At 41.0% G+C, this 72089-nt stretch overlaps 1 long non-coding RNA gene across 2 annotated transcripts in view; it reads right to left on the bottom strand.

The window, feature by feature from the left end:
• Positions 1-70766: 70766 nt before the first annotated feature.
• LOC130366883 (uncharacterized) overlaps positions 70767-72089 on the bottom strand; it is a 17730-nt gene continuing 16407 nt past the window's right edge. The window contains exons 2-4 of one of the 2 annotated variants that reach the window (XR_008891977.1): positions 72053-72089; positions 71210-71322; positions 70767-71023 (exon numbers count right to left, since the gene is read on the bottom strand). The exon at positions 72053-72089 is cut by the window's right edge and continues 137 nt beyond it. This is a non-coding gene — a long non-coding RNA (uncharacterized LOC130366883). The remainder of the gene's footprint in view (positions 71024-71209; positions 71323-72052) is intronic. The other variant, XR_008891978.1, reaches the window with a different exon arrangement.

Here is a 72089-nt window from a genome sequence, read left to right as displayed (position 1 = left end):
TCGCAATGAAACATGGAATTTTCATTGCAATTTCGGTCATTTTCTATTAAAACACAGCAAAAACATGTGCGGAACCACAACAATACCACTAATAAAATGACATGAGAATACCAAGCAGAGGAATTTTGCTCAGAAATACCAATGCAGTAGCCTTCCATTGTATTCAATGGGATTCTTCTGCACCGTGCACACTGCGGAGTTACAAAAAGAAATTATGGTCTCCCCAAAAGAATGAATATGTTTCTTCTCTTGGTGGAATACACTCTGAAATGTATTGTGATTAATGGTGATGGTGCATATCCGGGCTATGCTAGCGACAACTGATTCAGGCAGTGCCTACTGCACTTAGAATGTCTGCCTGGTATTTCTCTGGGCAGATATTCTGTGTGAATGAGCCCCAGGGCTGTAGCTTCCATAAGGGGTAACGTTGTCCAGAGATGTCTGGCACACATTACACTGGGCAGTGATTCTCAATCAAGGTGCCCCAGCAAGGGTGCCGGGACATTCCGGTGGTAAAAGATGACACACCATTTTCTACCGCACCAGGTGACACCAACCCTAACATTGCCACTGCTCATTCTAAGTGACACCTTATTTTCTGCAAAATACTCTGATAGTGCCCTCCCGAGACTAGACTCTGGATCCACCACTGGCTTCAGGTGCTTCACCCCCATCCTTCTGTCACCTCTCTGTCACCCTTCTACATCCCTTGTTATCTATCTGTCACACCTCTAAACCCTTCTGTCACCCTGTACACCCCTCTATCTTCTGTTCTCGGCTTGGGCGCAAAAGGAGATAGCTACAGCTCTGATGAGCCCTTATAATAAGATAATAATAATATTTATTTTTATAGAACCAACAGATTCCACAGCACTTTACAATTTTGGGGATGTAAATAAAGACAAGTATTAGACATTACAATATTACACGCTAAATAGTAAAACAGGAGGAGTGAGGGGCCTGCTTGCGAGAGCTTACAGTCTATAGGGAATGGGGATAAGATAAAAGGCAGAAAGTCTTTTATTGATACAATGTCCTAGCCATGTTTTATAAATAGGGGAGTTTACAGAAAGGAGGGTAAACCAGTTACTAGCATTGCCCACATGCCACTTGACAAAGCAACTTAGGTGGTGAAACGTTGAGGGGGGCAGTGTTATGGTTTTAATCAGCTGTATGCTCCAGCCAGTACTAGTAGGAAGGGACTTTATCTGCAGAAATGTCCCCTACACCAAGACTAATACAAAAGGAGCTAGATTAGCCCTGTCACCTATCAATCATTTAGGCTGAGAGCACAGTATTTTTAAGTGTGTGATTTCTTTTCACTAATATGATTTAGTTTATGCTCCTAATTAATTAATAAAGGTCTGTATATTTAATAACTTCATTTTGACGGCTGGGAAGCTATGGGTATTTTTGGACCACGTAGGTGGTTTTATAGCAGTGTAGAGACTGACATGGGGGAGGCATCGGTGCAATGGGTTGAGAGGAAGAGAAGTCTGGCTGCGGTATTTAGGAATGACTGAAAGGGGGAGAATAGAGAAGGGAAGGCTTATAAGAAATAGTCAAGATGAGAATAAATTACATCAACAATCATAGTTTTAGTCTTTTCAATAGTAAGAAATTAGTTGATTTTGAAAATGTTTTGAGGTGCAGGTGACAAGAACGTGAATCTTGCATAACTCCAGTACAGTGAGCTTGGTTCCTGGGAGTTATGGTGGTACTACACACCGAGATGGATATGTCAGGTAGACTAGTTGAAGTTCAGTTTTAAAAATGTATAGTTTCAGATATAGGGAAAACAGGATGTTTGAGACATTCACCTGTATTTTGTAGGAGTGTAGGATTGATGTGACTAGAAGAGGTATAGAGCTGAGTGTCATTAGCATAGAGATAGTACTGGAAAATAAATCTACTTATAGTTTTTTCAATGAGGAATGTGTGGAGAGAAAAGAGGGGAAGACCAAAGACTGAGCCCTGGGGAACCCGACAGTAAGTGGAAGAGGGGAAAACGTAGAGCAGGAAAATGAGGCAGTGAAGAAGTGGTCAGAAAGGTAGCAACAAAACCAGGACAGAGCAGAATCCTTAAGATCAATAGAGCGAAGACTACTAAGGAGGAGTTTGTGTCAAAAAGATTTAGAAGAATCAAAAGAAAGACATTGCCATTATATTTGGCCATCAGAAGATCATCAGTGACTTTGGTTAGGGCTGTTTCTGTGGTGTGTAGCAAACTTGTTGTTGCCCATAGCAACCAATCACAGCTCAGATATCATTTTACCAGAACAATCTGAGAAATGAAAGGTGAGTCCTGATGTGTTACTATGGGAAACAAAGAGAATTTTACTATAGGACCCCTCTTTCTTTATCCCCTGGTAATGCTGTATGTATAAATGAATGCAAAAGCATTTTGGTATTACTAAAGGTAAGCCATAAAATACCTGCCAAAGAAGTTCTTTTTAACAGTTTTTTTCAATACAAAAAATAAAATAAAAAAAATCTGGTTAATATATCAAACTGAGATGTAAATTAAATAATTGACTTGCGCCAAGCAGCTTTCCTTCTTTTCTATTTAACTATTAAAACGGATACTGTGTAGATCCTAGTACATACAGAATTTTAATTAAAAACTTTGGTGGTATAAGAATGTTTTATCTTTTCCTGTAACATAATTGCCATAATAATAATAATTTAAAAAAAAACTTGCAGCAGAAACACAAGAGGGTAAGGGACATGGATTTCTCTCATGACATAGCTATACATCATCTGTAGTAGACAGAAAATGTCCGAGGGGGTGTTTCAGTACACAGGATGATAGAGGTCTGTTGTTGTAACCTAGAGTATGTATAGACTGTTCAGATTTATCAGCCAAGGCCAATTTAAATTGATAGATTATTGTGTAGAAACCCAAAAGACACTGCAATCAAATGATATGAATTTAGGTAAGATTTCACATTCTCTTGAAATGGAGTTCCCTGTCAGTATATTCAGAATAACCAGTTTGTCTTAAATTACTTGAATCAGCTCAATGTCAAGGTTAAATTGGCACCTAACTTAGGTTAGGAAATTCAAATTTTTTTTTACTTGCTGACATATTAATTACATTTTGGGGGGGGGGGGGATTGTTTTGTGTTGTACTGTTTTTTTTTTATATTTATATTTACCACAAACAAAATCATGATATATTCATCATTGTATTCTATTCATTTAGGTGGCACTGAAATGAATGCCAAAATGCTTCAATGTGCATCAGTCTTCATCAGTTCGCGATCCATTTTATGCAAGATCCATCATGAGATGTTTACTTTATCAGTGAGGTCAATGGGTAATAGGTTGAATAACTGATACAAACTGATGTGAAATTGCAATCGTTTTTTCATAGTTTAGATCAGTAACAAAGCAAAAAAATATGCTGAAGTATTGAAAACAAAAGAAAAAGATCCCATCATTAGATCCTTGGTATTTTATTTTACCAATTGTGTTCATATAATTGTTTACTGTAACTTACGTTGCATGGTTGCTGGACAATTTATTCAGTTTTTGTAGGCTTATGGCAAATACCATTGTCAAGTCTCTTAAAGGGGATTTCCCATCTTAAGCAGTTATGCCAAATCCACAAAACAGGCTTCACATGTGAGATGGTTGGCAATTCTTCCATTGATATCAACTGTTTATGTAACTCCAATAGACTTGAATTAATAGAGTCACACATATATGAGACCACCTTTCCATTTTTTCTGCATCCAGAAATAGCCACTGATGGACACGTTACCTAGTAGAATGGGAGTCAGGATACTCCTGTTGTCTTATAATTGAAGATTCCGGACATTTGTCTTCCACCCATCAGATATTCAGATAATATCCTGTCTAAATACGAAAACCCCTTTGAATGTATTGTTCTAATCTAGGGCAAAAGCAAGATCAGTGGAGGCCCTTGGACTGCAATTTTGGTGTGGAAATGCCCCTCTTCCCAAATAGCTGGGTTAGATAACATATCACTGTTATTAGGATTGATATGACCCAGAAACAATCTAGCAGTCCTACTCTTATTTACCTGCTCGGTGTGACCATTGGTCTGAGAGTGAAAGGCCAAGGAAGGGTCTAGCTCTATACCCAAAAATTTGTTAAGTCCATGTCAAAGCAATGGTACAGATTTACTATGCCTGCTCCGTGTGAATATTTGCTCCACTTTGGCGATAGAACGGTGGAACATGGCATGGTAAACAACACATTTTTTATACATATTGCAATATGAATAGAAAAATGTGCTGTGTCTGGCAAGGATGTATGGCTTTCTTAGCTAGAATATTGTGTGGCTTAAAATACAACACTATGCACCAAAAATTTGCCAACATTTCTGCACACAATTTTGAGATGAAATTAGCCCAATGATGGCTGGAATAAACTTATGCCCCAGATTTATCAAAAAGCCTGAGGTACTGTGATACATCAATCATAGTTCCAGACTGTTAATCTTTAGTTTATGCTATTTAGTAGATGATTTTCAAAAATCTGAACCAATGTGCGCATGAAGATAGAACATGTGGATAGGTGATAATAAACAGAACATTTGGACCGCCACGAATCCAAAAAATGGAGGACAAATCCTTTGAATTAATGGAGCAGCAATGATTATGCCATCTCTCTATGGTGCTTCCGAACTTTGCCCAGCTTTATTGGGCTCAGAAGTCAAGGTATGGAACTGAATATTATATTGACCTGCAGTAAAGATTCCCTGCCCTTTCAAAAGAATAATTCAGAATCATAAGCTTTAAAAAAAGATGGTGAAACGGCTGAGGAACCACCTGCAAACCTTTGGGTTACCATCAAGGCATGAAGGTGTCATCAGATGTTTGGATTGTTTGAGACAGGCTGTGATGGCTGGGGCTGAATTGAGGTACAAAAATAGATTCAGCAGTCGCAGGGGGGTGAAAAAAATGTCCAGATACTATTAATTTGGAGCCGGATATTAATCACCAAGGCTGCTGAGCCAGTCAATAATCTTACAGAGCATTGCATTGTTAGTATATTATATATACCTGGGTAAAGCTCAAAATTCAAGAAACAGCAACACCACTTATGAACATGTCAGGTCCCAAAATTCATGTACCCCTTTTTACAGGTCAACAAAAGGTAGAAAAGCTGCAGCACCAAATCTTTGTTTTATAAAAAAAAAAAAAAAAAAAAAGGTATGTTTTGGCAAACAGTATGATATTGCAAAAACATTGTAGTTTTTTGTGTAGTAATATTTTTGTTTGTTTTTGCACAGGAAATATTGTGCTTTTTTTCTGGGTAAGGGCCTGTTCACATGGAATAATTCAAGAGGAATTTACTCGAGTAATTCCTCTTGCATTCTCCGCTCTAAATTAATGCACATCTCCTCTGCCCATTGACTTTTCAATGTTATTTCCTCTGTCCTTTTCTCACTGCGGAAATTCTGCTAGAGAAATTCCTACGCTGAATTCCGTTCCACTTGAAGAAAGAACATGTTCATTCTTCCATCGGAATTTGCTAGCAGAAATCAATTGAAGTCAATGGTAAAAAAATATTCAGTCCGACATCGTTTTTGCGCGGAATTCGCGCACAATTTGCATGCAATTTGCGTGGAATTCGCGTGTAAATGGCTGAAAAACCCTTCACCTCTTTCTTCCCCATTTCCATGCGCAATTCCACGTGAAATTCGCGCTCAATTCGCCCATAAATTTTTCGGCGTGAATTACTCTTCATTTACTCCGTGTAAAGCAGGAATGGCTAAGTGGGGGCACAAGCTTTTTTGTTTGATATCCTGGTTGGACATTGATGTCTGCTTGTCTGCTAATATATATAATGAATAGTCTTTTGTATTACTGGAAAACATGAAATCATGCTAGAGTAACCGTAAAAGAATTGTATTACTGGAAAACATGAAATCATACCAGAATTTTCAATTTTTACATCATATGAAAGGATAATGTTCTATAGGCAAAAAAATTATGTATGTTGCTATATTTGTGCTAGACACACTAGAAATACAGGTATTTTATGATGCGTACATTACACTAAAGCTGCGTTATCTTAGCTCCCCATATAACAATTATACGCTATTGAAATGTCATGTAAAACCAGCAGGGACTGAATTCTAGTGCAAAATATATGATCTATTTTCAGCCTTACTCCACAGGAAAACAATCTATATTGTTGTTGGATTTTTCAAACTTTATTTATCTGTATTTCTTTCATAACAGACGGATGTACTTAACCTCCTGAAAACCTTTTTTTATATTGTCATTATAGTAAACCTCAGTATATCATTCACGGGTTCTGATGATCTGAAGGATATGGTCCTCTTTTGCAGTCCTACTGAGGTCTATAAAAATGAATAGCCTTTTTGTAAATCAATGCATGACATCAGCATCATAATGCTTTTATAAAATATAGCATGCCTCTGAGCCCTTTCTTGCTTACTGTGACCTGCAGAACTATTTTAGAGGGACGGAATATGATTGCTAAAAAGCAGCCATAATTCGGAGAGATGATGGAACGGATCCAACCTACTGTGGATATAGGCAGGGGACTTGGACGCTATCCATAACGTACCTTAATTAGCTTTATAATTCTTTCTTGGTAGCAGCGCAGATTGGATGTATTTTATTCTCCGCTTTTTTCATTTTTCATTCCAATTGTACTTTACTATTTTTAGTTTTATAGAAATTTGTCTAGTCTCTAATTGTCTTTCTACAAAAAAAAAACAAAAAAAAAAACAGGGAAATGAATCACTTTAGGGCTGTTCTCATGGCCGTACAGCCTGCACTGCTCTATGGACCTTGGATAATACTGTAAAACGTATGGAGCCCTCATCTATGGGCTGTAAAATAACTTGGGCCTTATGAGATTAGATGTCTTAGCAGGACCTGTCTGCTCAGCCAATCACTGGCCAAGATGGAACACCACTGCAGCTGATTGATTGGCTCAATAGGCAGGTCCTGCTGAAACATTGGCCTGGCCCCAGCCTATAGACAAATGTAGTGTTGAACTCCAAATATCATCATAAATAATTAATCTTCTTTGTTACATAAAAAAAATTAAAAAAACAACAACAACCCCTTCCTGATGTATGACGTACCTGGGCTCACTCCATACCTGGCTGCTTTGTGAAGCTGATACCTGCTGTCTGCGGTCAACATCGAAGATAAGTCTAATGCCAGTCAGTTCACTCCCTAAATGCCACAGTCAATAGTGACTATGGCATCTAGGGAGGTTTTGGACAGATGTTAGTTCAAGGATGCCAAATGGTTTTTATTAAAACATAAAAGCGCCCCATGATGTGATATCATCTAAATGGGCAAATACTCAATGGGAATATTACACTCACCAGGCATGGTTGTGTTAACCAAGCACAACATTGGACACCACATCACAAGTGAAATTTGTTCCGTGCTGCTTTCCCAATTGCATAGATTAAGCAATGCAAAGTGTTTTGCCTTAAAGGGGTACTCCATTGGAAAACATTTATTTTTAAATCAACTGGTGGCAGAAAGTTAAACAGATTGGTAAATTAGGGGGGATACCAAAAACAGTAAGCTACGAGTATAATGATACCCTGGTTACACAAATAAACACCAAAATAGAAGACCAAAGTATAATTTTTAGAAAAAAGACATGTAAAGCTTTTTTTGAAAATTTAGACAAGTAAGAACACGTAACACACATAATATGGCAAGATGGTGGCACAGGAAAGAATGTGAGGCCGACAGGAACTGTATATCCTATGTGCAAGGCCTCCTTAAAATGCACAAGTATTGTCAAATAGCTAGGTGTACAAATTTAATTCGCCACATAGGGCATAACAAATATACATAGCAAGCATAATGAAAAGACATACACAGGCATAATGAGCAAGTTACAGCATGAAAGGGCAAAGCAAAATAGCAATGAACATGCACCTAATCAGGATACCTCCACCCCGAACGCGCATTTTTGCACACTGCCTGACACACTGCCTGACTAAAGTTACCATTTAAAGAGATCCAGTCAAATAAAAAAATAAAATAAAAAAGAGCCTTGTCATTAAAGGTGGAAAACATCTTTTTTTTAAATCAACTGGTGCCAGAAAGTTAAACAGATTTGTAAATTACTTCTTTAAAAAACAACTTTACCCTTCAAGTACTTATTAGCAGCTGTATGCTACAGAGGAAATACATTTTGAATTTATTTTTTGTCTTGTCCACAGTGCTCTCTGCTGACACCTGATGCATGTATCCAGAACTGTCCAGAGCGGAAGAAAATCCCCATAGCAAACCTATGCTGCTCTGGACAGTTCCTGACACGGACAGAGATGTCAGCAGAGAGCACTGTGGACAAGACAAAAAATAAATTAAAAAAGAAAAGAATTTCCTCTGCAACATGCAGCTGCTAATAACTACTGAAAGGATTAAGATTTTTAATTAAAAGTAATTTACAAATCTGTTTAACTTTCTGGTACCAGTTCATTTTAAAGAAAAAGTTTTCCACCGGAGTACCCCTTTAAGGTAAAAAAAAAATGGGTCCATCCTTAAGGGGTTGAAATAAAATGGTGTCTTGGACATGAACCAAATAAATAAATGCATGCAAATATAGGCCTACAGATTTTAACAATATAAACCTCAGAATGGCCAATACAGATAAAGTACATACAATTAAAGCGCAAGTTCTACAGCCCACAAAAGATGTGGTAAATGACACAAAAATAATGTAGAAATAAACAGTACAAAATCAAATAATAAAAAATTATATATATATATATATATATATATATATATATGTGTGTGTGTGTGTGTGTGTGTGTGTGTGTATCAAAATATTTCCTTACCCAGGTAAAGAATAAAGTAAAGAATAAAGTGCATGCTGGTAAAGACTACAGATCACTCACCATTTTTGCATATAGGTTGTTCAGCATCTTTCAACTTGTCTTACTATTTGACTTACTTCATATTAAAAAAATCTATGCCTTAATTTTGAACATTAAGGTGATTTTGTCCCTTCCGGCTGTGCATGTGCTGTGGGGGTCGGCCATGCCCCCTCGTGACGTCAGGCCATGCCCCCTCAATGTAAGTCTATGGGAGGGAGCGTGACAGCCATCACGCCCCCTTCCATAGACTTGCATTGAAAGGGCATGGCCTGACGTAATTAGGGGGGGTAGCAGACCCCCACAGTGTGCGCGCACAGCGTTCGGAACGAATTGCTCCAAATGCAGCTGGAAAACTGACCAGTGAGGTACCCCTTTAAGGCACTTCGCTTCCCGCAAAGTCAGACCCACATCCATTTAAGCCATGTCCCTTTGTTGCATGCATCATGGAAAATGTTTAAGAGACATAAGAAATGATTTTTAAATTAAAACATACCAAAATTTGCTAAATTTCTGTGAAATTTACACCAAATTCAAAGAACACAGACATTTGCCCCAATGTGTGCTCACAAGCATCTGCCTTTGTTACCACTGTCTATGTGTCCTCTTTGCGCAAAACATTTGCCACTTGTTGACTTTATCTGCCACGCTCATCGAGTAGGAGGGGCCTACTATGAAAGGGTGTGGTTTTATGTGGAAAGGATGTGAAATTTAGCAAAGGTAAACTGTAGTTAAAATTTTATGCTAGCTCAGATCTGGTGGAGATTTAAGTTAGGGCACACGAGCATGCACTTAAATTGGCAGTCTTTGTTTGTTTGTTTGTTTGTTGTCTCCAGTTCTTCAATAGAGATCCTTGCTTCACATGATAAAAGAACTACATGATGTGTAATGGAAAAAAAACACAGGGGATACAACCCAAAAGAAAACACACCTATACTAAAAACTAAAACTATTTTAAAAAAAATTCACAAAAAATTATGATTGGTTGTTGGCGGAAGTTTTTGGGAGAAGTGGATTGTGTCATCCTGCTACTGCTGGACTAAATATTGAATTCTTTGCACCCATTTTTTTCACCAAAGCCACGCCCACTTTCCTGTAATAACATTTCTATTCTCTCTCCCTACTTTTGTTTGAAAATCTGTCACCAAAAATTCTGGCACACACGCTTTTATTTATCTCTCCTGTTGTTTAATTTACAGCATTCTCTGTCTGTTCTGAAATTGTAAATATTTGCAAGGAAAATAGCCTGATATTAAACAATAAATATTTTATGATTTTCTTAAAGGAAACTCACTGTGACTAGATTCTACAAATAAGAAATCCTTACTATAGAATTTCGAAGAAAATTCATGCCGAAAAATCCCCCCTCCTTCCCTATCCACCAAGCTTTTTATGTGATGGGAAGTGTTTGCCTTGAAGGTAATGTTTTATAAAGCCATACAACAGCAGTGCTACGAGCTTCCGTAGTCACTGGGGAGCACAGATCTAGGATCAGATGGTCCTGTGATTCCTTTTTATTCCCGTGTTTGCCTTCTTCACGCCAGGAATGACATGGCACTGATGAAGGAACCAATTTCTTTATTTCCTGTTCTGCCTGCTGCTGGCAGCTGCTGCTCATAGCTTTGCCTTGCTCTATGCAAAGTGCAATGTGCCAGCGCTCTGTAACATCCTTGTTCGTCTGCCAGTGTGCTGGCCAAGGACAGAATCTTAACGAGCAAGTAGGTGTTTAATTAAAAGCCTGTGACAGAAACACTCAGAGACGGTCAGCTAACATACTTCAATAAATGGAGTTCATAAAACCCAAAGAGGTAAATGTCACAGCACTGTTATTTATACCCCACTGTCTTCCAAATTTCATGCATCAGGCGTCTATCATTTTCAGGGGTAGTAGCGACGTGTAGGATTTTTGTGTCTTGTAACATCTCAGAGCCGTGACAGTACAGTAGTACCGGTGGCTGCTGGTTCATGTTGGATGTGAACAAATATCAACAAATATTCCAGGATCCACATTCTGGCACATTCTGAGAATTGGATGTTTCAAGTACTTTCTGTTTTGCTCTATTTAGATGTAAACAGAAAGATATATCTGTGGTTGCAGCTTAAAACGTTCCAATATTGTATAAGGTTGTAGCTGAGCTAGTTTTGTTGATCACAGCAGTGCTGGCTTTGTAATAAAATTTTGACTTAGGGGTACCATACAATACAAAAAACTAAATAACTTTACCTTTGGGAGGAACAGGACATTACATGTGTAACCTTCTCTTTTATGTAGGACTGCAGATATACTTAAAGGGGTACTCCACCCCTAGACATCTTATCCTCTATTCAAAAGGGATAAGTTGTCTGATCGCGGGGGTCCCAATGCTGGGGATCTGCCCCATCTCGGCTGCAGCACCCCAGATATCCGGTGCATGGAGTGAACTTCGCTCCATGCCGGATGACTGGTGATGCGGGACGGAGGCTTGTGATGTCCCGGTCAAGCCCTCTCAATGCAAGTCTATGGGAGGGGCCGTCACGCCCCCTCCCATAGACTTGCATTGAGGGGGCATGCCCGTTATGTCACGAGCGCAGCGCTCTGGAAAGAGGGATACGATGTCTAGGGGCAGAGTACCCCGTTAATGTAACACTGTCATCACTTTAATGCCACCTGAATCATGAGTCATCAGGGTGCTCCCCAGCAACGTTTCCCCACAAGTCTCGATCTATCTTTGTTTGGATATAGATGCAAAATCATAGAATGTTGCAGAATATTTTATTCCCTTTTACTAGACTAACAGCGATGATATGTATGTACTATAAGCTTTTGGGAGTCCTCCCTTTAGTAAGTTAAAAGCATTTCTGAGCTCATGAGCAGAAAATGCATGGGGTACATCTTACAAATATTCAGGGGTTAAAATAACAGATGTGGAGAATTCACACCTCATTGTGCCATAAATTGCCCAGCTATAGGACCATAGACTACATAGATAAGGATGAGAAACGAGGGTGGGGAAGATAAATGCTGCTGGAGCAGGGACCACCCTGATGAATCGTGGTGCAAGTAGTATGAAAACAATGACAGGTTCCCCTTAAAGGGGTGTTCTCATTTAAGAAAGTTATTTCCTATGCACAGTGGGGCAAGGAAAGTAGTGTGTTTACTTGAGCAGACCCCAATGGGATATATAGAGTCTTAAAAGCCAGGCAATGCAAAGAAGTAATTTTTTAGAAGGAAAATAAGGAAGGAAAAGAGCTCTACAGTGCCACCTACTGGAGGTAGTGTCCCTTACAATCAATGTCCCACCCTTAAAGTGTACCTGTCATTTAAACACATGTCAACAGTTTTGATTGGTAGCTGTAGCATGCTACACCCCAACCAATTAAAACTTGTAACATGTTTCTTTGACATGTAGATTTTTTTTAAATGACAGGTACAGAGGTTTAAAACATAATTGGGGATCATATGCTGCACATTTCAGCCAGCTATAACTCACAATTGCAGCAAGTCTCAGGACTGAGACCCAGCGTGATCAAAATTTTTGAACATTATTGAACATGTCAAGTTTTCTCAATAGACAACAACACTTTAAGGGTCTATGGGGGTTGGACATTGATTGCAAGTCAAGCTACCTCCTGTAGGTGGTACTGTAGAGCAAGTTCTTTTCCTTCTGAAAGTGAGCTACTTGGCATTTTCACTATCCATAGGTAGTGATGTCGCAAACATAAAATTTTCCGTTCGCGAACAGGGAACACGAAGTTCCACAAATGTTCGCAAACGGGTGAACCAGGCGAACCGCCCTAGACTTCAATAGGCGGGCGAAGCACATTTAATAAAGTGTGTGTGTTTCACTTTTTTTCCTCTATTTTTGACATTTTTTAGGTAGTACTACTACTCCCAGCATGGAACAGACTGTTCCATGCTTGGAGTAGTAGTACCTATACTAATAGACATATCGCCCTGGTGTTAGTCGTGACACCCAATGCGATCGTCCATAATATAGCAGAGAAGTGAAGCGGCTTTATACAGCGCTCGCATCTCTGCACTATACTCCGGCCAGTGATGTGAATAGAACATCACATTCATATTTTCCGCCCAGAGTTGTGATTGGCCGGATGGTTGCAGCCAATCACCGCTCTAAGGGAAATATGAATGAGTGAGTGGCCGGAGTATAGAGCAGAGATGCGAGTGCTGTATACAGCCGCTCCATCTCTACAATAGAAAGGACGATCACAGCGAGTGTAACTTCTGACACCCGATGTGATCTGTCTATTAATGCAGGTACTACAGCTCCCAGCATGGAGAAGAGTGTGCAGAGTGTGCTCCATGTTGGGAGTAGTAGTTCCTGCAGTTACAGAAAGATCACAGTGGATCTCTCTCCTGACACCCCCTGTGATCCTCCTGTATTATGTATAGATGTGGCCGGCTGCCATGGAGCACACTCTGCACACTCTACTCCATTCTGGGAGCTGTAGTATCTGCATTAATAGACAGATCGCAGCGAGTGTAACTTCTGACACCCACTGCGATCTGTCTATTAATGCAGGTACTACAGTTCCCAGCATGGAGCAGAATGTGCTCCATGTTGGGAGTAGTAGTAGTACCTGCAGTTACAGAAAGATCACTCCTGACACCCGCTGTGATCCTCCTGTATAATGTATAGATGCGGGCGGCCGCTCTTCTATGGTCCCCTGCACTGCCGTATATATACACATATTCCTAGAGCTGTGAGTGGCTGGAACCATCTGACCAATCACAGCTCTCTGTGGGAAATAGGAACATGTGTATATATGCGGCAGTGCAGGGGACCATAGAAGAGCGGCCGCATCTAAAAGATTGAATTGCCCCCCTTTTCCCATTAAAAAAAAAATTATGTAAACAAAAGTAAACATAAACATGTCTGGTACTTTTTAATTCAATTCCCTTATTGGAGGGTATGTTACTTTAACCGCATGGTCAATGGTGTGTAGGTAAAAAAAATACCAACTTCCAGAATTGCGTATTTTTGGTCACTTTGTATATCCCAAAAACATGTATAAAAAGTTATCAAAAAGTTCCAACAAAACAAAAATTATACCAATAGAAACTACAGCGCTTAAAATTAACCCTCACTAATCCTCGTATACAGAAACATAAAAAAAAAAAGTTATAGAGGTTGAAAGAAGACATTTTTAAACATGCAACTTTTCATACAAAAATTTTATAATTTTTTAAAAGAAGTAAAACAAAATTAAACCTATATAAATTGGTATCTATTTAATCGCATGGTCCTACAGAATAAATATAAAGTGTCATTTTTATTGAAAAGTGCACTGCATGGAATTGAAAGCCCCCCAAAGTTTGTAGATTTTTTCCAATTTTGTCCCACAACATTTTTTTGGTTTGTGGAATCTGTAAAATTCCTTGAAAATCCCTCAAAAATTTTTCTTTCACATCCTTATAAATAAAAGTACTGCTGCTAGTGTAAATTAAAGGCAAACTGACAGATGGATCAACCACACTAACCTGAGTATACAGGTGATTAGTGTAGTCGATCCTGAGTAAAACAATGTATTTCTTACCAAAATTCGTTCAGCCATTCTTGATATATAGCACAATCTTTCTATATGCAAATGGTCTCCTAATTGCACCAGGCACTAGGGGAAGGTTTGAAGACTATGTACCTCATTGATGCAGTCCCTGGGTCCCAATTCCACCTTGCAGCTAATCAAAAAGAATGAGATACATTTTGAGGAGCAGGGCAGAGCCAATGGGATCCATGGGACAGCATCAGAGGTGCAGATAGTCTTTAAACCCGCCTCCAGTGCAGTTAAGTGTTAATTTGCATATTTAAAGATTGTGCTATATCTCGGGAACTGCTGAACAGATTTACATAATTAATACATTGTTTTACTCAGAATCACACTCACTAACCACCTGTATATTCAGATTAGGTGGGTTGATCCATCTGTCAGTTTCCCTTTAACTCTTAAGGACCAAGCCCATTTTAACCTTAAGGACCAGGCCAATTTTATTTTTGAATTGTAGTTTTTTCCTCCTCGCCTTCTAAAATCCATAACTCTTTTATCTTTCCGTATAAGGGACATACATTTACGTCTGTGGTCGTTAAGGGGTTAAAGGGGTACTCCGGTGGAAAACTGTATTTTTTTTTTTTTTTTTTTTTATCAACTGGTGCCAGAAAGTTAAACAGATTTGTAAATGACTTCTATTTAAAAAATTGTTACCCTTCCAGTACTTTTTAGCAGCTGTATGCTACAGAGGGAATTATTTTCTTTTTGAATTTCTTTTTTGTCTTTTTCACAGTGCTCTCTGCTGACACCTGATGCCCATTTCAGGAACTGTCCAGAGCAGGAGAAAATCCCCATTGCAAACATATGCTGCTCTGGACAGTTTCTGACACAGACAGAGGTGTCAGCAGAGAGGACTGTGGACAAGACAAAAATGAAATTCAAATAGAAAATAATTTCCTCTGTAGCATACAGCTGCTAAAAAGTACTGGGAGGGTAAAGATTTTTTTTTTTATAGAAGTAATTTAAAAATCTGTTTATCTTTCTGGCACCAGTTGATTTTAAAAAAAAGAAATGTTTTCCACCGGAGTACCCCTTTAAACCTAACCATGTATTCACCTGAATGGAGTTTATATGTTCTTTCTTTCATTTCTAGTATTTTACCTCTGCTCTCCTGATTCCTCCTACAACCTTAAACCTTTTATAGATGAATTGGCTTCCTAATATATCCCCTCTCTTGTACTTACAATAAAAGAGAAAATACAGTGCTCCGTTGTGTAATATATGTAAAACAAAAAGAAAAACAGGCGCTCCCTTGTGAAGAACCAACGGGATCACAGGTGTGTGGGAGGGGAGGGAAAAAGTGAAGGCTCACCCTGCCAGGTTGTGTGCACTCCCACACAACCAAGATGTGCGCTTGATATAATGATCCCGGTCTGCAGCCTTCCCAGAAATAGCGGAGAGATATAAAGCGAACTTCGTAAGAGATGGGAATACCGGCGCTGACCAAGGAGAAGACAATAGAGCCAGGTGTGTAGCGAACAGATTTAATCCAATGTGACGCGTTTCACCGCGCTTGCGCGGTTTCATCAGGCATGTTACCGCGCAAGCGCGGTGAAACGCGTCGCATTGGATTAAATCTGTTCGCTACACACCTGGCTCTATTGTCTTCTCCTTGGTCAGCGCCGGTATTCCCATCTCTTCCGAAGTTCGCTTTATATCACGTTGTGTAATATAGTAAGATAAGATAAGATAATTTTAGATCAATAACTGCTCACTGATGTAGGTTGTACCAACCAAGTGCAACATTAGAAATAGCATTTAAGCAATGACTGGGACCCTGCAGCCACACCAAGCCTCGTGTGCAGCATACAAAGAACCACAGACCTCCGGAGAATTCGGCTGGATCACAAACGGCGCTGGGAGCTGGATGGGTGAATTGCGCATTCATTACCCACAATGCAATGCATTTTGTGGTAATATTGCTTCATCAGGCAGATCAATATGCCTGATGAAGCAGTATTACCACGAAACGCATTGCATTGTGGGTAATGAATGTGCAATTCACCTATACGGCTCCCAGGGCCCTTTGTGATCCAGAAACATTCTCTGGAGGTCTGTTTTTATTTGTATGCTCTCTTGTACTTGTATGAGATAGAGGAAATATATTGTGATCCCCAATGGGTACATTGCTGCAGTATTTAGCTGCTATATGCCCAATATGTACTAATAAATGTTTGAAATAGTATTTATACGTCCTCGTCCTTCTGATTATATTTTCACATTTCCATGTTTAAAAATACTTGGATAAGATCATTCACAATACTAAACAAAGACACAAAGAGATGTTATGGTTCACGTAGAGTTGTCTTTTATTTTTGGCATATTTAGAAAAAGTTGAGCCAACCCAAAAAAAAAGCTATTACACAGCATATCCCAATTCATAATGGAGAAAGTATGAGATAATATATATATATATATATATATATATATATATATATATATATATATATATAAAACAAAAACCCACCAAAATAAAATGAAAACAAATGTTTTGCCATGGCAGCTTATGAGTTAAAAGATCCCTGTTGGTCATATCACGAAACAGATCTCCGTGACTGCAGTCACAAATACATGGATGTTGGTTTAAGCAGAGAAATCCATTGACACACATGCACATGCGTTACCTGCTTTCGGGATGAATGGATGCAGTTACTGCCTAATGATTGTACACAGCGTCCCTCTAGGCACACAGGCAATTTAGAGTTTGCAAACCAGCCCCGCTCCATGCTATATTTCAGGAGCAATGCATCCTATTGTAAAACCCGCAGCAGAAACAAACAATGATAGTTTATTGCAAAGCTGTTTTACTGTAATGAGCATTGTGGGGAATATTGAAAAAGATCTTTTTCCGAGCCAAAAATGAATTTGTAAGTCATAAAGCGTCTTACGCTGAAATTAACACTGACCTCTTCAGTGCTAGAATGGTCAACAAAGACTAGACATTTCCAGCAGTAAAGAGAGAATTCGGTATATTTTTTATTTCAGTGGAAGGTCACTTTTAGTGCCTGTCAAAAACCACATTTAAGACATGATTAAATAATATCCAGGCTTTTCCTTCTTTTATGTTTTTATACTAGTATATTTTATGCCAGCATTTTTTTTACTTGGTGTAAGTTTCCATTGGTTATACACAATATGGGATACTATATTTAGTATCTGAGCATAAAAGGATCCTGTCACGATGCCGGCTGGCAGGTAGTGGATCCTCTGTGCCAGAGAGGGATTGGCGAGGACCGTGCTAGTGGACCGGTTCTAAGTCACTACTGGTTTTCACCAGAGCCCGCCGCAAAGCGGGATGGTCTTGCTGCGGCGGTAGTGACCAGGTCGTATCCACTAGCAACGGCTCAACCTCTCTGACTGCTGAAGATAGGCGCGGTACAAGGGAGTAGACAGAAGCAAGGTCGGACGTAGCAGAAGGTCGGGGGCAGGCGGCAAGGTTCGTAGTCAGGGTGGATAGCAGAAGTTCTGGTACACAGGCTTTAGACACACAAAACGCTTTCACTAGGCACAAGGGCAACAAGATCCGGCAAGGGAGTGCATGGGAGGAGGTCAGATAAAGGCAGGGAGCAGATGGAAGCCAATTAAGCTAATTGGGCCAGGCACCAATCATTGGTGCACTGGCCCTTTAAGTCTCAGGGAGCTGGCGCGCGCGCGCCCTAGAGAGCGGAGCCGCACGCGCCAGCACAAGACAGCAGGGGACGGGAACGGGTAAGTGACCTGGGATGCGATTCGCGAGCGGGCGCGTCCCGCTGTGCGAATCGCATCCCCAACGGCCATGACAGTGCAGCGCTCCCGGTCAGCGGGACTGACCGGGGAGCTGCAGGGAGAAAGACGCCGTGAGCGCTCCGGGGAGGAGCGGGGACCCGGAGCGCTAGGCGTAACAGATCCATTATTTTTTAATGGTCTTTCTTACCACATTACTTTGCTTATCACATACACCTAGGTACATTTTTGTTTGTTTCTTTTGGTGTTAATTTGGATCTCACCTCTTCTCAATTCAAATTTTCTACTTTTTCAACTCCTTTACTTATTTTAGATGTACTTTAACCTTTAACTAGAAAGACCAAGAGAGACCTGACGAAGAGAGACCTGACGAAGAGAGACCTGACGAAGAGAGATCTGACAAATAGAGACCTGGCGAAGAGAAACCTGACAAAGGCATATTGGAAAATAAAAAATTACAGTACACCTGTGAAACTTGTCTTTGTCACCCCAGTGAAGCGCTAAGGAAGAAGTCGTATTTTGGGTTTCATCCCCTGCCAGGGACACCCGCAACCTGCCTCCAGCCTGCATCGCCTGCCAGGGACACCAGCAACCTGCCTCCAGCCTACTTATCTGACCGCTGCCAGTGGTACCGATGAACAGCGGCTCCCGGAACCTCGCCGCAAGGCACCCAAAGCACATCTCAGAGTTGTGCTTGAACATCTCACAACTCATAAAGGGGAGCCGTTTCTCTCTTATTTTTTGCGACATACATGCAAATGTAAAAAGACAGCTGCACAATCGGGGTGCCATCTCTGTTTCCTCTTTTTTCACATACCCCATGCACTTTTGTAAAGTAACACATCCTTCATTTATCAAGTCATGGATTATATGATAGTTTTCCTTTACACAAATTATCCATTGCTTTTTGGGATGTTTGTGTAATAGTTCTGCACATCAAGTACAGAGAAATAAGACGTCTTAACACTGCACTTTATCTAGGCATTTTGAAAATTCACAGATGTCACTTAACATCAAGGTAGTTTTTTCACCTAAGTTTTAATTGTGCATTTTCTACCATCTTCTAGTGCCGCATGCTCCAACCCTGTTTAGAGACACACTTTAAATGGGTACTCCCGGGCGCCACCCCCCTCCCATAGGCTCGCTTTGAGGGGGTGCAGTGTTAAATCATGAGGGGGCGGTGCCGGGACTTCACGATACTCCAGCCCCTGTATCGCCCATCATCAGCCACGGAGCATTCGTTGGTCTGTGCAGCTGGTGAACGGGGGTGCTGCAGGAGAGATCGCTGGGGTCCCTAGCGTTGGGACCCCCACAATCAGACATCTTATGCCCTATCCTTTGGATAGGGTATGAGATGTATTGGGGCAGAGTACCCCTTTAAGGCACCTTTTATGGGACCTTAACATTTTCTATTATGGACCCATAGGCACTCAATAAGCTGCCCTATCACTAATCATTTGGGGGCCTAAGAAAGCTGGTTGTATCTAGCATGCATCATACCTTTCATTTAAAATCCTAAATTTTTTTGTTGGTTGGTAAGAAAAAAAACTATTAAAACAACATCTGGAGTACTTGAATGTATTTAGAACCCCTTTCTTGACTTCTTTTGCTTAAAGGGGTACTCCTGTATAAAATCAACTGGTGCCAGAAAGTTTAATAGATTTGTAAATCACTTCTATTAAAAAATCTTAATCCTTCCAGTACTTTTAGGGGCTGTATACTAAAGAGAAATCCAAAAAAGAAATGCATTTCCTCTGATGTCATGACCACTGTGCTCTCTGCTGACCTCTGCTGTCCATTTTAGGAGCTGTCCAGAGCAGCATATGTTTGCTATGGTGATTTTTTCCTGCTCTAGACAGTTCCTAAAATGGACAGCAGAGGTCAGCAGAGAGCACTGTGGTCATAACATCAGAGGAAATGCATTTCTTTTTTGTATTTCTCTTTAGCATACAGCCCCTAAAAAGTACTGGAAGGATTAAGATTTTTTAATAGAAGTGATTTACAAATCTGTTTAACTTTCTGGTACCAAAAAAAGTTTTCCATGGGAGTACCCCTATAATATAGACAACTGATACACAAACCACAAGCTTTATTTTTTCTTGCAAGCACCGCAAGCTTAGCAGTTAAAGTCACTTAAAGTGGTACAGTACCATAGTAGCCTTGACAATCTATTTTATATTTGTTGGATTAATGTTCTTGGAAAGGTGAATCGCTGAACGGAAATTTAGAGTCACTTGCTGCAACCTGGAAAGACAGTGAGCCACACCAGAAATCCTCCAGGATGTTAGAGAACACCCAAGACAGCTGATGGCTATTGTCTCTACCTTCTGAGCAAGTGACCTTAGAGAGTCTACTATACCTCTTCTAGGCAGTGTTCACTGGGATGGACTGAGAATGGCGTTGCTCATTCTTCAGGGGGAAATACTCGCGGAACACATTGCATTCTATTGGAGACTGCAATGTCCGCGTGGTCTTAGCGCCGACTGGTTCAGTCGGCGCTGGCCGCAATCGGAATCTCCGGGCGGAAATTTTCCCTGCCATGTGAATGTGCCTCAATGCTGTCTTAAAAGTATTTCACTATATAAAGGAATGCTCATTTTTGTTTAATTCAGTTTTTTTTTTCCATCAGTACTATACAATCTTAAAGGGGTACTCCCCCCTAGACATATTATCCCCTATCCAAAGGATAGGGGATAAGATGTCAGATCGCCGGGGTCCCGCTGCTAGGGACCCCCGAGATCTCTGCTGCGGCACCGCGCTATCATTACTGCACAGAGTGAGTTCGCTCTGCACGTAATGACGGGCAATACAGGGGCCGGAGCATCGTGACGTCACGGCTCCACCCCCTCGTGACGTCACGGCCCGCCCCCTCAACACAAGTCTATGGGAGGGGCGTGGTGGTCATCACGCCCCCTGCCATAGTCTTGCATTAAGGGGGCAGGCAGTGATGTCAGAAGGGGCAGAGCCATGATGTCACGCTGCTCCGTCCCCTGTATCACCCGTCATTATGCACAGAGCGAACTCGCTCTGTGCAGTAATGATAGCGCAGTGCCGCAGCGGAGATCCTGGGGTTCCCCAGCAGCGGGACCCCGGCGATCTGACATCTTATCCCCTATTCTTTGGCTAGGGGATAAGATGTCTAGGGGCAGAGTACCCCTTTAAGTCCAATCTACTTTTTCTAAAATGTCTTCAATCCACCTCCCTGAAATAATAGCATCATAGCCCATCACTGAGGATATCCAGAAATATATATTACCCTTAACACTTATATTTGCTTTGCAATATTATTTACATGTGAATTTTTATTTGTTTTCAGAGATCGACCCAAAAACTCCTTCTTCCATTAGGTTGCTATTTTTTTCCTTATCTATTGTCAAGTCAACTGTTTGGGATGGCGGGATCCAAAACCAAAGTCCAGACAAGGTTGGAGTCCAAATAAGTTGATGTGGTATGTGCATATAAGTATAGAAATGTCATAAAAATTCAAACATACGCCTCTCACCAATAACCAGCGCTCAAGCCCCAGCTGTGTAAAACACTTTATAACAACATTTAGTGCATTATATGTGCTTTACAAGGTTAGTTCTATTGATGTATATAAAACACCATATAAATAGTCTTTTATAAAAAGACAAAAAAAGTTTTGCTATGAAAATTGAGCACGAGCCATAATAATGACCTCAATACAGCACATGAAGCCCCCATATACAATGCAGTGTGCTAACATTTTCCTATTCAATCATTTGCCAATAGACTAGCTCATTGATCTTAACCCCTTAAGGACCAAGGACCAGGCCAATTTTATTTTTGCATTTTTGTTTTTTCTTCCTTACCTTCTAAAAATCATAACTCTTTTATATTTTCATCCACAGACCCATATGAGGGCTTGTTTTTTGCATCACCAATTTTACTTTGTAATGGCATCACTAATTTTGCCATACAATGTACAGCACCACCAAAAAAATATTATTTACGTGGGGAAATTGATTATAAAACCGAAATTTAGCAAATTTTGGAAGGTTTTGTTTTCATGCTGTACACTTTATGGTAAGAATGACATGTTTTCTTTATTCTGTGGGTCAATACTATTAAAATGATACCCATGTTATATGCTTTTTTATAACTGTACCGCTTTAAAAAAATTCCAAACTATTTTAACAAAATTAGTATGTTTGAAATTGCCCTATTTTGACCACCTGTAACGTTATCATTTTTCCGCATACGGGGCGATATGAGGGCTAATTTTGTGACAAAAAAGCAGCAATTTTAGACTTTTTTTTAACATAATTAATTAATTATAATTAACATTATATTTTAATAGTTTGGGCATTTCCACATGTGGCAATATCAAATATGTTTATTATTCATTTATTTTTCGCTTTTTGGGGGTAAAATGGGAAAAAGGGGCGATTTACATTTTTATTGAAGGATAAGGTGTTTTAATAAATTTTTATAATTTAAAAAAATTTATGTTTTTTTTACACTTTTTATGTCCCCATAGGGGACTATCTATAGCAATCTTTTCACGGCCAGAGGCAGGTGAGAGGACCATGCTGGATGATCAGATCCCTGCGGCAGCGCTGTGGGCCAGCCGATCATACATTTTACGTGCCCCACTGTTGCAGATACCGTGATCTGTATTGATCACAGCATCTTTAGGGTTAATGGCGATTGCTGATGTTCGCCATTACCGGCGGGTCCCTTGCTGCTGACAGCAGCTGGGACCTGCCATGCATGATGCGGCACTAATCCGGTGCTTGTGGTCATGTACATGATGTAAATGTTCATCATGGTGCACTAAGTACCACCGCACCATGACGTACATTTACGTCCAATGTCGTTAAGAGGTTAATATACTGTTTGAATATTTTATCAATCATCATAATGTTGGGCCATTTCTGGTGGGGAAAAAAATCCCATTGTACCCAATGCCTCAATAAAATGGTAAGTTGTCCAATATTAGGGTGCTTTATCCTGAAGATGAGGCCGGTACACAATGACATCTCGTGCAGCCGGTGATTTGACTTCAAAAGCATTTTCCTTTGACAAGAAAAAAGAAACACAGGTATATTTATAATCTTTAGACAAAATGTAGCATTGTATTTAATAGTGGCTTTTAGGGAAATGTAAAATGCTTGTTTGCAGAAGTGTAATGATGAGATTTCTTCAAGCACAAAGACAAATTGTGTATGTGTTCCTAAGTATTTTCATTTCCTGTCCTGTTTAAACATTGTGTTATTTTATGGTTGGACTGTGCTTTTCAGTCTGTTTGTCTGAAAATGTATTTGTGAATGCACCATTAGAGACAAGCTGCGGAGTGAGTTGTACAGAATGGACCATTTTAACTCATCTACAGTTTACTCAAAAGTTATTTTGCTGTGCAAGAGTGCATCAAGACCACCTATGGATTCTGTTTCCTCACCGAGGATGCTTATGATCCCTCAAGCAGAGACAGAGTGGCCTGTGGCACAGCAGGAGTCATTTCATTGCCTGTGAATGAAGTCATATTCCTTGCCAGGATGCTATTCTTGGTGGAGAGAAGGGGATGCTTCCTTAACCCTTAACCCTAAGAAGGATCAGGCAATGTTCCACTAAGCCAAGAGTTTCAGAGACAACGACAAAGTAACATCTCTTACTTAATGAATTCACTGGAGCTTTTACGAATCATTTCTAACTTAGGCTTGGTCATAAATGAAATATGACAGTCATGGTTTTCTGCTATTGCAACAAAGTGTTTGTAGTTTCCCATCGAAGATATTTTTATGGCAAATCACTTTGCCTTTCATCTTATGATTCGACAACATACTTATGTAGATCACTTTGTTAAATATACTGCGGTGGATACGTTGTGTCACATGTATTCATAGCTCTTTTTTTTACATTTAAAGTGGATCTGTGAACGCCTGTGAATGAAATAATTTCATTGTTTTAATGAGGTATTCCATGAAATAAAAATGTTTTCTTATCAACTGGATCCAGAAAGTAAAACAGATTTGTAAATGACTTCTATCAAAAAATCTTAATCATACCAGTACTTATCAGCTTCTGAAGTTGTGTTGTTCTTTTCTGTATGACAAGGGTGCTCTCTGCTGACACCTATGTTTGTCTCAGGAACTGTCCAGAGCAGGAGAGGTTTTCTATGGGGATTTGCAACTACTCTGGACAGTTCCTGAGACAGAAAGGTGTCAGCAGAGAGCACTGTTGTCAGGCTAAAAAGAACAACTTCAGCAGCTGATAAGTACTGGTAGGATTAGGATGTTTTAATAGAAGTAATCTACAAATCTGTTTAACTTTCTGGAGCAAGTTGATGTGAAAAAAAAAATGTTTTTCATGGAATTTAATGTCCATGAAAGAAAAATGGGTAACATGACACAAGTAATGCAATATTGTAATATTGTCAATTGTCTTACCATTCTTCATGAGGTGAGGGCCTACCGTCAGTTCTAGATATGGTTGTTGGACTTGGAGTTATTGTGTATGATTGTATTGTATTTCTTCAGTATTATTTTTAATAATTCATTTGTAATCATGTGACTTGTAACTGACATGCTTAATGTCAATATTTAAAGTTATAATATTTTGTATCAAAACAATTTAATCACTTTCTGTTACTTATATAGTGTTAACATTAACACTGCAATGTATACAGAGGGTAGGCAGTGCTTGTGTTAAATGGAGCTCTTAGTGTTGTTTCTGTATCTCAGAGCTATTAACCTATTAATAAACTTTTGTAGCATGAGAGACCCTACATAGTCCATGTACTGTGTAAGTTCTTACTAGCTGGCTTGAGCACTACAAGGGACAGTAACTCTGCTAACCAATAAACCATTAAATCGGTGGTCTCCGCACTGTGAACCTCCAGACGTTGCTGAAATACAACTCCAAGCATGACTAGGCAGCCATCGGGCTGATGGCAATTGTAGTTCTGCAACATATGAAAGGCCTCAATTTGGAGACTAATGCATTAAAGATGCATTTTACAAAGATTTGTTTCATTGTTTTTTATTTATTTATATTAGTCAATGGGACAAAGGGTTAAATAATATGCTATCCTATAAACACTGAAATAATAAATCTTTTGAGAAATCCTGTAACAAACATATTAAAATGTTCATACATACCAGAACCTTTCCTGGCAAAAATGTTAGCAAAAATGTGGGGACTTGACATTTTATGTCCCATTTATGTTTTCTGCCTCCCAACAGAATGTTGTCAAAGGTGGGGTGGGGTGGGGTGGGGGTTAAGGGTAAATCAAATATATTTGTTCTGTGCTTTGTATGCTCAAATGTTATGTATATTTGGAATGGTGTGGATTATAAAATGTAAATAAATTATTATTATTATTAATAATAATAATAATAATAATTGCAGTTCAATAAGTAGGGACATTGCCCATTCACATAAAAAATGTCAAATTGCTGGGATTTTTATTGTGATATATATTTTTTGTCAGTTGTATGGCCAGGTTTGGTGACGCCTGGAAATGGAGAAGCCCATGTCTCCAAATGTAACTCTACTACATGTTATGATACAGTAGAACTAAATAATGAAATAAATAAATAAATACGCTTCTATAAATATTATACTACACCCATCAGCTCGTTTGAAAGCAGCAAGGGCTTGAATGGCCATGGAAGAGTTAACTTCATAAAGCTGAAGCTCTTTATTCTAGCACACACAAACGCTTTCCCATCATACTTTAGGACCAGCGAACCGTCCCTTCATTGATGACACCTTTTGGCTTCACAATAGAAGCCAATTTGTTAGAATTCTTCACAGGTCAGGGGCTGCATGAAGATGTGGAGGGAGCAGCCGTTACTGCTGGAAAATGAAGTTGTATTCGGCTGGCAAATTATACGTCTGCTGCATTTTATGGGCACTGCTTTCCTTGGCTTTATCCTTCCCCCTCCTTTATTTATATATTTCTTTTTTTTTTTTTTTTTCTAAATCTACAAAGCATGTGCAAGGGGCATCAGCACATATCCAGTTAACATAGGTTAATAGATTGATTCCAGTGACACGGATCATAATGAACAGTAAATTGTTTTATCTCTTAAGTCTTATTTGGTCAGCCAGGAAAACATATGAGGTAATATGGCTCAGACTAAATGGACCGTCTAATAGATCTCCCTCTAAAGTATAAGGACAGAGGTGACAGCGCCTTCAATGATTAATGAAAATAATAATGCTCCTGAAATTGAAATTTTTCTAATTTTTTTCCCTCTGCTTCTCACTGCTGCCACCAAAAACTTGAGCTCGGAAATGATTAGTGGCCAGTAACTGGCTTGTGCTTCTAATAGAACCCGGTAGAGGTATGATCTCGGCTTTAATATACACAAAGCAGAACACTAGCGTGACAAATGTAATGGCCGCGTTTAAAGATATATGTGATATATGCATATTTACATGTATTGACGCAGCTACGGGATAGATGTATATGAGTATGTAAGTACATGAAGACAGAAGTAAACATGATTCATTAGGTGCCTTGTAGTAGAAAATATGTCTTTACTCTTTAGCACTATGTTTGTAGGGGGGAAAAAAATATTTTACTTAGTCTTTTACAATGTAATGAAACTCTGGAGAGTTGTGTAAAAATGAATGCAAACATTTTCTTAACCCCTTAACCCCAGGATTTTTATTTTTATTTGACTATGCTACAGGGGCTGTAAAGTTAGTGCAGTTCATAATATAGTGTCTGTACCTGTGTGTGATGGTTTTCTCACAATTCTTCTGTGATTTCCGCCCCAATATTTATTTTTAACAGCATACAAAATGACTGTTGTCTCAGATTTTTCCCAGGTTGCAATGTAGCCGAGACCTAACTCACTAGTCAGCTGATGACAGGGAGCCTCTCTGCTTCAATGTGTGGAGCGATCGCTTGGTGGGAGAGAGATCAATCTGCAACTAATGCAACAGCTATAGGCACAGTATTATGGTAATCACACAACATTTGGCTCAAGTCAAGAGCAGATCCTTCCGAAGCATATAAATTACTGTCTGCCAGGTACGTACTAAAATCACTAAAAGCAGCAATTTTGGACATCTCTTTTTTACGTTCACACCGTTCACCGCACAGGATAATTAACATTATATTTTAATAGTTTGGATATTTACGCACGCAGCAATACCAAATATGTTTATAAAAAAAAGGTTTTTAAACTTTTTGGGGGTAAAATGGGGAAAACGGACAATTTACATTTTTATTGGGGGAGGGAATTTTTTCACATTTTTTTACTTTTATTTTTTTACTTTTTTTACTTTCATTTTTACTCTTTAATAGCCCCATAGGGGACTATTTATAGCAATAATTTTATTGCTAATACTGTTCAGTGCTATGCATAGGGCATAGAACTGATCAGTGTTTTCGGATATCTTCTGCTCTGGTCTGCTCGATCTCAGACGAGAGCAGAAGACACCGGGAGGCAGACGGAGGCAGGTGAGGGGACCTCCGTCTGCCATTACAGATGATTGGATCACCGAGGCAGCGCTGCGGGCGATCCAATCATGCATTTTTCTTACCGCACTCCCGCAGATGCAATGATCTGTATTGATCACAGCATCTGAGGGGTTAATGGCAGACATCTGTCAGCAATTACCGGTGGGTCCCTGGCTGCTATCAGCAACTGGTAACTGCTGCGCATGACCTGAGCATAGCTCCAATGCTCGCGGTCATGTACAGGACGTAAATGTACGTCTTGGTGCGTTAAGTACCACCTCACCAGGACATACATTTATGTCATGCGTCGTTAAGTCCAAAATTGCTGCATTTTTGTCAAATTTTATTCCCAATTTTTTTTTTTTATAAAAAGTGATTTAAAAGTTTCAAATACGCAAATGTGGTATCGAAAAAAAAAGGATAGATCATGGCACAAAAAATGAGCCCTCATATACAGCCACATATACAGAAATATTGAGAAATTATAGGTGGTCAAAATAGGGAGATTTTAAACATATTGATTTTGTACACAAAAAGTTTGATATTTTTTAAAACTATGTAAAGATGGGTATCTTTTTAATCGTATTGACCCACATTTCCTCACAAAAAAAAAATATTTTTGGGATTTGCCGTACATTTTAAGGTAAAATGAGTGATGTCATTACAAAGTACAATTGGTCATGCAAAAAACAAGCCCTCATATGGGAATGTGGATGGAAATATAAAAGAGTTATGGATTTTAGAAGACGATGAGGAAAAAACGAAAATGCAAAAATAAAATTGGCCTGGTCCTTAAGGTGAAAATAGGCTTGGTTCTTAAGGGGTAAAGAGAATTACATGGACTTTTTTTTTTTTTTATCAAAACAAATAAGATGGTTAGGTAAACTTAAAGGGATATTCCAACCCTAGACATCTTATCCAAAGGATAGGGGAGTAACATGTCTGATCTGGGGCCACGCCCCCTCCCATAGACAGCCACCATGCCACCTTCCATAGACTTGCATTGAGGGGGCACGGCCATGAAGTCATGAGCCTCCTGTGCCACAGCCAGTGGTTCGCCGGGTGCTGCATGGAGATCATGGGGGGTTGGACCCCCACCATCAGACATCTTATCCCCTATTCTTTGGATAGGGGATAAGATGTGTAGGGGCAGAGTACCCATTTAAGGGTTTCAGAAAACACAATGGCAACAAAAGCTGATAGGGACTATCCAGCCAAAATATCCCCTAAATGTCTCATAGGGAATAGGCAATATGTTTTGATTTTGGCTGAATATCCCCCTTTAAGGGACACAATCCACAAGGTGCTTGGTCTTGAGTATTACCAAAACTTTCTTATCAGAATATTAGCACAATTATTCTACCATTAATTGCTGGTTATTATATCTCAATATGATCTTGCAAACACATGACTTGTGCCTTCACCTAATGTAACGTTACTTCAGAATTCCCCAAATGTTTTTTTTACATCAAGTTTTAAATTGTTAAATGTAAACTACAGTAAATGCAACTGACTTAAGGGCAGGGACTGATAGAAGTGAAAGCTTTTTTTGTACAGCTCTGGAGAATATGTTGGCACTATAGTAAAAATGGGAAATAAGAAAGCACCTGCCAATTACCAACCTCGGAAAGGTAATAAAATGAACTGCTAAAGTCAGCCATTCTTTAATTTATTTGTATCCATTTGTATATCAGAAAAGGAAAACAGAAGCTTGCACTTACATAGTTTTAAGTTAGAAAGATTGTCCTACTCACACAAGCTCTTTCTGAATATGGCCTCAGCAGCAATCAGATATTGGACCCAGGGCTATATTGCATGGGAAGCAGCTACCATCACCATAGGAATCTGTGACCACACAATTTGTATTTCACACTGACCATTTAAAGGAAAACGGTCATCTGTTCACCCACACCAAACAGGAGACCGATGAGGGGTTAATGGGTTAAATACCTGTCCTTCTGAGATCTGTCCCTTCAAAGATCATCATTCGTCTTCAGTGAATTGAGTGCTGGAGGCTGGCCCGCCAGCTCATTATGAATATCGATTGTCTCAGGTCAAGTGAGCGCTCAGTCGGCGCAGCGCTTACATGACCCGCGACAATGAATAGTCATATTGAGCTGGCAGGCCCGCCTCCAGTGCACAATTCACTGAAAATGAATGCCTATCTTCAGAGGGACAAATCGCCGGAGTGCAGGTATGTATTTAACCCATTAACCCCCTCATAGGTTGTCTGTTCACCCACACTAAAACCAGTGTATTGGGTTTAGTGTGGGTGAATAGATGCCCATTCTCCTTTAAACCAATGAGCAATGGCATCATATAGGGTAACATTGTAGCATCAAGAGTGACAGCTGATCTTTGCAATAGCTTTTTGTACTTGAGTGGTCCTGATCAGACCACCTACTTTGATGTCTATATGCCCTAAATGAATGTATGGAAGGGTCTTTTGCCAATGGGACAGCCAACTCATTTAATCATTTGAGTATGACCTAGTATCATGTAAGAACAGTTACTGTTGTCTATTTTCCCATATATCCAATATTCCTATAAAATTTATGGTTTACATTCTTGATATATAATGTCATTGTCCAAGAAGGAAAGCCATCATGTTATAAATAAAGTCCAATATTTGGGCAGCATCTTGTAGATTATGAGAAGCTGAGCCGGGTTGTATACATATTCATGGGAAAAAGATGCATATGGCCTTCCATGTATTAATTTGTATATAGAGTTAAAAAAAATACAAGTTATACCAAATATTTTTGCACAAAATACATATTTAAGAGGTTATCCAGTAATAGGAAACAGAGCTATTCCTCCGAAAAATAGCACCCCACACCTGTCCATAGGTTGTATGCGGTATTACTATTTAGTGTAGCTCTAATAACCTCAATAAAACTAAGCTGCAATACAGACACAACCTGAGGACAGGTGTGGTGCTGTTTTTAATATATCAGTTCTGTTTTTCTAATAATGGATAACCCCTTTAATCTGATCAGCTCATTTTTGTTTTAATACATGACGGGTGATTGGTAACGGGTGGCCTTTACCCAGGAAAAAACTTTTTTTTATATATCAACTGGCTCCAGAAAGTTAAATAGATTTGTAAATGACTTCTATTAAAAAATCTTAATCATTTCAGTACTTATGAGCTGATGAAGTTGAGTTGTTCTTTTCTGTCTAAGTGCTCTCTGATGACACATGTCTCGGGAACCGTCTAGTTAAGAAGCAAATCCCCATAGCAAACCTCTTCTACTCTGTGAAGTTCCCGAGACAAGCAGAGATGTCAGCAGAGAGCACTGTTGCCAGACAGAAAACTACAACTCAACTTCAGCAGCTGATAAGTAATTTACAAATCTGTTTAACTTTCTGGAGCCAGTTGATATATAAAATTTTTTTTTCCTGGAATACCCCTTTAAGTAAGAAAATATGGGTACCAAAGGAGAAAGTGGGAGTACTGTGCTTTTATATAAAAGAATAAATTAAAGTGGTATTTTACAATATGACACGGCTGTTTTTACACTTTTTTTTACTATTACAGAATAATAAGATAAACATTATTTCTTTATTTTAATGAAGGTGACATCTCTCTAAGAAAGAATAAAGCCAAACGAAAACATCTTTATAGGACTGGCAATCAGACCAAAATCATGGTGAGACCAAGCTTGGACTCTGTGTGATTTATGCACATCCTTACTTTATTCCAATGCTTTGAACAGTGGGTAGTTTACATGTTAAAAAAAAATCCTGCATTTTATGATCAGATTGACAAAGAGAATTGGAAAAGAGAACCAGTTTTGCCCCCGAGGATATGTCTGTAGTGATGGAGACCTCCTGAGGGTTGGACTGGGCAATGGCTTGTTTCAAGCAAAAATATTAGTCAGCCTCAGGCTCATGCAAAGCTTTGAAGGGAGTGTTGTTGTTGGTAAGAGATCCGAAACCGCAAGTAGCTTTGTGTGGGGCTGAAACTTTGTCAAAGTCTTTTTAATACCAAAACTTTATGGCCACATGACCAACAACTGTTCATGTTTTAGATTTGTTCCTATTTTGTAAAAGCTTACTATAGCTGAAGACAAATATATTTTTTGCTTGATTGTGTTAAAGAAGTACTCTGGGATTTTTTTTTAAATTTTTTTATTATGTAAGGCAGCATAAGCTATTATTAGAGAATAATGTAAAGGCTCTTGTATAGGCCGTATGCTTACCTATTTTAATTAATGTGGAAGGCATAAGAAAGTCTCCACTTTGAATGTAATTTTATCACTGAAAGGGTTTTATAATGCTGCCTACATTTCCCATAAGTCCTCTGACTGAGGGTGTGGCATTTGATTATTGCACCTATTCATCTAATCAGGCTGCAAGGGCTGGAATTCGCCCAGGTGAACTCATTAGACTCATACATGGGTTGAGGATAGTTCACATTATGTGCAGATTTAAAGAGTTTTATTTGAAAAAGGCGAAATAGATTTGGTCTATAATCACAACTGAGGTATTTATAAGGATTTGAATCTTTGCAAGGCTATGCTTGCATATTTTTACAACATTTTGTCTGTTTCTACTTCAGTATTCAAACATTTTCGTAAATGATTCATTTTACAGTAATTTGCACAATTGCAGTAAAATAGCACCTTTTGTGTCCAGATTTTGGAAATTCACATCAAAAACAGAAAAAATGTTACAAGAAATGCAATGTGTGAACAGAGCCTCAGGAAAGATGTACAACTACTATATAGCTTCACTCCACAAAGATAGCAATAGCAGGTGTTACGCCGAGCGCTCCGGGTCCCCGCTCCTCCCCGGAGCGCTCACTTCACTCTCTCCGCTGCAGCGCTCCGGTCACGTCCTCTGACCCGGGGCGCTGCGATCCCGCTGCCAGCCGGGATGCGATTCGCGATGCGGGTAGCGCCCGCTCGCGATGCGCACCCCGGCTCCCCTACCTGACTCGCTCCCCGTCTGTTCTGTCCCGGCGCGCGCGGCCCCGCTCCCTAGGGCGCGCGCGCGCCGGGTCTCTGCGATTTAAAGGGCCACTGCGCCGCTGATTGGCGCAGTGGTTCCAATTAGGGTAATCACCTGTGCACTTCCCTATATTACCTCACTTCCCTTGCACTCCCTTGCCGGATCTTGTTGCCTTAGTGCCAGTGAAAGCGTTCCTTGTGTGTTCCTTGCCTGTGTTTCCAGACCTTCTGCCGTTGCCCCTGACTACGATCCTTGCTGCCTGCCCCGACCTTCTGCTACGTCCGACCTTGCTTCTGCCTACTCCCTTGTACCGCGCCTATCTTCAGCAGCCAGAGAGGTGAGCCGTTGCTAGTGGATACGACCTGGTCACTACCGCCGCAGCAAGACCAACCCGCTTTGCGGCGGGCTCTGGTGAAAACCAGTAGTGGCTTAGAACCGGTCCACTAGCACGGTCCACGCCAATCCCTCTCTGGCACAGAGGATCCACTACCTGCCAGCCGGCATCGTGACAGTAGATCCGGCCATGGATCCCGCTGAAGTTCCTCTGCCAGTTGTCGCTGACCTCACCACGGTGGTCGCCCAGCAGTCACAACAGATAGCGCAACAAGGCCAACAGCTGTCTCAACTGACCGTTATGCTACAACAGTTACTACCACAGCTTCAGCAGTCATCTCCTCCGCCAGCTCCTGCACCTCCTCCGCAGCGAGTGGCCGCTCCTGGGATACGCTTATCCTTGCCGGATAAATTTGATGGGGACTCTAAGTTTTGCCGTGGCTTTCTTTCCCAATGTTCCCTGCATCTGGAGATGATGTCGGACCTGTTTCCCACTGAAAGGTCTAAGGTGGCTTTCGTAGTCAGTCTTCTGTCCGGAAAAGCCCTGTCATGGGCCACACCGCTCTGGGACCGCAATGACCCCGTCACTGCCTCTGTACACTCCTTCTTCTCGGAAATCCGAAGTGTCTTTGAGGAACCTGCCCGAGCCTCTTCTGCTGAGACTGCCCTGTTGAACCTGGTCCAGGGTAATTCTTCCGTTGGCGAGTATGCCGTACAGTTCCGTACACTTGCTTCAGAATTGTCCTGGAATAATGAGGCCCTCTGCGCGACCTTCAAAAAAGGCCTATCCAGCAACATTAAAGATGTTCTGGCCGCACGAGAAATTCCTGCTAATCTACATGAACTTATTCACCTAGCCACTCGCATTGACATGCGTTTTTCCGAAAGGCGTCAGGAACTCCGCCAAGATATGGACTCTGTTCGCACGAGGCGTTTCTCCTCCTCGGCTCCTCTCTCCTCTGGTCCCCTGCAATCTGTTCTTGTGCCTTCCGCCGTGGAGGCTATGCAGGTCGACCGGTCTCGCCTGACACCTCAAGAGAGGACACGACGCCGTATGGAGAACCTCTGCCTGTACTGTGCTAGTACCGAACACTTCCTGAGGGATTGTCCTATCCGTCCTCCCCGCCTGGAAAGACGTACGCTGACTCCGCACAAAGGTGAGACAGTCCTTGATGTCTACTCTGCTTCTCCACGTCTTACAGTGCCTGTGCGGATGTCTGCCTCTGCCTTCTCCTTCCCTGCTGTGGCCTTCTTGGACTCTGGATCTGCAGGAAATTTTATTTTGGCCTCTCTCGTCAACAGGTTCAACATCCCGGTGACCAGTCTCGCCAGACCCCTCTACATCAATTGTGTAAATAATGAAAGATTGGACTGTACCATACGTTTCCGCACGGACCCCCTTCTTATGAGCATCGGATCTCATCATGAGAGGATTGAACTTTTGGTCCTCCCCAATTGCACCTCAGAAATTCTCCTTGGACTTCCCTGGCTTCAACTTCATTCCCCAACCCTGGATTGGTCCACTGGGGAGATCAAGAGTTGGGGGTCCTCTTGTTCCAAGAACTGTCTAAAACCGGTTCCCAGTAACCCTTGCCGTAACTCTGTGGTTCCTCCTGTAACCGGTCTCCCTAAGGCCTATATGGACTTCGCGGATGTTTTCTGCAAAAAACAAGCTGAGACTCTACCTCCTCACAGGCCTTATGATTGCCCTATCGACCTCCTCCCGGGCACTACTCCACCCCGGGGCAGAATTTATCCTCTCTCTGCCCCAGAGACTCTTGCCATGTCCGAATACGTCCAGGAGAATCTAAAAAAGGGCTTTATCCGTAAATCCTCCTCTCCTGCCGGAGCCGGATTTTTCTTTGTGTCCAAAAAAGATGGCTCCCTACGTCCTTGCATTGACTACCGCGGTCTTAATAAAATCACGGTTAAGAACCGCTACCCCTTACCCCTCATCTCTGAACTCTTTGATCGCCTCCAAGGTGCCCACATCTTCACTAAATTGGACTTAAGAGGCGCCTATAACCTCATCCGCATCAGAGAGGGGGACGAGTGGAAAACGGCATTTAACACCAGAGATGGACACTTTGAGTATCTGGTCATGCCCTTTGGACTGTGCAATGCCCCTGCCGTCTTCCAAGACTTTGTCAATGAAATTTTTCGTGATCTGTTATACTCCTGTGTTGTTGTATATCTGGACGATATCCTAATTTTTTCTGCCAATCTAGAAGAACACCGCCAGCATGTCCGTATGGTTCTTCAGAGACTTCGTGACAACCAACTCTATGCCAAAATTGAGAAATGTCTGTTTGAATGCCAATCTCTTCCTTTTCTAGGATATTTGGTCTCTGGCCAGGGACTACAGATGGATCCAGACAAACTCTCTGCCGTCTTAGATTGGCCACGCCCCTCCGGACTCCGTGCTATCCAACGCTTTTTGGGGTTCGCCAATTATTACAGGCAATTTATTCCACATTTTTCTACCATTGTGGCTCCTATCGTGGCTTTAACCAAAAAAAATGCTGATCCCAAGTCCTGGCCTCCTCAAGCAGAAGACGCCTTTAAACGACTCAAGTCTGCCTTTTCTTCGGCTCCCGTGCTCTCCAGACCTGACCCTTCCAAACCCTTCCTATTGGAGGTTGATGCCTCCTCAGTGGGAGCTGGAGCTGTTCTTCTACAAAAAAATTCTTCCGGGCATGCTGTCACTTGTGGTTTTTTCTCTAGGACCTTCTCTCCAGCGGAGAGGAACTACTCCATCGGGGATCGAGAGCTTCTAGCCATTAAGTTAGCACTTGAGGAATGGAGGCATCTGCTGGAGGGATCAAGATTTCCTGTTATTATCTACACCGACCACAAGAACCTCTCCTACCTCCAGTCTGCCCAACGGCTGAATCCTCGCCAGGCCCGGTGGTCTCTGTTCTTTGCCCGATTTAATTTTGAGATTCACTTTCGTCCTGCCGATAAGAACATTAGGGCCGATGCTCTCTCTCGTTCCTCGGATGCCTCAGAAGTTGATCTCCCTCCGCAACACATCATTCCACCTGACTGCCTGATCTCTACTTCTCCTGCCTCCATCAGGCAGACTCCTCCAGGAAAGACCTTTGTTTCTCCACGCCAACGCCTCGGAATCCTCAAATGGGGTCACTCCTCCCATCTCGCAGGTCATGCGGGCATCAAGAAATCTGTGCAACTCATCTCCCGCTTCTATTGGTGGCCGACTCTGGAGACGGATGTTGGGGACTTTGTGCGAGCCTGCACTATCTGTGCCCGGGATAAGACTCCTCGCCAGAAGCCCGCTGGTTTTCTTCATCCTCTGCCTGTCCCCGAACAGCCTTGGTCTCTGATTGGCATGGATTTTATTACTGATTTACCCCCTTCCCGTGGCAACACTGTTATTTGGGTGGTCGTTGATCGATTCTCCAAAATGGCACATTTCATCCCTCTTCCTGGTCTTCCTTCTGCGCCTCAGTTGGCTAAACAATTTTTTGTACACATTTTTCGTCTTCACGGGTTGCCTACGCAGATTGTCTCGGATAGAGGTGTCCAATTCGTGTCTAAATTCTGGAGGGCTCTCTGTAAACAACTCAAGATTAAATTAAATTTTTCCTCTGCATATCATCCCCAGTCCAATGGACAAGTAGAAAGAATTAACCAGATCTTGGGTGATTATTTGCGACATTTTGTTTCCTCCCGCCAGGATGACTGGGCAGATCTCCTTCCATGGGCCGAATTCTCGTATAACTTCAGGGTCTCTGAATCTTCCTCCAAATCCCCATTTTTCGTGGTGTACGGCCGTCACCCTCTTCCCCCCCTCCCTACCCCCTTGCCCTCTGGTCTGCCCGCTGTGGATGAAATTTCTCGTGACCTTTCCATTATATGGAGAGAGACCCAAAATTCTCTCTTACAGGCTTCTTCACGCATGAAGAGGTTCGCGGATAAGAAAAGAAGAGCTCCCCCCGTTTTTTCCCCTGGAGACAAGGTATGGCTCTCCGCTAAATATGTCCGCTTCCGTGTCCCTAGCTACAAGTTGGGACCACGCTATCTTGGTCCTTTCAAAATTTTGTGTCAAATTAATCCTGTCTCTTATAAACTTCTTCTTCCTCCTTCTCTTCGTATCCCTAATGCCTTTCACGTCTCTCTTCTCAAACCACTCATCCTCAACCGTTTTTCTCCCAAATCTGTTCCTCCCACTCCTGTTTCCGGCTCCTCGGACGTCTTCTCGGTCAAGGAAATTTTGGCTGCCAAAAAGGTCAGAGGGAAAAAATTTTTTTTAGTAGACTGGGAGGGTTGTGGTCCTGAAGAGAGATCCTGGGAACCTGAGGACAACATCCTTGACAAAAGTCTGCTCCTCAGGTTCTCAGGCTCCAAGAAGAGGGGGAGACCCAAGGGGGGGGGTACTGTTACGCCGAGCGCTCCGGGTCCCCGCTCCTCCCCGGAGCGCTCACTTCACTCTCTCCGCTGCAGCGCTCCGGTCACGTCCTCTGACCCGGGGCGCTGCGATCCCGCTGCCAGCCGGGATGCGATTCGCGATGCGGGTAGCGCCCGCTCGCGATGCGCACCCCGGCTCCCCTACCTGACTCGCTCCCCGTCTGTTCTGTCCCGGCGCGCGCGGCCCCGCTCCCTAGGGCGCGCGCGCGCCGGGTCTCTGCGATTTAAAGGGCCACTGCGCCGCTGATTGGCGCAGTGGTTCCAATTAGGGTAATCACCTGTGCACTTCCCTATATTACCTCACTTCCCTTGCACTCCCTTGCCGGATCTTGTTGCCTTAGTGCCAGTGAAAGCGTTCCTTGTGTGTTCCTTGCCTGTGTTTCCAGACCTTCTGCCGTTGCCCCTGACTACGATCCTTGCTGCCTGCCCCGACCTTCTGCTACGTCCGACCTTGCTTCTGCCTACTCCCTTGTACCGCGCCTATCTTCAGCAGCCAGAGAGGTGAGCCGTTGCTAGTGGATACGACCTGGTCACTACCGCCGCAGCAAGACCAACCCGCTTTGCGGCGGGCTCTGGTGAAAACCAGTAGTGGCTTAGAACCGGTCCACTAGCACGGTCCACGCCAATCCCTCTCTGGCACAGAGGATCCACTACCTGCCAGCCGGCATCGTGACAGCAGGATTATACATATGGGGGAGAAAAGGGGCCTGTAAACTTGTGGGGGGGAGAGGGTTAGGGGATAGGGGAAGGGGAGGTGATGATGTCATCCTCTAGTTCACAGGAAAGTCAGCTGACCAAGGACGTGACTTCCATTTCATACTGGTGATCAAGTAACCGACTAGGGTTATTAAATATATAGAAGCAGCTGTGCTGGAATAAGATACATGACACACTGTATGACTATATATGGTAAGTGTGCCAAAAAAAAAACCTGTGCTTTATTTAACATTGTACCTAAAGTTTTTTTTTTTTTTTTTTCTTTTCTTACAAGGGGCAGAATATCTAGAGCTTTTAGGAGGGAGCAGGGCCTAAAATCAAGGATCACATATAATTGACTATTTCTGTAAGACCCATCACTTTGTAATGTGTGAAATTATTGTCCTTGTAATGGCGTGTACACATAATCTGAAATAACTGTACATTTCAAATATGCAAAAAACACATTAAATTTTTTTAACCCTTTAACAACATACGACGTAAATGTACGTCCTGGTGCCAGGACGTGCATTTACATCCTATACATGATGCGGCAGGTCCCGGCTGCTATCAGCAGCCAGGGACCCACTGGTATTGGCTGCTGTTGTCCGCCATTAACCCCTCAGATGCTGTGATCAATACAGATCACGGCATCTGCGGCAATGCATGTGTTAAATTGGATGATCGGATTGCACACGGCACTGCCACAGGGATACGATGATCTAAAATGGTGAACGTAGGTCCCCTCACCTGCCATCCTCCATCTCCTCATCAACTGTCTGCTTCTGTCAAAAAGAGATTGCACTCACCATCGACAGGCTTTATTCACTGGAATACAGGCACATATAGCGGAGGCAGGAGCACAACGAGACAAGTTGTTTCACGCTAGTATGCACTTCTTCTAGCCAGTGTGTCACACACCGGCTAGAAGAAGTGCATACTAGCGCGAAACAACTTGTCCTGTTGTGCCCCTGCCTCTGCTATATGTGCCTGTATTCCAGCGAATAAAGCCTGTCGATGGTGAGTGCAATCTCATTTTGACTCTTTCTTTGTGGATTACATTTCTTACATTGAGTTGCACCACCGCTGTCCACACCCACGCCTCACCTGCACGGACACTAGCCCGCACTCTTGCACTATATTCTAGTTCTGCAGTGCCGGATCCAAACTACTCCAGTTCCTCTGTCTGCTTATGTCTGCAGCTCTGAGCCTGACCTTATAAGCTTAAGAATTGTGTTTAAATACACAAAAGTGTTTATTGTTCTTAGTCAAATGTACTGTATTTCTCTCACATCATATACAGGTTATGCTGACATAGAATACCAAACACAAAAAGACACATTTCTGTAAATGAGTCTTATTATTTCTTAATAGAAATTTGTAATATAGCAGCATTTCACTACCTCCGTACACAGTGTTATGAATCCACATTCACGTTACATTATTGATCCAAAAAGCCAGGTGACAATGTAGAACTAATGCCATTGTTGTACAATGTTGGAAAATTATTCCATTTTAAAAGATCAAAAGGTGAAAAGTTGAAAATGTGAGCATTTTCTTTCTAGTGCAGTGTGTTTTTTCTTCTAGAATCAAATTATTGTTAGAATTGGTTTGCATAAATTTACTGTTGCATGTGAATGTATGAAACGGGGTGATATACAGTGGGGAAAAGATGAGGCCTGTAATAAAGATGAGGCCTGTAATTTTCATCATAGGTATAACTCAACTACGAGAGACAGAATGAGAAAAAAAATCCTTAAAATCCCATTGTCTGATTTTTTAAAGAATTGATTTGCAAATTGTGGTGGAAAATAAGTATTTGGTCAATAACAAACATTCAATACTTTGTTATATACCCTTTGTTGGCAATGACAGAGGTCAAACAGAGGTCAAATCTTAACAAGGTTTTCACAAGCTATTGCTGGTATTTTGGCCCATTCCTCCATTCAGATCTCCTCTAGAGCAGTGATGTTTTGGGGCTGTCACTGGGGAACACGGACTTTCAACTCCCTCCACAGGTTTTGTATGGGGTTGAGAGCTGAAGACTGGCTAGGCCATCCAGGACCTTGAAATGCTTCTTACAAAGCCAATTCTTTGTTGCCTGGGTGGTGTGTTTTGGATCATTGTCATGCTGAAAGACCCAGCCACGTTTCATCTTCAATGTCTTTGCTGATGGAAGGAGGTTTTCACCCAAAATCTTACAATACATGGCTCCATTCATTCCTTCCTTTACACTGATCAGTCGTCCTGGTCCATTTGCAGGAAAACAGCCCCAAAGCATTATGTTTCCACCCCCATGCTTCACAGTAGGTATGGTGTTCTTTGGATGCAACTCAGCATTCTTTCTCCTCCAAAACACAACAAGTTGAGTTTTTACCGAAAAGTTCAACTTTGGTTTCATCTGACCATATGACATTCTCCCAATCCTCTTCTGGATCATCCAAATGCTCTATAGCAAACTTCAGATGGGCCTGGACATGTACTGGTTTAAGCAGGGGGACACATCTGGCACTGCATGATTTGAGTCAGTCTCTGGCGGCGTAGTGTGTTACTGATTTAGCCTTTGTTAATTTGGTCCCAGCTCTCTGCAGGTATTTCACTAGGCCCCCTACCCCCCCGTGTGGTTCTTGGATTTTTGCTCACTCTTCTTGTGATCATTTTGACACCACAGGGTAAGATCTTGCTTGGAGCCCCAGATCGAGGGAGATTATCGGTGGACTTGTATGTATTCCATTTTCTAATAATTGCTCCCACAGTTAATTTCTTTACACCAAGCTGTTTGCCTATTGCAGATTCAGTCTTACCAGCCTGGTGCAGGTCTAAAATTTTGTTTCTGGTGTCCTTCGACAGCTCTTTGGTCTTGTCCATAGAGGAGTTTGGAGTGTGACTGTTTGAGGTTGTGGACAGGTGTCTTTTATACTGATAACAAGTTCAAACAGGTGCCATTAATTCAGTTAATGAGTGGAGAACAGAGGAGACTCTTGAAGAAGAAGTTACAGGTCTGTGAGAGCCAGAAATCTTGCTTTTTTGTAGGTGACCAAATATTTATTTTACAAAGAATTTACCAATTACTGTATATACTCGAGTATAAGCCTAAAAACACCCCCCTCGGCTTATACTCGAGTGAACTTTCCGCCCTCAGTGGTCTTCAACCTGCGGACCTCCAGATTTTTCAAAACTGCAACTCCCAGCAAGCCCGGGCAGCCATCTGCTGTCCGGGCTTGCTGGGAGTTGTAGTTTTGAAACCTCTGGAGGTCCGCAGGTTGAAGACCACTGCGGCCTTCGACATCATCCAGCCCCCCCCCTCACCCCCTTTTGTTCTGTACTCACCTCCGCTCAGCGGGACGTTAGGGTGCGCTGGTCCTGTGCTGCAGGACTGTCCGGTGGGGAGGTCGTCCGGTGGGATAGTGGTTCTGGGCTGCCATCTTCACCGGGGGGCCTCTTCTCCGCGCTTCGGAACCGGCCCCGGATTAGTCACGTTGCCTTGACGACGACGCAGAGGGACGTTGATTACCAACGTCCCTCTGCGTCGTCGTCAAGGCAACACCTCTATTCCGGGCCCGAAGCGCGGAGAAGAGGCCCCCTGGTGAAGATGGCAGCCCGGAACCACTATCCCACCAGACGACCTCCCCACCGGACAGTCCTGCAGCACCGGACCAGCGCACCCTAACGTCCCGCCGAGCGGAGGTGAGTACAAAACTAAAGGGGGTGAGAGGGGGGGGGCTGGATGATGTCGAAGGCCGCAGTGGTCTTCAACTGGCTGCCCGGGCTTGCTGGGAGTTGTAGTTTTGAAACATCTGGAGGTCCGCAGGTTGAAGACCACTGTATCAGACATTGGCAAGCGGTGATGATTAAGGTGGGGGGGGGCTGATGACATGTGGTGATGATGACAAGGGGATGATGAAGGGGGTGGTGTGGGATGATGACAAGGGGATGATGAAGGGGGTGGGGATGATGACAAGGGGATGATGAAGGGGGGGAGGGGATGATGACAAGGGGATGATGAAGGGGAGGGGATGATGAAGGGGGGGTGTGGGATGATGACAAGGGGATGATGAAGAGGTGGTGTGGGATGATGACAAGGGGATGATGAAGGGGGGATGTGGGATGATGACAAGGGGATGATGAAGGGGGGTGTGGGATGATGACAAGGGGATGATGAAGGGGGGGAGGGGATGATGACAAGGGGATGATGAAGGGGGAGGGGATGATGAAGGGGGGGTGTGGGATGATGACAAGGGGATGATGAAGAGGGGGTGTGGGATGATGACAAGGGGATGATGAAGGGGGGTGTGGGATGATGACAAGGGGATGATGAAGGGGGGTGTGGGATGATGACAAGGGGATGATGAAGGGGGTGTGGGATGATGACAAGGGGATGATGACAGGCGGTGATGATGAAGGGGAGATGATGACAGGCGGTGATGATGAAGGGGGTTGAGGACTGGGTGATGATGATGAGGGTGTTAATGACGGCGGTCTGGATGATGACAGGGGGGATGATGTATTCCCCCCCCCTAGGCTTATACCTGAGTCAATAAATTTTCCTGTAATTTTGGGGTGAAATTAGGGGCCACGGCTTATATTCGGGTCAGCTTATACTCGAGTATATACGGTAATTAATTAGAAATCCTGCAGTGTTATATCCTGTATTCTTCCTCCCCATTCTGTCTCTCATAGTTGAAGTGTACTATGATGAAAATTACTGGCCTCTCTCATCTTTTTAATTGGGTGAACTTGCACAATTGGTGGCTGACTAAATACTTTTTATCCCCACTGTACCTTAGAAAAAATATATATTTCTTCCCATGAAGCAGCCTACAGATCTACTTTCTTTAGACAGACATTTTCCATGGCAAAGGATCTGCAGCTCCCCGGCTGTCTGAATCGCGCACGATCGTGTTGCATGAGGAGCAGTCCATACCAATATGCCTCCACGGAGCATTTAAATGTCCCTTCAGATTCCATGAACAGTTTTGATAGTTCCGATCTAAAGGGTTAATAGCTGGCCAAAAGCAGCATGCATTTTTGTCTGTAATCGGTAAGAAAAGATGCAGCTTATGGATGAAAATGTGCACATAAAATAAATTATGTCGCTAAATTTTACAAAGTGTGACCCTGGCCTAAGGGTACAGCTATTTTGGCAATGAGAGAAAGAGGCTCACCTACTTCCTTGACTGATTGCTTGGTGTGTTGCACCACTTGCAAGGTGTGTATAGATTATGAAGCCAAGTTTAGATGTTTCTGTCATTGAAGTAATTATCGAGCTGTTTTTTGTGGGACCAGTTGTATTTTAATGGTGCAAATAATGCATAATAATTTTTTTTTCACATAGCTGTTGTGTGTGGTATTTCATTTTGGGATACATGCTAGTTTTTATTTTTATTTATAAATTTTATATATATATATATATATATATATATATACATATATATATATATATATATATATATATTTTTTTTTTTTTTTTTTGGGACAAAGAGACAGGATGAAAAAAGACAGAAATTCTAGTATTCTTTGCACCTATTTTTGCATTCTCAGACTCTGTCCCAAATCAGCTGACTGTGTAGAGACACATCCCTTTGACAGTGGGAATAGTAACACCCTATTGTCAGTTTATTCATAAATGTTCAGGAAGGATAACAGAGGAAATATTTTTTTCATGGCAGATGCAATTATTTATGAAAAAACAGGAGTAGTGACAGATCCTGGATAAACATTTGAAATAATTACAGAGAATCCTCAGATGTGTGCGTCATGCATTAGACTTACTTTATCTTTAGTTTGGACCTGTTAAAGTTTCTCCATGCTGATAACATGACATGTGAGCAGCTATAATGATAGAACAATATGACTCGAGGAGACAGTTCAAGCGGTGACATTGTATGAAAAGACCTCAGCCCTTTGTGCTCTGAACTGACCAATAGTGATAGAGCTACTATATTTTGCTGGAGTCCACTCAAAGCGACAGTGTCCAAGGTTGTGACTTCAGAGTCCCACAATCAGATAACTTGTGAGTTCAATGTCCTTGAGGCTCAATATCCTTTTGTTTTCTTTGGGAAGGGGGTTCTGCTGACTTTGGCAGATAGCACAGACTTGCCAAGGTTCTCTAGTCTATGTTTATAAGATTTTTATCATGCTTTGCAGGATCCTCTACATCACACTAAAATTTTTACTTCTCTTTTGGGATTTGTTTATATTGTCTGGCCCTTGAAGGAAAAGGATCAGGTCAGTAAGACTTCTGTTCTCAACCATTTGTTTTGTCATCTATTGCTTCATTTCGGGATGTGTGATTAATGGAAGCGTTTATTAACACAGTGTTACACTTGCACACAGGAAAGTCATTGTAAATTACTTTGTTTCACTACTAGTCCACTATTTGAAGTGGGAAAAGGATTTAGGCCAAATTAATACAAAATTATAGTTTGCAGCATGAATTTGTTACATTTTGGGAATAAACTGATCATTGGACTAAACATTGGAAGCACGCATTCACGTGTGAAACAGCCGGCATGGCCTCCGAGCGCCCATCTACCTGCGCCAATGCTGAGACCCAGCTTTCCGTGAACTAGACTCCCACACCGAGCTGTCTTCGCTGAGCGGTGAGTGCACGTACGTGCTTTCTTCATTGCAGATAGTTAAATTTATTAATATAATGGAATTAAAGGGATATTCCAGGAAAAAAAACTTTTTTTTTTTATATCAACTGGCTCCAGAAAGTAAAACAGATTTCTAAATTACTTCTATTAAAAAATCTTATTCCTTTCAATAATTATCAGCTGCTGAAGTTGAATTGTTGTTTTCTGTCTGGCAACAGTGCTCTCTGACGACACCTCTCCTTGTCTCGGGAACTGCACAGAGTAGAAGAGGTTTGCTATGGAGATTTGCTTCTACTCTGGACAGTTCCAGAGACACGTGTCATCAGAGAGCACTTAGACAGAAAAGAACAACTCAACTTCAGCAGCAACTTCAGCAGTACTGAAAGGATTAAGATTTTTAAATAGAAGTCATTTACAAATCTGTTTAACTTTCTGGAGCCAGTTGATATATGAAAAAAGTTTTTTCCTGGAATACCCCTTTAAGCTTGGACTGCACAGGAACTTTGCTTGCAATATGAGTTGAACAGCCAAAGCTTGCCATGTCAGACAAGTTACACCCCCAAAACCATGCTGCATCTAATGTAAGTGAATGATGTTATGTCGTGATGGAATGATTGTGGCCAATTGTGCCATTCTCTTACATTATATGTGACGATGTACAATTCAGGAAACACAATGTGGTAATCTCTGGCCTTCCACTCACGCCATGGCCACAGTTACTTTTTAAATCTTATATATAACTTGTAAAATCTTTTGGAATGACCACCCCTTCCCTAAAAAGTGTACAATTGCATAGAATCGAATAATAATAATCATTTGTGTTCTCCCCTGTGATGCTCAAATAGATTTTTTTCCCCTCTTTGGAATTTTGGAAATTTTGAAATCAATTGGCTTGAAATTTTTTTTTTCAACAGAGCAATTCTTACATTACATTAAAGCATGCTTAACCCACCAACTTCAATGGGTTTGTCTTACTGTTTACAGTGTATGGTGACCTCCCAAATGTCCACCGACATATGATGTCAGTGGATAGAAGGGTCGGACATAATGGATTTTTTTCCTCATTACCCTATTGTTCTGGGACACTGTTAGAGCTGCCTAGTGATGGCTTACTCCTGTCCTCCCCGTAGAAGAAACATGACCATTTGGTCATGCAAATGGGGAGGTCATAATAGTTGGCCAAACAAATGTCATTGTAAGTGCACAGCTACCAAAGCTGAATCAAAAACTAAGTCTCCTGGCAACCTCTTAATTTCATCTTGGAATGGTTTTACAGAGTAAATACAACATTATACTTTTTTTTTTTTTTTTACCAGATCTGAACTATTGTAAGTATAAGGCCCAGTTGGTGCATAATATTTGCCATCATCCTCATCCACTTGACCCCCACTACAGCTACCCTTTGTATTCCAGACTTTAAGCCTGAAATACAAACCTTAACAGGTTTACACATAGAAAGGGAAATCCTAAAGAAGAATTGTGTGAGCACTTACAGACAGAAGAACAGTAGACCCATCTGCCTGCTTACAATGACAGTTGTTTTTCAGGACTACTAGGTTATAATAAGCTGAACTAGCGCAGCATTCTCCAATGAGGATTGGCAAATTTATATAGATATTATAAGAGATTCCATGCCAAGGCGAGGCGTTTCCATGCCATGTTGGACCCTATTGCCATAGCCTCTCTTTCCCTACAGTAACATAACGCTTTATTCATAATCTCAATCCACATGAGGCCTATTGACGGGGAAGAAGAAACACTTTTTCAGGCGATTCATTTTCTAATTGCTGGAGGATTATTGTTAGCTAAATGAATCAGTAGATTTTTCATACTTTTCAACTGCAGGTAATTTTTTTCATAATGAATCTTTAATGAAAATTGCCTTTCTTATGAGAGCATTTTTTCTCACTTGTTAAAACCAAAAGCCCTCATTGAAATGTGCTTAGCATAATGGCTTAATAACCAGTGTTCGCTCGTCTCTGGCTGATAGGATCCAAATGAAGGACATAGACCTTAGAAATTTGGGACAAGCAGCTAATATCAGATACATAAAATGTAATAGCACAGATTCAGGAATTCCTGTGGTTGGTATGTTTAACATTTTCCAGACACTTCTTTACTCAATACTCTTGGTGCTAATAAATTACTGCACAAAGCATAACAGGTCAGGCAAGGGGTACAATACATTTTAATCATCCTTCTTAATCACAGGGGGAGGTTGAGTGGAGAAGCAATCATCTTCAAAATAAAATGAAAGAAAAATAAATGAAGGTAACACTTGCCTCTAGCATACTTTTTATTTCCGATGTAGCTTTGATTCCTGATGATTTTATTTCAGAAGTCTTCCACAGGTCTTTTCTTTTTTTTTTTTTTTTTTGCCCTGCCTAAGTTCTGAATCCTTTGAATATTTTACAAGGCGGAAAAAAAAAAAAAAACAATATTACCCTATATTTCCAACTCCTAACACTCACTTCCTTCGCTTCCTTAATGCCCGAAAGATTTCTTAGAATCTGAATGCTGAACGCTTTATGCCCTTTAAAGTTTCAAAGAAGCCGGTCTTCAAACCGTTTTATTCAGATACACTCAGGTGTATGGCGTTGATGATGACAACATGGCTGATGTTAGGAGACGTCCTGGGGTTACCATCATTTTAATACAAGATTGAAATGAGGCTGTTAGAAGGTTTAATAAATACAGAAAGAAAACAAAAAGTGGCAAATAGTTATCGTATAACAAACTTTAAGCCACAAGAGGACAAAGAACATGAATGATAGATGATTATTTAAGAGGATGTGCTACAGCTTAAGTAAATGATCCTGTGATAATATAAGAAGGGAATTAGCTGCTCCACTTTTCTTTATCATTTGTACCTTAGTGTATGTAGGAATGACACATGCTTAATATATTCACCCCCCCCCCCCTTTGCAAATTTTGTGTGTTTGCAAAATATGCAAACTTTTGTAACTGTAATATCTGTAATATTTCCTTATCACTGTTGTTTCTTTGGTCAGGAGAAGTGGAAGCATAAAAAATAAAATTAATTATTTAACTCCACCATTTACAATTTTTTGTAAATGTTTGCAAATAAATAAATGAAACATATGTGCAAGTAACGTAACACAACTTATATAACACAGTTTATTATTGCTGTATTCAACTTCAAAGCACAAACATCACTTTTAATGACCAAGCAGTCTCACAATTATTCAAAAGCACACAGATGCAAATCAGGTGTTGTTTCTTGCACCAAGGGCTTCATTAGTGGCATCAGGTGTGCTTGGGAAGACAACCAATATCTGGACAGGTTAGGGCTTTGTTGATTATGACTTTTTAACTTTTTAAGTTAAAACGTGGTATAAAAATTTATAAGAAGAAATCATTGCTTTGCACTAGAAGGAAAAGTATTTAAAATGATAACAAAGGCACTGAAATACTTCTAGAGATACAATTGAAAACATTATTTGCAAGAACCAGACTAAATCCTGTGGAGGTAGGTGGTCAACAGCCCTCTAGTGACTAAAGACCTGCAGCAACAGCCGCATACTAAGCATTAAAGATTTTCATGCCTGAATACCAAGACATAGAAACATAGAATGTGTCACCAGATAAGAACCATTTGGCCCATCCAGTCTGCACAATATTCTGAAAACTATAAATAGTCCCTGGTCCTATCTTATATGAAAGATAGCCTTATGCCTATCCCTATCTTATATGAAGGATAGCCTTATCCCTACCCCATGCATGCTTAAACCTCTTCACTGTATTTGCAGCAATCACTTCTGCTGGAAGTGGATTCCATGCATCCACTAGTCTCTCAGTAAAGTAATACTTCCTGATATCACTGCATAAATCTTTGTCCCTCTAATATAAAACTATTTCCTCTTGTGGTAGTTTTTCTCATTTTAAATATGGTGCTTTAACCTGCAATCCATGTACTGATTTAGTAGGTTTTCTCTATACTCTTGCCAAAGTACAACTCCACTGACCCCAAGCACACACAAAAAAATACCAAGATGCTCAAAACCATATAAACAAGCCACAGAAGTTTTGATATAATGTTCTGTGGACCAAACATACAAAACTGGACTTTTTGGGCCTAAAGATCAGGGGGATGTCTGGAGGAGTAAGAGTAAAATATATGCTAAATACCAGTGGCTCTGGAGTTGCTTTGCTGACTCTGGCAGTAGAAATCTGCAACATGTGAAGGGCAGAATGAATTCAATCAAGTGTCAGGAAATCCTAATGGCATATTTTAAATGAGAAAGCTGATGCTTGGGTGTCATTGGACCTTTCCATGGCAGCCACAGTTGCCTGACTTGAACTCCTTTAAAAATCTTTGGTGGCATTAAAAGAAAGTGGGAGCTGGGAGCCCCCACAATCTCCATAATAGGATCCCAGACTCTTTACCACTTCTATTGAATGGAACAAATTCCATCTACATCATGCACTCCTTACTGAAATCAGGGTCCTGTTCTGAAGATCAGCTAGTTTTCCCTTATTCTGTTGTTAGGGGATAAGATCGTTTTCAGCCAGACAACCACTTTAATCTGGCTTTTATGAACAGCAGGAACCATTCTGCTATTCTTTCTTCTACTGTTAATTAGCCTGTTTGAACTAGTTGCTGTGTAACTGTCCCATAACCTGATTCAGAGCAATGGATCAGACAAGCTTGATTGCTCAGGGCTGGATAGATTTTGGTGGCGTTCTATAGGTTAGCTTTTAAAAAGAGGCCTTGGCTTTTCTTTGCACATTATAGCTTATGCTACATGGGCCAGTCTAAGGAGTTCTTTGGGTATTTCTTGGGTATTGTGTGTTATCCCTTTATTTGTACTTTGAAGTTTTTGCAGTCTTAGCTCATCTTACAAGTTTTACTGATTTTGGTTTTGCACAGCTTTGTTTCTCTGGGTCCCAAAGCCTGCTTGCTGTTTTTTTAGGGGCATTGCAGGAGCAATGAGGTTTAGTGGTGTCTGTTAGTTTAGAGTTTTGTAGTGGATCCAGGAAAATATAAGAGAGTTAGGGCCAATCCATGAATTTGTACTTGTTTTGTCATCTTTTATTTTATGCCTGGCTGCTGACATCATTTGTTTGTATCATTATCTAAACCATATTTTCCATTTCCAGTGGTCTAATGGTAGGCTTCTAATCTCATTCATATTACCTTCATGCTTGTATGTTTTTTATATGTTATTTATATGTTATGACTGCCTACTGGTCACTCTATTCATCTTTACTATATGAGTGGTAGCTGTGTAATGGATGCCAGCAGAGGTGACTCCTCTACATATTATGTTAGTCATGTTAGTCACACTAGTGTCACAATTATATATCATTGGCCAATAAACTATAACATAAAACCCTAATATCACAGAAGTGATATTACATCTCTTCTATTTAAATTGTCATCTTATCTCAGTATCTGTATTAAATTGTTATGTGTTAGTTTAAAAATATGATTATGAAGGCATTGGTATTTTAGCCGTAATGCGGATAAGATATTTTTCTTTTCTAATGCATTTCCTAATAAACTTTTTCCGTATATGCATTGAATCTCTGCATCGAGCTTTCAATAAAGTAATGTTAAAATGTCATTTGTGTTTCTAATCTAATTAAACAGCAGCAACGCACCTGAGTATGGTAAATATTACAAAATGCAAGCCAGCAGATACAAATAATCTGCAATGACCTTTCTAAGTATTACTTTTCAACACTTGGAATTTGGTGTCTTTACAGTCTCAAATTATTATAATTCAGCAATGCTCGGTTCCTAGCAAAATGAATATATCCCTCTGCTGTTTCTCCATCTAATAAAGCTTAGAGTGCTGTTAAACTGTTATTTTAAATTGCCTATGCACTTTTAAATGTATGTAATTAAATTATCATCTCCGAATGAGAGATTATATTGAAAATCAAGGGCTGAATGGTCATTGCAACCAAAAGCAGGGGGAATGACTGTCTTATTACAGAATGGAAGGGCAGAGAGACTTTCCAGAACTGATACCAGTGGAAATGATCCGTTCTTCCTCATTACGGCAGCAGCTGTGCCAAGAGCAACCCAAATCATCCTCTGTAATACACGTCCAGCAATTCCTATGTGACAGAACAGCGGTTAGATAAATGAGGTTGGAGCAAATTTGCTATGTAAATGCTTAAAGTACTGAGTCTTGTGCAAAGGTTTTAGCATTGATTTAACTGGTACAGTATCACAACCATTCTTTTGTACAGACTAAGTTATTTGGCATAATGGATTGTGATGTCAGAAGTGAGTAGGTGAGTTATCACGATGAATAAAAAACAATATCTAATGACTGATTCAGCACTGCTGCACCTATATCTATGTAACCAATAAACTACAGTAGCTTCTAAATTACAATTTTAATTTGACAGTTGGGATGAACTTATTGACTCAGCATATATTAAATGCGATCCAAATAAAATAAAAAAATGATTTGTTAGAATCTGAACTTTTAGTAATTCATTTCAAATTAGTTTCACCCCTGCTCGGCCATAGGTAAGCATACTTTGCATGGGTAGTCACAGGACAATCAGGGCATTGATTAATCTTAATTGGGGTCCAAATTCAAAGAAAATCTGACTTTTGTCTAATCAGATCTGAAACAAATGTCAGGAGATTTACTCATCTCTAGATGTAATATGAGTAATGCATGTATTAGTCTATAGCTAGTCAGATTGACCACTAAGATCTATGGGACTAGGTGAAACCCTTTTGTTCCATTGATTACCACTAATTATTTATTTTCATTTGGGACAGCATGTAAATGCTAAGTCTAAGGGTTATTTGTTTGCTTCTTAAATGGATTTTCCAGCTAAATAAAGGGGAAAGAAATCAGATTTGGTTGAAAAAAAGATCCCTTACCTCTGCCGTTCATAATGGTGCCCGAGTGCAGACACATCTCTACTTTCTGGTCCTCACCTTGACACAAGGAAATGCCCATTTAGCCAATCACTGATTGAGGTGAGTAGCCATTTTGGCCAGTGACTGGCTGAGCAGGCATTTCCTGTGTGTGGCAGCTGGACTAGAAATTAGTGTGGATCTCACCACCATTGGTCAAAAGTCAAAAGAAAAAAAATGCAAGACCCGTTCACACAGAGGAATTTCAGTGGGGGACTATTCTGCTGCTAAAATTGATTTGTGCAAAGAAAAAACATGTTAATTCTTTGCGTGGACGTTTGTGAGCCCTGCATTGCTGTCAATGGTGACGGAGCCGCGCGGTCCTACCACCGAAGTATTTCAGCTACCAGATCCAGCTTGCGGAATTCTGTGAGTGGAGATTCCATTCACTTTACTCAATGTGAACATACCCTAAAGGAGAATTGCCTAATGGCCTACAGGCTTCTTCAGGGTTACCAGTAGTTGTATATCCATTCTTATGGAAAATTAATACAACAATGCCTTCCATCACATAAATATAGGGTATGTTTGGAGGAGTTGGCTTGTAATCTCTTCATATGCCTTAATGTTTTTTTTTTTTTTTGTTTCCCAATGTATTTTATGGTATAAGGATGCTGGTTTTATCACCTGCACTGACCTAATCTGATGAAGTGCCCAGTATGGGTGTGAAACACGTTACTCTGTTTATATTTAGAAGCAAGTTTTATGTTACAAGAAAACCAGTGTCCTGATCATCTAAGCATACGTTATATTACTTGTTGTGGAAGGGAGTCATACATTTCCTATAAGAAAGGACAAATCAGGGGCTCAGAAGTCATATGTTTATTTGGGGCTGTCTGCATGTAGCTCCCAAGTTGTTGGTAGCTGTAGATTCTATTGTGCATTAGTGATACCAGGGAAAACAGTGTTTGTGAAACTTGACAAGAGGGTAAACAATACCACCTGCAGTGAACACTAGGATAAAAGATATACCAATCAGTTATATATAGATACAGATATAAAATAGAATGTGTTTACTTAATACCCTTCATGTGAATATGGCTTATGACCTACAAACTTTTAAGAAGTTTCTTCTTTGTCCACAGTGATTACTAGGTATGTTATAGAGAAAGGTCCTGTGCACCTTGCAGTTGACAATGATCAGACTTCACATGGCTATATTGACCAACAAATATCCCAAACCCATTTACCTAGGAACTCCATACCTATGTAACCACATGCCTATGCATAGAGAAACACATTCACTTGCTAAAAGTCAAGTATATCATCAGGGCAGAACAGTTTATAGCCCTGGTCTTGGAATGCTTTTTATGACCCCAATTGTCTGTGTTTTCCAATGCATTATGATGTAGATTTAGTTAATTCTGCTTCCCATGCAGAACTATTCACACATAGCACAATTCAGTCCCATTAGAATTTGTTATAAAAAAGTAAATTAGGAGAATTCCCATTTTATTACAATAGAAGAGTTCAATAGTTTAATTTTTTTTAACGGAGATCTCTAGTATTAAGGTAAATTACATTGCATCTCTTATTACTAGCTTTGTTAATTGTCAAGCAATAAGAGTTTATGCACTCATCCAAAACAGTAGAAAATGTCCCATAATGTTACAAAACAAAACCTGACAAAGCACAATAATCTTTGCTTTATTGATGTGGCTGGGTGCAGACTGCAGAAACAAACACCAGGGCTTTGCTGAAAAATGAGGAACTACTAAGAAGTTCTCTACTTTGACAGAGATTGGTGTTTATTGACTCAGAACACATAAAGAAAAAGCTAAAGCAGTTATTTTGACTTATTATATTTAGTTGAGAGCGTTTTATAGTGTGAATCATTGACATTAGTTTATTGTTTTTAGTCTATTGTTTTTTATACTTCTGTTGTCCGGTCAGTGTACAATTTTGATCAGTTTGGCCTTTTTTGAAGAATTTTTCCACTCTATATTCCATAAAGCATTCAACTATGAGCAATGGCCATCTTTGATAAAGGTCATGACCTATAAGAATATACAGTATGTATACCCTAAGACTGCATTTATTGTTATTTATATTTATTTGGTTATCTGTAAATAAAGACTTGCTAATTATTTAAAGTGCCATATTTGCAAAACATGTGGGGCTGGGTTCACATGGAGCATTTTGATTAATAATTAGTGTAACACCGGCAATTGTCAGCTGCCTGTGTGCAGCGTGCCCTGCTGCTTACCTCAGAGGAGCAGGACACTAGGCTTCTCCTTGCCACTGCAGGCTTTGGACATGCTCCTCTCTTCTGTCCTGGCAGCAACAGTTTCTGGGGCAACCAATGAAAAAACACCTATATGAGAGTACTCCCTTCCTGGGGTGCCTGAGGAATATGGTAGTCTTCTACACAAAGGTTCCTGTCTCTTGTGTTTCTGTGTTCCTGCATTCCTGTGCTCCTGACCTAAGCCTGTTCCTCACTCAATTATCTGCTTCATTCTCCTGTACTTACCCTGCAATGTATGACCCAGATTATCAACTATGCCTCTGAATGCTGAGCTAGCTAAACACCACCTGGCTGTTTCTGAGATACTCAGCCAGACCTAACCAAAAGTAACTAAACACAATTCTAATCTATACAGAATGAATAAACATGCTGTTGTGGCTATCAACCTACATTTGAGCCAATGTGCATAAGAGCACAGCCTTTTCTGTATAGAATTATTATTATATATATATATTTTTTTGCAATCTGTCATTAAAGTATTTTTCTGTGCTGGTTGCACTCATTGTTTTGGCTTCAAATACTAACCAAAATGAAAACAAAACTGAGGATCAGATACTGAACAGAATATTATATGTAAACCCAGCTAAAATTTTTATTTTTGATATCTTTATTTGCCTTTCGATAATCCCTACTTGTTAGAAGGGATCCATGATATCAAACTGATCACAAAAGTTTCCATTTTTGGGGCTTGACAGCAATTATAGAAAGTAAGTTGAAAAACCAGCCACCAATTGTGCAAGTTCTCCCACTTAAAAAGATGAGAGAGGCCTGTAATTTTCATCATAGGTATACCTCAACTATGAGAGACATAATGAGAGAAAAAAATCCATAAAATCACATTGTCTGATTTTTTAAAGAATGTATTTGGAAATTATGGTAGAAAATAAGTATTTGGTCACCTACAAACATGCAAGATTTCTAGCACTCACAGACCTGTTACTTTTTCTTTAAGAGTCACCTCTGTCCTCCACTATACTTATTTTCCACCATAATTTGCATATTCCTTTAATAATCAGACAATGTGATTTTATGGATTTTTTCTCTCATTATGTCTAGGGATGAGCAAATCGAATCTGACCAATCCGAATTCCCTATGAATTTCAGGAAACATTCGATTTGTAAGGAGTTTGAATATTGTCTCTTCATTAAACTCCATTTAGTGCAGTCCAGGCTCCAGGGAATTTATAATGGCGGATCCACATTTGAGGACATGGGGCAAAGATCTCTGGGAAGGTGGGTAGGTGGGATGACCTCTGAATCACATGCAGCCAGCCACCCCTGTGATGTCATAGCCCTATATAATTGGCGGCCAGTCATTCCAGCACTTTATTTCAGGGAGAGCGTTTCATTGCAGGGAGAGAGAGAGAGAACACTTTTGAGTGTAATATCGTATTTATCGGCGTTTAACACGCACTTTTTAGGCTAAAATTTTTAGCCTAAAGTCTACCTACAAGTTATACGCTGATAAGCCTCGGCAGTTCAATGATTTAAAGCGGGCGCTTTAAATCAATGAACTGCAGCGGCTTTGCAGATGCAGAGACCTGCCGTCGCTGCCGGCTTCTCGGCCCCTGCCTGTCCTGGGGTCTAGAGCCCTGCTGCCGGCCCGTTCTCTCCCCCTGGCTATCCGTGGGGCAGTGACGCCCCGTTGCCTCCCCCATCCCCGGTTGTATAATTACCTGTTGCCGGGGTCGGGTCCGTGCTGCTTCAGGCCTCCGGTGTGTGTCCCCTGCGTCGTTGCTATGCGCTGCGAGACGCAGTGATGTCACTCGTCATTGCGCAGCGCCGTGCACAATGACGTAGGGGACGCACACCGGAGGCCTGAAGCAGCGCGGACCAGACCCCGGCAACAGGTAATTATACAACCGGGGATGGGGGAGGCAGCGGCGCTGCCCCTTCTCTCTCCCTGGCTATCGGCGCCGCTTTTCTCCCCCTGGCTATCGGCGCCGGCAATGGGGCATCGGCATCGATAGTCAGGGGGAGAGAACAGGCAGAGGCGCAGATAGCCAGCGAGAGAGAAGCGGCGGCAGCAGGGCTCTAGACCCAAGGAAAGGCAGGGGGAGAGAATTGGGCAGCGACGGCCTCTCTCCCCCTGCCTTTCCTGTATCGGGGTATACTCATGCACACACACGCACCCTCATTTTACCAAGGATATTTGGGTAAAAAACTTTTTTTACCCAAATATCCTTGGTAAAATGAGGGTGCGTGTTATAGGCCGGTGTGTGGTATACCCCACTAAATACGGTACTTAGCGACTGCTGCAATGAGGTGTACAGCAACTCTCAAGCTTATAGGGGGCAGTTAGGCTGAGCACTAAAAGCCATTGTCACCTGCTATTAGTGCCTAACAACACTTTACTGGGCTCTACTACACAGCGATTCTGTACTGCTGCAGTTGGGTGTACAACAACTCTAAAGCTAATAGGGGCCAGTCAGGCTGAGCACGAAAAGCCATTGTCATCTGCTATTAGTGCTTAATAACACTGTACTGGGCTCTTCTACACAGCAATTTTTTTACTGTTGCAGTGGGGTGTACAGCAACTCTGAAGTTTAGGGGGGCCAGTAAGTCTGAGCATGAAAAGCCATTGTCACCTGCTATTAGTGCATAATAATAGTGTACTGGGCTCTACTACACAGCGATTCTGTGCTGCTGCAGTTGGGTGTACAACAACTCTAAAGCTAACAGGGGCTAGTAAGGGTGAGCACAAAAAGCCATAGTCACCTGATTACAGTGCCTAATAAAGGTTGCGTAGCGGAGCATATTGTCCTCTCAGGAGTTGAAACCTGTGCATAGGTGGTGTATGTTTTTTTCTTCCTGTCAAACTAATTTTGGCCTACTTACTACAAAAGGCCAGCCAAAGCTACACGCTTGTTTTTGTAGCCTGATACAGTTTTAAGCGGAGTGTATTGTCCACCTCTCATAAGTGTAAACTGTATGTGCACCTACGTTGTGTAAGTGTTTTTTTTTTCCTGTAGAATTAATTTGTGCCTAGTTACTGTGAAAGGCCAGCTAAAGCTACACACTTATTTTTGTAGCCTTCTACAGTTTGTAGTGGAGCATATAGTCCACCTCTCATAAGTGTAAACTGTAAGTACACCTAGGTGGTGTCCTTTATATATTTTCCTGTTAAACAAATTTGGGCCTAGTTACTGTGAAAGGCCAGACAAAGCTACACACTTGTTTCTGTAGTCTAATATAGTTTTAAGCGGAGCGGAGCCCATAGTCCTCCTCTCATAAGTGTAACATATACGCAATCAGTTGGTGCATACAGTGGGGATCAAATGTTTGGGCACCAGGTAAAAATGTGTATTAATGTGCATAAAGAAGCCAAGGAAAGATGGAAAAATCTCCAAAAGGCATAAAGTTACAGATTAAACATTCTTAAAATATGTCAACAAAAGTTAGATTTTATTTCCATTATTTACACTTTCAAAATAACAGAAAACAAAAAAATGCTATCTGCAAAAGTTTGGGCACCCTGCAGAGTTAATATCTCGTACTGCCTCCTTTTGCAAGTATTATAGCTTGTAAACGTTTTTTTTTAGCCAGCCAAGAGTCTTTCAATTCTTGTTTGAGGTACCTTTGCCCATTCTTCCTTACAAAAGTCTTCCAGTTCTTTGAGATTTCTGGGCTGTCTGTCACGCATGGCTCTTTTAAGATTTTAATAGATTTTCAATTATGTTGAGGTCAGGAGATTGTGAAGGCCATGGCAAAACCTTCAGTTTACGCCTCTTGATGTAATCCCCTGTGGATTTCGAGGTGTGTTTAGGATCATTATCCATTTGTAGAAGCCATCCTCTCTTTAACTTCAGCTTTTTCACAGATGGCATCATGTTAGCATCCAAAATTTGGTGAAATTTTATTGAATCCATTTTTCCTTCTACTCATGAGATGTTCCCTGTGTCACTGGCTGCAATACAACCCCAAAGTATGATTGATCCACCCCCATGTTTAACAGTTGGACAGAGGTTCTTTTCAATAAATTCTGTTCTCCTTCTTCTCCAAACTTACCTTTGCACATTCCGGACAAAAAGTTAAATTTTAACCTCATCGATCTACAGAACTTGTTTCCAAAATGCATCAGGCTTGTCTATATGGTAATTTGCAAAGTTTAAACGCTGATTTTTGTGGTGAGGACGTAGAAGAGGTTTTCTTCTGATGACTCTTCCATGAAGACCATATTTGTGCAAGTATCTCTTTATAGTGGAATAGTGCAGTGTTTCCCAACCAGGGTGCCTCCAGCTGTGGCAAAACAATAACTCCCTGCCTGCCCGGACAGTCTTTGGCTGTCCAGGCAGGCTGGAAGTTGTAGTTTTGCCACAGCTGGAGGCACCCTGGTTAGAAAACACTGGAATAGTGTACCACAACTCCAGTGTCTGCCAGATCTTTCTGGAGGGATTGTGCAGTCAAACATGGGTTTTGAATAGTTTTTCTCACAATCCTGCAAGCTGTTATGTCTGATATTTTTCTTGGTCTTCCAGATCTTGCTTTTACTTCCACTGTTCCTTACATTTAGAACAGAGGATATTGACATCTGAAAAAGTTTTGCTATCTTCTTATAGCCTTCTCCAGCTTTGTGAGCATACTATTTTCAGTTTCAGATTTCTAGACAACTGCTTAGAAGAACCCATGGTGCTGATTGTTGGGGAAAGGTCAGATGAGTCTGGGCATTTAAAACCTTTGAGATTGACATCACCTGGTCTTCCCAGATGATGATTGTGAACAATCCATGACACTGGCAAGTCTCAGCTTTGCAAAGGGGGCAGTGCATGCTATAAATTCCGCAGGGTGCCCAAACTTTTGCAGACACCATTTTTTTTTGTTTTCTGTTATTTTGAAAGTGTAAATAATGGAAATAAAATCTAACTTTTGTTGATATATTATAAGAATGTCTAATCTGTAATTTAAAGCCTTTTAATGATTTTTCCATCTTGCCTTGGCTTCTTTATGCACATTAATACAAATTTTTTCCTGGGGTGCCCAAACTTTTGATCTCCACTGTAAGTATGTCAGGCAGAGAAGTGCCTGGACGTGCACAGAAGAGTGACAGAGGCCCAAATTTTTAGGCAGAGGTCACAGCAGAGTAGGGGCGTGTGGCAGCAGGAGTTGTTGCGAGAGGTCTGAGCTCCAGGTGTCAGCTAGCAGTCATGTTTGACCAGCAACCCAGCAGCTGTGATTGATTGGTCCACTCGGTCATCCACTTCATCCCAAGTGTCATCCGACTCCCCCAGTCAACAGTCGGTGGGTTCCTCAGACTCAACCCTCAGTTGGCATGGCCCTCATGCTGATGCTGTCACCTCCAGGCTCTGTCATTGTGCCGCCATATGTTCTCCTCATTCTGATGCTGCCACCTCCAGGCTTTCTCATTTTGCTTCTAGATGGTCTCCTCATGCTGATGCTGCAACCTCCAGGCTGTGTCATTGTGGCACCATAATGGTCTATTCATGCTGATGCTGCCACCTCCAGGCATTCTCATTGTGCTGCCGTATGGTCTCCTCATGCTGATGCTGCAACTTCCAGGCTCTGTCATTGTGGTGCCATATCACCTTCTCATGCTGATGGTGCCACCTCCAGGCTCTATCATTGTGCCTCCATTTGGTCTCCTCATGCTGATGCTGCCACCTCCAGGCTCTCTCAATGTGCTGCCATGGATACTGGAAAACATAATTAAGTAGCTGGTCCCCAGTTAGAAATCCCTCCGCATCAGACCAAAAAGTAAGTATTAACCCCTTAAGGACCCGGGATTTTTTCCATTTTTCATTTTCAATTTTTCCTCCTTAACTTTAAAAAATCATAACTCTTTAACATTTTCACCTAAAATTCAATATCATGGCTTATTTTTTGCGTCACTAATTCTACTTTGTAATGACATTAGTCATTTTACCCAAACATCTACAGTGAAACAGGGAAAAAAAATCAATCAAAGATAAGGTGTCATTTTTCGGCAAAAATGACACCTTATCTTTATTCTGTAGGTCCATACAGTTAAAATGATACCCTACTTGTATAGGTTTGATTTTGTATCACTTCAGAAAAAAATCATGAATACATGCAGGAAAATTTATACGTTTAAAATGGTCATCTTCTGACCCCTATAACTTTTTTTTATTTTTCTGTGTTCAGGCCGCTATGAGGGCTCATTTTTTGCGCCGTGATCTGAAGATTCTGATCAGACTTTTTGATCACTCTTTATTCCCTTTTTTTGTGGTATAAAAAGTGATCAAAAATGCACTTTTTTGGACTTTGGATTTTTTTTGTGCTTACGCCATTGAACGTGCGGTTTAAAAAGTGGTATATTTTTATAATTCGGACATTTCCGCACGTGGCGATACCACATATGTTTATTTTTATTTACACAGTTTTTTTTTTTTATTCTTGGAAATGCCGGGTGATTCAAACTTTTATTTGGGGAAGGGATAATTCAAAGGGTTAATGATTTTTTACACTTTTCTTATGCAATATTATAGCTTCTATAGGGGGCTATAACATTGCATTAACTGATCTTTAACACTGATTGATGCATCTCCATAGGAATGGATAAATCAGTATTTTTGGCGATTGATTGCTCAAGCCTGGATCTCAGACTTGAAGCATTCATTCGGCGATCGGACAGCGCAGGAGAAGGTAAGAAGACCTCCTCCTGTGCTACAGCTGTTCAGGATGCCGCGATTATACCACCTAGCCGGGCACTTTTACTTTCGTTTTTAGCCGTGTGGCTCAGCTTTGAGCGATCGGTGCCGCACGCTATTAGCGGCGGGTTCTGGCTTCACTATGACGCCGGGCCCACCGCGATATGATGTGGGGTCGCCGTGTGACCCCGCGTTATATCGCAGGACCGAGACTCATGACGTACGCATATGTCATGGGTCCTTAAGGGGTTAAGGATATGCATTAGCTAAACCTTAACTTTTCTTATGGTAAAATTTATGGACCAAAATTTTTTTTGTTGAAATCTAATAAAAGGAAAGGTGTACAAAAAACACAATGTGCCACCTACACCACCAAGTATTGATATGATGCAAAGATCTCTGAAAGGTTTAAGGGACTAACACATGGTCCACTGTAACAGGTGGGGGCAAAAACTTCCCCTGTAAGGCCCTACTATTAATTCCCTTATTGGCAAGTGTTACTTGCCCTAAAAAGGGCAGTCCCACACAGGAACCTCTCCCTATTTCCAACTGAAAATCCTGGGAAATGGCAGTGATTTAGGTGGAAATAGGGAGAGGTTCCTGTGTGGGTCCACCCTTTTTAAGGCGAGTAACACTTGCCAATAAGGGAATTAATAGTGCTAGAGTAGGGCCTTACAGGGAAAGTTTTTACCCCCACCTGTTACAATGGACCATACGTTGTTCCCACGTTTTAGAGAAACATAGAAACATAGAATGTGTCGGCAGATAAGAACCATTTGGCCCATATAGTCTGCCCAATAATCTGAATCCTATCAATAGTCCCTGGCCCTATCTTATATGAAGGATAGCCTTATGCTTATCCCAGGCATGTTGCATGTTTAAACTCCTTCACTGTATTTGCAACGACCATCTCTGCAGGACGGCTATTCCATGCATCCACTACTCTCTCAGTAAAGTAATACTTTCTGATATTACTTTTAAACCTTTGCCCCTCAAATTTAAAACTATGTCCTCTTTTGGTAGTTTTTCTTCTTTTAACCCCTTAAGGACCAAGGACGTACCGGTACGTCCTTGGTCCTGCTCTCCTGATATAACGCAGGGTTACACAGTAACCCCGCGTCATACCACGGCGGGCCCGGCGTCATAGTGAAGCCGGGACCCGCCTCTAATAGCGCGCAGTGCCGATCGCGGCTATTAACCCTTTAGCCGCGCGCTCAGAGCTGAGCCGCGCGGCTAAAAGCGAAAGTGAAAGTTGCCGGCTAGCTCAGTCGGGCTGTTCGGGATAGCCGCGACTAATCGCGGCATCCCGAACAGCTGACAGGACAGCGGGGGGGCCCCTTCCTGCCTCCTCGCTGTCCGATCGCCGAATAACTGCTCAGTGCCTGAGATCCAGGCATGAGCAGTCATGCGGCAGAATCGTTGATCACTGGTTTCTTATGAGAAACCAGTGATCAATGATGAAGATCAGTGTGTGCAGTGTTATAGGTCCCTATGGGACCTATAACACTGCAAAAAAAAAAGTGGAAAAAAAAGTGAAGAAAGATCATTTAACTCCTCCCCTATTAAAAGTAAATAAAAATAAACATAGATGGTATCACCGCATGCGGAAATGTCCGAATTATAAAAATATATAATTAATTAAACCGCTCGCTCAATGGCGTGCGTGCAAAAAAATTCCAAAGTCCAAAATAGTGCATTTTTGGTCACTTTTTATATCATTTAAAAATGAATAAAAAGAGCGATCAATAAGTCCTATCAATGCAAAAATGGTACCGTTAAAAACTTCAGATCACGGCGCAAAAAATGAGCCCTCATACCGCCCCATACACAGAAAAAAAAAGTTATAGGGGTCAGAAGATGACAATTTTAAACGTATTAATTTTCCTGCATGTAGTTATGATTTATTCCAGAAGTCCGACAAAATCAAACCTATATAAGTAGGGTATCATTTTAATTGTATGGACCTACAGAATAAAGATAAGGTGTCATTTTTACCGAAAAACGTACTACGTAGAAACGGAAGCCCCCAAAAGTTACAAAACGGCGTTTTTTTTTTAAATTTTGTCGCACAATGATTTTTTTTTTCCGTTTCACTGTAGATTTTTGGGCTAAATGACTGACGTCATTACAAAGTAGAATTGGTGGAGCAAAAAATAAGCAATCATATGGATTTTTAGGTGCAAAATTGAAAGAGTTATGATTTTTTAAAGGCAAGGAGCAAAAAACGAAAATGCAAAAACGGAAAACCCCCGGTCCTTAAGGGGTTAAATATGCTCTCCTCCTTTACCTTGTTAATTCCCTTTATGTATGAAAAATCTCTATCATATCATCTCTGTTTCTTCTTTCTTCCAAGCTATACATGTTAAGGTCCTTTAACCTTTCCTGGTAAGTTTTGTCCTGAAATCTATGTACTAGTTTAGCAGCTCTTCTCTGAACCCTCTCTAGAGTATCTATATCCTTCTGGAGATATGGCCTCCAGTACTGCGCACACTATTCCAATTGAGGCCTCACCAGTGTTCTGTACTGCGGCATGAGCACTTCTTATACCTCTCCCTATACATCCAAGAGGTCTTTGCATCCTATCAATACTTGGTGGTGTAGGCGGCACATGGTGTTTTTTGCACACTTTTCCTTTTGTTAGATGTCCTAAGAATAATATTAAAAGTTACGTTTTACGTAATGCATATCCTCAGTACTTACTTGTGCACACCAACACTTTGACAAAATAGATTGTTTTCTTCTGCCTACCTGCCTCAGCTAATTTTCTGCTCCACACATCTGATGCCAAGTTTTCCTTCTTTCACCCACCTTTGTCACCGGTTACTGGTATTAACACCCTCCACCCCACCCTATCAAAGTGTACCAAAGTGCACGGCAGCACCTACATGTGGAGCTTTTACTATGGTCAGGGACAATACATGTCCATTATGGCTCACTGGGTGAATGTGGTTCCTGCAAAGCAACAACAGCAACATGGACAGGTAACGTCGCTTCCGCCACCACGCTCTCAGGCCATTGGTCCTACGACAGTGTGAAACTCTGCCTCCTCATCCTCCACTGCATGGACAAGTCTCAGTGCCCCTCCAGCATACCATGTGTGCAGGGCACAGCGCTGTCACACTGTCATTCACATGGTTTGCCTTGGTGAATGGAGTAACACAGGGGAGAAACTGTTAAAAGTCATTCATGAAGAAATTGAATCATGGCTTACTCCATGAAAACTGGAATTGAAAACCATGGTGACTGAAAACAGGGAGAACATCTTGTCTGTGCTGCCTCAAGGAAGCCTGAGCCATGCACCCTGCATGGCACACATGTTCAATCTGGTTGTCCAGCGGTTCCTGAAGTGTTCCCCCCCATCTGCAAGACATCCTAACAATGGGAGGAAAACTTTGCATGCACTTCAGCCACTCATACAAAGCAAAGCACACCCTCCTTGAGCTGGAGCGTCAGAACGGCATCTCCCAACATAGTCCGATTTGCAATGTTTGCACATGTTGGAATTCCACCCTCAATATGTTGGACCAACTATACGAACAGAGAAAAGCTATCACCGATTTCTTGATGATCCGAGCGGATACAGTGGTACACAGTTTCACAGTCAAGGGGCAGGGGGAGGAGGGTCCTGAGAGGCAGGGGCTGTAACAGGTGGTAGCTCGCCTTGCGGAGGACCACCAGCTTGATTTTAAGATACAATTATGAGCATTAACATTGCAGCAACATCTAGCAGTATGTGCCCACTTATCCAACGGTGCAGAAGCTGAATGTGCCCCTGTCCAAGTTGCTGGTACCGCAGTCCCTCCCTTTTCAAGTGAACACTCAGAGCATGGGGGTGTGCTAAGAGGCAGGGGCTGGGACAGACGGTAGCTGGCCTTACAGGTGGTAGCTAGCCTCACAACGGACTGCCAGCTTGATGCTCACCAGAATAGGTCCTCAAAAAAGGATTTTAATATTTTTTGTATTAATTGAAATTAAATTAAATGAAAATTACATTAGAAAATCTCTTTAATCTTTTCAATTGTGACGCCATATGGTCTCCCAACCCTACTGCCACATCCAGATGCTCTTCGGCAGTGATTCTCATAGCGATGCCTGTAATCTGCATGTCATACTGAATAACAGTATTATTTCACTAACACAGCTCACTCCCTATGTGTGTTGTGATAGGGCAAAGTGTTCTACACCCCTACTGAGCCTCTCTGTAGGCCAGAAATAGCCATTTTTAATACCGATTCGCCACAAATAAATTCGGACCAAACCATATTTTTTTCGGAAAATTCGCCTAATCGGCGGAATCGAATTTTTCTAAAATTAGCTCATCTCTAATTATGTCTCTCATAGTTGAGGTATACCTTTGATGAAAATGACAGGCTTCTCTCATCTTTTTAAGTGGGAGAACTTGCACAATTGGTGGCTGACTAAATACTTTTTTGCCCCACTGTAGCATAAATAAAACATGATACCAGGGTTAAAATTATATCATCAACATCAACCTTGGGTGGGAAAAGTCTATGTGACTGCCTCATCGTGTTCTCCTCTTCCAGCTCATTCTATTGATCAGAGTCTTAACACTCAGCCTCTGGCCAATCAAAACATTTGACATCTTTGTAACATGTCAAAAGTTTTTAAAGTAACAGGTACTCTTTAGTGTAAAAGAAGTGGTCTGAGGAAGTCCATTATGGGCAAATAACTGCTGTCAGAACCATTTGATCCCTACCTTCTTTATTTTGTCTCTCCCGCTACCGTATTTTTCGCCCTATAGGACGCTCCGGCATATAAGATGCACCCAATTTTAAATGATGAAAATCTAGACTACAATGTAAAGTATAGGTTACAGTGATCTTCTACCAGCGGACCTCCAGATGTTGCAAAACTACAACTCCCAGCATGCCCGGAAAGCTGTTGGCTGTCTCCGGGCATGCCAGGAGTTGTAGTTTTGCAACATCTGGAGGTCCGCAGGTTGAAGACCACTGGTATAGGAAGTTGTACTCACCTGTCCCCGCCGCTCCGGACCCGTCACAGCTCATCACCGCTGCTCATCACCGCTGTCCCCGTCGCTCAGGAACATCACTGCTACATGGAATCCTCACTCTCCGTCACCACCATCACGTCGCTACGCACGCCGCTCCTATTGGATGACGAGGCGACGTGTGCAGCGACGTGATGACGACAAAGGAGAGAGCCGCCCATGCAGGGGATCCCGGCACGGAGCAGACACCGAGGAGGCAGGTAAGGTCTCTCCCGGTGCAGCCAGGTTAGTGTCAGCTTTGATCGCCATGTCTGAAGGGTTAATACAGGGCATCACCGTGATCGGTAATGTCCTGTATTAGCCACGGGTCCCGGCCGTTGATGGCCGCAGGGACCGCCGCGATAGGTGTGTATTCGCCGTATAAGACGCACCAACTCCCTCCCCCCCCCCTGTTTTGGGGAAGAAAAAGTGTGTCTTATACGGCAAAAAATACGGTAAATTTTTGCAACATATTTCAAACTCTTCTTTGATGGAATAAAGATGTGCGATTTGTTGATTCATTATAACCAGATTGCTATATTTTATACTTCTCTATTTGACACTTTAGTGAAAAGACAGCCAATCTGACAGTTCGGGGACTGAAAAACTCTCGATTGTGTATGGCGGCCTCCTGAGTCTCCCAAACATATAATGAACAGGTTCATTGTTTCTGCGGATGCCAAAATTGGAACATTTTGCTGTGTGCACAATGCAACAAAATCTCATTTAAAGCTATGGGACTATGCAGCAGAAATTCTGAGCGGAATATAAAAGAGATAGCTGTCAGCCAAACAAACAGCTATAGAAGGTGCTGATTGGCTCCTTTACTTTCCTCATTTAGAACACATGTACACTTTCTTAAGCTAAGTGTGCAGGTGTGTAGGGTGATCAGGAGAGATAGATTAAATAAATGGCTTGCTTTACACTATTTTTATAACCTTTCTACTGTTTTAAACTCCAAACAATGTCTACATTGATTGGGTTCCTATAATATTTACCATAAAATGTGCCTTCTTTTTTCCACTTGAGACAAAAGAAAACAATTTCCCCACATTGCTGTGTAAGTTGTAATTGATAAATATGTATATTTTGGGTATATGCATTGTCATTTTTATCTTTTCTATTGAATAGCCTTTCTGAACAAACTCAACTCTCTGGAGAGTGATGTCATATATAATTTACCTTGAAATAAAGTATCCAGGAAAGATTATAATGAACTCATGAATATTATGATTAATGTCACATTCAATGTAAATTGTATTCATCTGCTTATTAAGATGACGCTTCACACCTGCACTTACATTTGCAGTAAAATAGTTAATGCAGAAAGCAAAATTTGAAAAATGTTCAGACTTTGCTTAATTCTGGCTTGAAGAAAAAAAAAACTCCTAAAGGAGAATTACTGTATCCAACAAGTCAGCAAATGAAATGAAGGATTCTGTGCATGACTGCAATCTAAAACAAAGGCTGTTGGTTTCTAACAGTGCTGGGTCAACATGGTGCACAGTCAACAGTGGTGAAAGAACACATGGCATATACATATGACCCCCCCCCCTTGTTCATGTGCCCCATTAGAAAGTGCAGTATTACACACATTTAAATAAATAAATACATTAAAAAAATGTAAGTAAAAAGTGATAATGTCATACTCAGTGTTAAATGTTTTGGAGTTGGTTGAATCTGTCAGCTTAGTTTTAGCATATTTGAACCTTCTTTTTCCCAGTCACTATTCAATGCAAATCAGGGCAGTCACATGGTGTCATCACAATCATAGGGGCATTGTAGTTATCAACAAAATGCATGCCATTTGATAAATACTGAGCAATGTCTGGTTTTCAAGTGCCCATTTGTGCAGGTTGAAAGCTGTGCGACTGTTTTCCATAATGTACCAAGTATCAAAATAAAGGTAAGGAGTTTGATAAATACAGAACATAAACATTCTACACTCATTAAAGTGTCTATAAAGGAGAATTTTGATAAATATAGGGTAAAACCTGAAAATCCCAATATATGGGGGCAAAGAAGGGAGGCTACTACTATATAGTTGACATGGAGGGGGCCTAATTACCTTACAGGGTAAACAGAGGGGGGGGGTCACCTACTATACAGGGGGCTGAGGGGCTACTACTATATGGAGGCACAAAGGGGAGCAAGATGTTTGCCTAAAAGATTGCTAGGTGCCAATGGAATAAGTTACTGTGTCTGTGCCACTTTAGTCAATGGAAGGTAATACCATTATTTAGCCATGGTCATACCTCATACAAGTTAATACAATTCAAATAAGTCACCAGGGGCCTGATGAAACACCAACGACCAACGGCATGAAATGGCTACAATTGCCCAGGTGAAGACGCTCCTGAACTAACTGTTCTGCACTTTATTGCATGGAGGCATTGCATTAAGACTGTGCTTTACTTCTAATAAAGCATCACCTTAGAAGAGTCTGAAGAGCGAGTGCGCTCATTCTATTTTCTCTTAAGACACGCACAATTCAAATAAGATTTGTATAGAAATCTAAAGGAAGAAAATTGCAAGTGTTTGCATCCTGCTAGATTAGTCACTCACTTTGATAATAATGGTCATTTAAAATGCTAATTGTACAGTACTAAAGAATATGTTAATACTAATAATACTCATAGTATCCACTCAACAGCAGTGGATTGTGAAGGGATTGAATTGCAAACAAGTTAGGAACAATTACTGAAACAGAATATACAGTAATACATGTAAATAAAAAAAGGGGGGGGGCACAATCTAAAAGGTGTGAAGAAAAATAATGAATAAAAAAACTCCTCTGGAATGACACATCCAGTTTGTAAATTGAGAGGTATGAATAACAAGCGGGAGCGCAGTGGCAGGCAGATATTCTGTATCTGGCAATAAAAGATGGCAGTGTGATAAATTAGTGTTCTCTACTGAAATTGATTGCATTGTTGTCTCCTCCAGTGGAGGTAGCAGGAAGCCCGCTCCTCTCAAACACCGTAATGACACATCGGAGACACCTATCAGGTTAGCCTCTTATAAGACACTCAGCAATCTTTGTTTAAAGGGAAGCAGCTTTACTCTGTGTGCTCGAATGGAAACAAAAGAAAAGTAACAGGACTTCTCTCGACTCACTCCCCCACGCGTTTCACACAGACACAATCCCGGGAGCCCCAAATGTTTAAATGACAAATGTAAGTGATTTTGTCTTCCCATTGCTGAGATATATATTTTATTCTCTTAGGAGGGAACTGGCATAGTGGAAGGTTAAAGCAACATCAAAGCCACCTTGAGGCAATTGTAACCAATATTGTCCAATAAAGCATACAAAGTTTATTGCCATAATTTTGGCATATGCTTGACTTTTTCTTGTTTTAGCTTCAGCGGAACGCACAAATAAAAACGAATACAAAGATATAGAAAACTGTAACTTGCAAGAAGCATCCAGTTAGTAAATATAGGGTATTCACAGTCGGACTTACCTTGTACAACCAAGTCATAGGATGAAAGTTGTTTATATTATTTTAAATTTATTTTACATATTGCATTATCATAGATAAAATAAACTCTATTTCAATGCTGGGAAATCCTACTGTTGTTTCCTATTTCTTTTTAAACTGGAAATAAGTTATAAAAAGAAACTGAGTAGAATCTCATAGTTTTAGTGGAACATATCAGATTACAGTGACATGACAAAATAGCAAAGCTAAGTTGAGTAAGAGGTTTTTGTCTACAGTGACACTTTAGTAAAGGGTATATATACTATAGATGCTGCCTATGGGGCCCATGGAAAGACGGGGCACAGCCCAACTTTGTCTCTTTCCCTTTGACAATAATAATGATGACAATAATAATGATAAAAAAGTATACTCTGCTCACTCCCTGTCCAGTCCTGGTGCCCCAGTGACATCATCAAACACTATGAACAGGTGGCTGCAGTCAATTTTTGGCCTCCGCAATCACCTGCTTGTAAGCCATGTGGCTAGAAACTGTCTGCAGCATCCTGTGCACAGTGTATGGTGATGTCACTGAGGCACTTGTGATATCTAGGTTGGTCACAACACGAGGAACAAGTGGAGGGTTAAGCTTAATTTCTCTGTGCCAGCATCATATTTGTCAGCATGTAAAAAGCCAAAATCAGGCCAGCTAAGCCCCACCCTAGGTATGTTTGAGAGCACCCCAAATCTGAGATCTCCCTTATACTACCTAAACTTAGAAAGGGGTTTGTATACACTTTTCCAAAACAAAACTCTACCGGCCTAGCCACACTGTAAACAACAATGGATTAAAGTTGCAGTGGACTCCACAATGGCCAAATCTAGTACCCTGTGACTTCTTTCTGTGGAGCTACATGTCCCCACACCCCCCCCGCATAGAATGTAAATGACTTGAAGCACTGGATGATATCACAGTGTGCCCGTTCAATGTTGTACTAACAAAATAAACACAATGACCCTGATTTACTAAGAGTGGAGTTTAGGTTTCTTTGTGGGTTTTAATTCCCTACCATCTTTTTCACAGTATTTACTAAGCTTTCCCTACACTTTGTTTTTTTTTGTTTTTTTTATTAACACATGCTCTGTAGGGTTTTCCTCAGCTCAAATCCACCACATTTACCTTAGTAAATATATTGGGTTTTTGTGAAAATGTCAGGAACACACCCCTTTTCTGTGACCATGCCTCCTTTTCATGACATGCCCCTTTTTCAAGTTTTCACGGTAAAATGGAGAGCTGGTCAGGTTTTTTTATTCCTGACACAGACAGAATTCTGGCGCAGACAGAATTCTGGTGCAAATTCCGGCACAGACAGAATTTTCTGGCGCAATGAATTTTTATTTATTTATTTATTTTATTTATATAGCGCCTACAGATTCCGCAATGAATCTGACAGAATCTGGCACATAACCTGACAAGACATGTCAGGTTTACAATAGTAAATCAGGGCCAATGTGCAGAAGAAAAAATGTAATGACAAATGTAACATTGCAACATCTGCAAAGGAAGATGAAGTAGCAAAAATGATATAAAATATAAAAAATTAAAGGATATGCTGACATGCGTCTGGTCAGAAGGGGACTATTGCCTAGCTATCTTATGTGTCACCAATGGATGGAAATCACATTGAACATTTGTTGTGTATAGATAAAGCTTGGCTAGATAGTACATCTTTTTATGTTAATAAATTAATCTTTTTTGAATCACCCGGTATTTTTGGCATATGTACAACTGTGCTATTTTTTCTATTCTCTATCTTCATACCTAGCGTATTCTATCCTTAACACTATTACAATGATATCATAACTGGTCATCTCATGTTCAGGTCGATGTGACCTAGCCTTGGATACAATATACAATATAAGACATCATCTTTCTTTACAATATTACTGCCACTGGTTTCATTTGAATGAAAAACCTTTATTGTCACTTTAGGAATATAACTGGGACTTTTTCTCAAAATCATATGCAAGTGAATTTGAATGGACGCTTGTTGTAGCACTTGTTACATCCTCTTTATTGTGCGGAATAATAAATGACTTCAATAGTACTATTATCTGAATTTAACTGAAATTCCCCGTTCCTGTCCTATTTCTTCAAAAAGCTTGTTAATATGCAATCACCTGGTACAACGGCAAAGTTTTTAAAGGTCAGCTATGTTTTATTCATAAAGGGTGGTTTTCTAGAAGGAGAAAGGTTACAGTGTCATGTAATACCATATTCTGATAGAGGTTGTGTTTAAAAATGTATCTTTTAATAGCCACAAGAAATTAGGAAAGGATTTAAAGGACTTGAATAGATTCCATGCGCACAAACAGAGAAAATAAAGAGGTTTATAGTAGAAGACAGATGACAGCACAATACTGACCTTACCCATGGATTTCAGATTGTGCTTATGTACGGTATTTGTACAGATGTAGCAAAGATGGGTTTGTTATTTGGTGCAGCTTCCTAGGATATTGCAGTGTGTTCTCTGTTATACTAAGGAAATAAATATAATGCATACAAGAAAAAAGGTAATGACAAATTCAACAACACCTGCAAATGAAGATAACATAGCCCAAATTTGAAAAAAATTACATTATAAGAAAGCATCCATTAATACCTAATAGACCCCTATCTCTCTGGAAAGCAATAGACATTTGCAAATAGCTGCAAACAACCAAACCAACTCCAAATTTTAAAACGTACAAAATTATTAAAGGGGTACTCTGTCACAAACATCTTATCCCCTCTTCAAAGGATAGGGGATAAAATGTCAGATTGCGGGGGTCCTGCTACGCAGAAGCTAGTAGCTTCTGCGTTTGTAACGTCACGTTACACCTTCTCCATTCATTTGCATGGGAGGAGGCGTGATGGCTATGTCATAGCCGTCACGCCTCCTCCCATAGAAGTGAATGGAGGGGATAGAGGGAGTCCCCAGAGGCAGGATCCCCGCAATCTAACACCTTATCCCCTATCCTTTAAATAGGGGATAAGATGTTTGCGGCGGAGTGACCCATTAAGAGAAAATATCAGGCAACATTCACATGACAGAAATGTTCACATGACAGAATTTCCTATACATTTTCAAACATATTTCATATCAAAGTGCAGCAGAATTTGTCTTCAGAACTGCATATTTTTACCTTTATTGGGAATCCAAGCCATAATTTATATACTGAAAATGTTTCTGATTCAAAATTCATAGGCAGAAAAAAAAAATACGTACACTTTTTTGATGTGTCGTATGCATCAGGTAGCCAAAA

This window comes from Hyla sarda, chromosome 4, assembly GCF_029499605.1.
Source record: "Hyla sarda isolate aHylSar1 chromosome 4, aHylSar1.hap1, whole genome shotgun sequence".
Taxonomy (NCBI): Eukaryota; Metazoa; Chordata; class Amphibia; order Anura; family Hylidae; genus Hyla; species Hyla sarda.
This window is presented reverse-complemented; position numbering and strand designations above follow the sequence as displayed.